Source organism: Amblyomma americanum, chromosome 6 (genome assembly GCF_052857255.1).
Source record: "Amblyomma americanum isolate KBUSLIRL-KWMA chromosome 6, ASM5285725v1, whole genome shotgun sequence".
Taxonomy (NCBI): domain Eukaryota; kingdom Metazoa; phylum Arthropoda; class Arachnida; order Ixodida; family Ixodidae; genus Amblyomma; species Amblyomma americanum.
In genome coordinates, this window is record NC_135502.1 from 136,051,674 (window position 1) to 136,123,762 (window position 72,089).

A 72,089-nucleotide genomic window follows, 5' to 3' on the forward strand; every position below is an offset into this window, starting at 1 on the left:
GCCAATCGCCAGGAAAGTAGAAGGTGAATGTCTTTGGACGGCACTTCTGAACTGAAGGCATATATTTCGTGTCGCGAGGGCAGTGAAGATCGTGAGGCCTTGCTGGATTGTGGCTAGGCGGCAACACTCTTGGCGCTCCCCCCCCCCCCCCAAAAAAAAAAAAACAATGTAATAAGACTTCACAGGCTCTGTAAGAGCCCTGAATGACCCTGAATACAAAAAAGGGTCTTCGGACTTTAAGAGGGGTGCTCCAAGATGTGCTGTCAACTCGTTCTGCGGCGAGCCGCAGCTTGCAGGACATGATAGGTGGAATGTCCGAGGAGCCCGGACCGTGATCTTCATGGCTTTGATTCTCAACGTGACAGGGTTTCGGCGATGAGGATGAGCAATAGCTACAGAGCACGTCTTTGATGAGTTATCCTCTATATTTGGCGAATAATGTGCAATGACAAAGTAAGAGGTATCAGGGGCTCCCTTTTCTTCTCTGAATAAAGAGAGCCAGAAAAGACAAATAAGCATGCCTGCAGCGTGTAAAATGGGCTAATAAAGAAACCTCAACAATGCATCTTTATAGCAGCATTGAAGCATATTTTTACGGATCGGTAGCTGCCATTATCCACATACGGAACGCCATGTTGGCATTGAACAAGCTGGTGAGACCGCCTGTAAAATATGACTCCAGATGCTATAACTTCACCGCAGATTAATAAGGTGCCGTGAAGGAAGCGAGAGAAATAGAAACGCGAAGTATCTAGATTTCGCTGCCTTCGGCCAGACTAACGCACTGAGCGCGCATGCTCAATAGATAATGTATTGTAGTCGAAAATAAGGGATGTGAACCTTTAAACGATATAAGTGCAACGGGTGGTACCTTTTGCCTTCCTCTGTTGTGCCTTTCTAAGGAAAAAATGTGTTTCTGAGTGAACGTGGCCTAAATGTCTACTACTCACACAGAGTCCAGGTCGCATCCGTGCGATTCATGCGTGTTGTTTCGAACAAAATTTCTCTCCCCATCGAAATTACTTGCTGCATCTGATATCCTGACTGCAGTGATCTACTGGGAGTCCCGAGTCTCGTGATCTGTAGCAGCGTGAGTAGGTTTGAGAGCATTTCGCGCAAGCTTGCCTGTTCTTTCATTGTGACTGAAAAGACGCTCGGTGGGAGCTTCTTTGCTGCAGCCACCAGTTCGATGGGCATATATGCTAATATGACTGCGTCGATGGCGCCTTTAAAACGGGTCTCAATTGCACCCAACACAAGGGTGCAAAGTGATAAAAAAATCGCGGTTTATAATAACCCAGCTTTTCGCAATAATTCAAGAGCTGGTACAAACGATTTCACTGGGGAGATAAAATAATACGGCATTCCCTACTGTAACACTGCACGTCCTGAGAGTGTGGAAGGAAGGCGGCAAATACGGATATCAAAAACCTTGAGGGCAGGCGTCAATGAGAGAGGTGAGTGATACTAACCACCTTGAAAGCAAGGTATAAGAAGCAACGGCAAGGATTAATGCAGGCTAGCCACCGTTCGCGGTTTTCAGTACGCAGCATTGATTTCAGACAGAGAATGTCTCGAACCTAACAGGAAACATTGAACTAGAAGAAAGTTTCATTTAGGTCTTAGTAAGCTTTAGTAAAGTGGTAAACGTAAAAACTGATTCAAGAGATGTAAATGACCTGACCAGGAAAGTTTCAGGGCAGACTACACTATGGTTATTGGTTGGCATTGCAGGACACTTCAAGTAACCCTTTCCTGTGCTCTCTAATCAGGTGATAGTGAAGAAAACGAATAAATAGTATGGGCAATACTGAGGAAAACTGGAAGAACTGAGTGGAGAATCTGATTCTTTGAACTATATATAAGTAACAGATTCCTACGTGTGTAACCTCTTAATAAAAGCCATTGGCAGTGGTCTACTAGAAACCGTGGTGTGCTCTACGTAGTCAGTATGCTGGTCGTTCGGTGCGAACAAAATTATGAATCGTGTGCAGAAACATCGTTATCAGTTTGAAAACAGTTTTGACTAAATTATTATAGTACACACGAAATATGTACAACTGTGGTACATTGTGGCCAGCAGATATGTATTGAAACTGAATAGCAGTCATATAACCAGCTATTAAGGTTAGAGATAACACTAGACAGCATACAAAGAAAGGTTTAAACTAGTCTAATGCTCTTCCTTCCCAAATGCTTTGGAATATTATTATATAAACCTAGAAATAAACTCTCTTTATTCATTTATATGTTTAGTTTGCCCCTCAGGCGCACAGACATTAGGGGGAGTGGAAAAAACAAGAAAAAATTTAGAAAGCATACAGCAGACACAAATTAAAATAACAACTGAAAATGCAATGTTAGCTATAGCTTTGCGGAACATCTCGTAATTATTAAGGTCGGTAATATTCTTGGGAAGGTGACTCCAGTCGCGTGAGGTACGCGGCAAAATTGAATGAGGAAAATATTGGGTATTACAAGAATCAAAACCGAATTTATGAGTATGATCAGTACGATGTAATACTTAAAATGGCTGTGGATAAGGCGACCGCGTAGTATGGGGTGATGGTGCAATTTGTGAAACAAAGTGATACGATACACTCTGCGAGAAAGTGACAGCAACATAACAGAATGACTAGACATCACTGTATTTATGCTTGCAGTGCGGTTGTACTTAGTGAGGATAAAGCGCACAGAGTTGTTTTGAGCCGTCTCAAAAGCCGTAATATCACTGTCATAAGTAGGATGCCAAACTGATGTTGCATAGTCCTGTTTGGAGCGAATTAGTGTTTTATACAAAAAAGTTTCAAAGAAGAAGGAACGTTGGAAAATTGCGACGTAAGTATCCTAGCATGCGATTAGAGTTATTCATGACGTGCTCGATATCAAGAGATCAGCCTAGGTTATCAGTGATGTAAATGCCAAGATATTTATATGATATTAAAGACTCTTAAAAATGTTATCAATGTAATACGAAAGAAGGGCGGTAGGTTTTCTTAAAACACGCATGACTTCGCATTTGTTAATATTTAGTTGTATTTACCATTTCTTGCTCTAGTTAGCTACAGTGGTAAGGTCAGACTGAAGTCGACAGCTGTCGTTAGTATCGGTAATTTAAAATGACGCAATCATCCGCAAAAAAGAAAGATATGACAGTTAACAAGATACGGAAGGTAATAATTGTAGATTAAGAAGAAAGGGGCCCAAGGACTGAGCCTTGAGGAACGCCTGAATTCACATCAATAAAACCGGACTTAAGCCCTTTAGTGGTAACAAACTGTGAGCGATTAAGCAGAAAACACTCATTCTATTTCAGTAGTTTGGGGTCAATGTTAAGGTTATTTAGTTTCAATAAGAGGAGTCTGTGACATGCTTTATCAAGAACTTTATTAAAAACTAGATATATGCACTCAGCTAGTGATTATCGGTCAAGAATACGGTGTAATTCATGTGTAAAACATGTTAGTTGAGTTTCGCATTAGTAAAATTTTCGAAAACCATGTTATGCCAATGAGAAGAAAGCGTTCGATTCGAGAAATTTAGCAAGATATTTAAATAATATATGTTCTAACATCTTGCAACATGTGCTAGTCAGGAAGATGGGAGGATATTTAAGGGGAGATGTTCTGCTACCCTACTTGTAGACTAGAATCACTTTTTCAATTTGCGACTCTTTCGGTAGGATAGATTTGTCATATTTTTGGAAGTTTTTGTTATCAGAATGGAAACATAGGCTGAAGTTTTTCAAAAACATAGCATTAAAAAGATCACAACCTGGAGCGGAATGAAGATGGAGGTTATGAATAAGTTTAATGACACCAGAAGTACCGAATAATATTGGCGACATAGTTTCATAGTGGTGATTATGAAAGGTAGATTTGTGTGCAGCAGGTATGACAGAAAAGTTCTCAGCAAATGAATCGTTAAGAATTGTGGCGCAGGAGGTCTGAAGGAATAGGGTCATTAGATGAGTCGGCTAGGGTGATATTTTCAACAGCTATGGGGTTGCTTACGTGGCAAATTTTTTAATAATTGTTGTGAGCATAAACGGAAGAACCTGTGAGTGAAAGTGTATTTTGAGTCTTTATTTGCCTGCACGTATGCCTCGTATGCAGCCGAGTACGAAGCCCAACGTTTTATGGTGAGGGAAAGCTTAGCGATGCAATAAACTCGCTTCTCTTTATTAGATAAGTGTTTGATATAATTGCTGTACCAGGGAACATTACTGTGGCTGATGATGCTGCGTTGAGGAATGAACCGTTCAGTGAGCTGGTTTACATTGGCCGAAAGATGTTCCAGTCAGTTTGAAGAGTATGATTGTTGATGCCGTCAAGAAAAATGTCAATGAAAGAAGAGAGCAGTGTTTATTCCCTGAAAATTAGCTCGCTTATAATCTGTTACCATTGTTACCCTTTTGTTAGATTCAGGACAAGTTGACCTAACGGAAAAGTTAAGGAAAGCGTAATCGCAAAGGCCAGGCAGATGAGTTATAGGTGAAACTTGCGGGTCGACTAGTTAGGACTAAATCTGTAGTGTATACTGGCAATATTAGCTGTTAGTCATGTCGCTTGCGCGCACATTTACTGTAATGAGAAAACTGAGCATACATCCAAAAATTCTATAGCTAGAGACGAGAATGGCGACAAATTGGGAATGTTCGAGCTCCAAATAATGTTGGAAAATTTTAAATCACCTAGCATAAATATCCAAGATGCGGGAAAACGTGAAGTAACGGAGTTAATGACATTGTGAAGCTCATTGCAGAAGGTGGGGGAGAAAGATGGTGGATGATAGCAGACTCCTATTATGGCTTTTTGGTAATTAGGCGTACTTGCTGCCCATACCATTTCTAAGTCAGTCTGAACATATATACATGATGAAGTTATATCGTTTGACATCGACAGCAGCACGCCGCCGCCTGTCTGTGTTCCACGATGGCAACGAAAGAATCCAAACAATGAGAGTAAAGAAAGATATCAGAATCATGGAGATGCGCGGTTACCCAGGTTTCTGTTAGAGCAATAATTTTTGAAGAACACGTGTCTATAGTTGATAGCGTGTTATATTATTTAAGAACACTTCTGATGTTTGTGAAAAGAACTGATACAAAGGCTACAGATGCCTAAACGCTACACCCTTATGTGTGCCTAGGATGTGCTCGGCTCACAATCGGCTGCGGGAGAACCACAGCCTGCCCTGCGTGTCGGAATGTTCTCGATAGCGTTTGTGTCCGAGTCATACATGTAGCAGCTGTCACTAATATGCAACTTTTTGTAGCTCAATTTCTGTTTTGGGACACCAGGTTGCCTCTTAACAAATTCAAGAAACATTTTACGAGCAACTCTTGTTGCAGCTGAAAAGTATTCAGTAAGGTTGACTTTAGCGCCCTTCAGACTATTACGTTCAGCGAGAATCGCATCTTTTGTTTTTCAATTGAAAAACTTACTTTTGACAGGGAGACATTTATACGACCTGAAATCTCCCAAGCAATGCACGTATTCGAATGCATCAGGAAGAAGGGGATCAGTTAGACATTTGTTAAGAGCAGAAGTTAGTTTCTCTTCTTTCTCTTGCCAAGTCTCATGAGAATCTTGAATCCCGTAGAATATTAGGTTGTTACGTGGAGACCTGTCGTAAGGATCTATTCGTGTTTGCAAAGTGCTGAGTATCTCAGAAAGTTCATCAATTTGGGTTTGTATAGAGGAATCTTCATTGCACACTTCTAACATTTGTAATTTTCTTCTAGTGCTTCTAGACGGTTCTGTGTAGCCGTGATTTTGGTCCCAATGTTTTTTTTTCTTTTTTTGCCCCGTTTACAAAGCTTTACCATCGGCTACAAGTCCTCTCAGAATTTTAGAACTTTACACAGACCGTGTATGAACATCTTTAAGCAACAGAAAAATAACTTTCATTTGATCCGCGGAATCAGAAGGCAAGGACTCGATGTCAAGAAGTGAATCACAGCGCAGGTTTGGGGGCCCGGGTTTGCTGTCAGTGTCACCGGAGCCTAACAAACTCATGACTATAAAAACATCCGCAAAAAAATTTGCTCAATACCCGTGGACACGAAAACAGCACCAAGCATACGTCATTATTCCTCCTCGCTTACAAAGGAAGGTTTGTAAACACCTGCATTGTAAAGGGGAAACGATTGAGCTGGCTTCTTAAGTACTTCATTGCCGATTATGCCGCTGTCGATCCAGGAGGTTGCTTGAAGGTGAGTTTGAGCACTCCAGCGGCGCACAGGAGGCGCTTGAAGGCAGGAAGCGAAGGAAGCATCCCATCATTTGCGCTGGCGCGAGCGAGATTCGATTCCAGGGGTGACGATGCCAGGGGTATCGCATTGCAGGAGGCCGCCGATAACCAAGGCGAGAGTAATACAAGCGACGCCTGCAATGTAAAGGAAAAACGTTTCAGCGTCTGGTCGAAAGAGCTGTTCTCGTGTCCACTCATCACTTAAATCTCTTGAATATAATATTTCCATTGCTCATCATAATTTCACTATTTTCTGAAAAACGCTATTGGTTCACTGCAAACTGTTATAGCGATAGCTACATTACGGTAGCATTTCGAGCCTCAAGCGTGGCTACGCCGCCAAGCTGTCAGGTGGTCGATCGCGTGGTATGGAGCAGCTGCCGGCGGCGCGGCGCCATGGCTGATCACGTGGTTCTTCACGTTACCAGCCACCTGGTGCGGAGCAGCTGCTGCTGCTGGTGGCGTGGCGCGCTGGCGAAACCGAGCTGCCACAGCTGTGCGCATGCGCCGTGTCAAGTGGGACGAAGATAAAGGAGGAACGCCGAGCGAAAGGAGAGGTGAAAGACTAACTTTGCAGTTCTATTCCTAATACCACAAAACTAATCATGTATGCAGATGACACAAACGTATTTTTCTCTAGCCATTCACTCCCGTATATTCAGCATCCTGCAATAACTATTTGTTCCACCTGTCTACTAGGTTCAACCCAAATAAATAAACATTTAGAAAATGAAATACATATTGCTTGCACCGCTAAACAAGCCTTGGAAATCTCCCATAGAAATTTTGTTTGATGGCAAAGAAATAGCTCAGGTCAAGGTCCAAAAATTTTTATGCGTGTGGTTTGAAGAAAGCTTATTGTAGAATTCTCATCTTAACAGCCTCATAGCTGACCTAAATAAAGCAATTGGCGGCCTCTAAGATTTTTCCACTCATCCCTCAACGGCTACTAGCTGTACTTTATTACTCACTCTTTTACTCCAAGCTTTCTTACTGTGCTTTAGTCTGGGGTACCACTACAAGTCACAGTTACGAAATATTAATTAGCCTGAAAAAAATGTGTTAAGAATATTTGAGCAATATCACGGCCCACCGGAGCTACTGCGGACAAGGGCGCTTTTCCTGAAATACAAAATGTTAAAGTTCAATAAAATTTATTATTTCAGTTGCTTCAGCACATAAAAAAGCGAAGCTTTACAGTGTACAAAAATCTAATGCAGCTCCAGCATACACACTCCGTAAATAAACTTTACGGCCGCCAAAAATAAGACCGAATTACGGACGACAACATATTGAGTATAAAACAGCTAATCCCTTCTAAATAAATTACAAGAATTAACAGATCTGATGCTAACGTCTCCAAAAATACGCTTAGAGCTCTGCTGCTGGAAAATAACTTTGAACTCACATAACCTGCCATGTTTATGTCCCTAATTGCTATTTTTTTAGGAGTGCATTATCGTTTTGTATCTACTGTTGTGTTCTTATTATGATGTTGCTATATTGTTGTTGCTAAGCTTGCAACTACCATGATCAGAATTTTGTTATATTTGCAATCTTTGCACCAAGTATTTCTTGTCGGCATATAAGAATTATTGTTTGTTGTATTCTATTATTTTTTCGTTACATGATTTATTTACTTTTTTTTCCCTTTCTTATTTCCCCCAGAAGTCTTTGGCGTAAAACGTTTTAAAGATAACTTTAACGTTTGTGCCAAACTGTATGCGGGGCAAGAGCCATCGTCAGGCGTTTCGCCTTTTACTCGTGCTCATCTTTCTGCATCAGAAAGAAAAATAAATCAAATCAAATCAAACTGAGCAAGTTCCACTCGGCCAGCTGTAGCTATCGCCTCACTCCAGGTTTAATCAGAGCAAAATACCGCCGATTTCTTTCAGTCGTAATATCCTAGGTGTTAAAAATATCAAACACTCGCATACATAACTTGTTTGCACGACGTCTTAGCACATTCTGTGTTGTCCCTGAACTGAAATTTTTCGCGTCATTTTGTAAACGTACCTGAAAAAAAACTTTCGGATTTTTTACTCCGAGAAGAACAAGTATATTTAGAACTAAATTCTCGGTATCATTTAAATGTACGAGATGTACCTCATACGAAGAGTCACAATTTTTTCTTTCCCCCTCGTCGATTTGGTTGGATCCAGATGTTAGCGTGGAGTAGTAGAGGGCGGCTCTCGTGAGTGACCCGGGGGATGCACATCGCGACTGGTGAGTTTCAGACAGGCGTGCAAGCTTTCTGAGGTTGAAACTTGGAAGGCTTTCCTCAAAAAGTTATTTATTATGATGTGTACACCCGAAAGATTTCGGCCTCTCCGCTTTAACAAAAACAAATCTTTAAAATCCCGCAACCTCGGACCACCGTCGGCCACCACACGGTCAACTTGTCCGGCTGCCGCTCAAGGAACGCGCGTCTCAAACTCCGCGGCCCCGGGTCCACCACCGGCCACGCACACTACCGATATGTCCGGCTGCCACACACCAACCTCCCACGCTATCCTTCGCGCGCACTCACCCCTGGAATTCACGCCAAAACTACATCCTTAGCCAGTAGGCAATCCTCCAGCTATAACTTACTCTTTTGCAGCCAATAGGTGACCTTCCGCCATCTTTCAGACGCACGATATCACTACAAAAATGAAAAGCTCACAATATAAAACCCACACCTTGCAATGCAAAAGAAAAGCACACGATATCGAACACACGCCTTTATGCAAGCTGTCGTGGCCAACTAGAAGATGCTACAACGAGAGGAGAGAAACACAATTTACGACACATGCGTCGCTGTTAGCCGCTCTGGCCAGCCAGCAAAAATGTTAAGGAAAAAAAAAACGCACAACACTGGTCCACCCAAGCCTTCCTGTTGTCGTCTCGTGTTTCAGACCGACCGACTTTCAAAAACAAGCCATTCCTTACTCGCCTAGGCCGAGGCACCCGAAACTCGCGCGCGACGTCGTTTTGAGAGCCCCTCCCTTCTGTTGGCGCGTTCCCCTGCTCCCCTTCGGTGGCACTCCTCACGCCTTACCAAGAGGGAGGTTAGCTGCGTCGTGATACCAAGCTTATTAAGGAGGCAGCCTCTCTCCTCGTGCAGTCGATAAATATAAATATTACAGTAAACATATTACTGCTCTTCTTCGCGTTCTTCTCTCTTCTTCTTCAGTTGTTGTTGCTTGTTCTTTTTTCATTTTTATTCGTAGGCCCCGCTTCCCTGCTGCGTCCAATAAACCTCACGAATTGGCGGGATTAACTGAGAAAACTAGTTTAGTTCTACACTTCATTACAACAATAAAAAGTACAGTGCAGTTAAAGTGATGACAGCAGCATAGATACAGAATAACTGAGCTGAGCCGCTCTTGGACTTAGGACAGTCCGTCTTCCTAAGTGAGCGTACGGGAGGAAGTCCGTCTCCTGCCTAACTCCCACCTCAACTGCCGCCCCACCCAGAGCTCGCAGCCGTCGCAGGGTTTCTTCCAAAAAAGAAATTATTCTTTCGGCACTCCCACATTCCCAATTCACTAACCCACGATTTCGGCGAATGCAAGTATAGCCGACGGGGCTGGGCAACCGACGCGTCTGGGCCCCGGTCCGCCACGTCACGAAACCCAATACCGTGGAGAAGCGCAAATTTACCACCAGTGGCTCCGAGGTTCGGCAAAGAAAAACACAAACCCAACCACCTAACGGACGCGCAGGGTGTGGTTTGCCGAAGGCGTCCGGAGCCCCGTGTGCTAATGATGCGGAAATTAAGCGCCGTGAGTGGAGACAGATGGTGCCTCCCATGTCAGTGCGAGAACAAGACCCGACACAAGCACTAGTACACTCATGCTCACTTCACGCGAAGTCGGAGTACACCCGCGGAAACACATTGAACGCCGGGTGATGAACGCACGGACTGTGTCGCCTAAGGCGTCCGGCCACCACTCCGCCCGGCAAACAAAAGACAAAGGAAAGTTTCCCCCCTCCTCACCCGCGGAGTCGCGCGGCGTCCCGGCCACGCGGCTCATGGGTGCAACTGTACAGCGCGCAGCGCAACTGCGAACCACAAACCAACCACGTAAAAGAGTTTCCTCCGAAGGCGCCTGGCGTCCCGGCCGCGCGGCCTCGGGGGTGTAAATGAAAAAAAAAATAAAAGAAATAGAGACGCGAGCAAGCTGGAGCACATGACGACCTTGCACGCCCTTTCCAAGATCGTTGCAACAGCCTCACTGGTTGTTGCGCACGATACGTAATATAATTAAAGGTCGTCGTTAACACTACCCTACTCACGGAGGAAAAAAACACTGAGGAGGGTGCGCGACGCCAAGCGGCCAGTGCTCGCCAGCCAAGCGCTCGTGAAGCCGGTTCCTCCCCCGTTCTTTCGCTGTCCCAGTCAGTGTTTTGGTGTTGGCATGTTGTAGTGATCGCGACTGCGCAGCCCTCTAAAGCAAGGAGGTTGATCTACAGTCAGTATGCCGTGGTAGACCGGGCGTGTGCGCGCCCGGCGACGCTAGATACAACCGCACGCTATCACGTGGCATGGTCACTGGGGGACCAACTCTCTTCTTTTTAATGCATTTTTACTATTTACGACTAGGCTTCAAGTTTCTCGCCGGATGCTCCCCCCTCAGTTTTTTTTCCTCCATGACCCTAATGCCGAACGCAACTTTTATGCAGAAACAATATGGTGTCGCGTTACATGAAACACAAAGACTGTCGCCACACGAGAGGCGTACATGACAACATGCAGATGCATCTCACACGGAAACAGCCCCAGTAGTGGTCCCTATGCTTGCCCTCGGAAACCACAGGCGGCGACAGCTATTTCTGGTGTTCAGTTCGAGACTGCGTCCACGCGTGAGCGAGGAAGGCGTGACAGTGCGTGAGCATTCGCGTGAGCAGTTCCTTTCCTGTGAGTTACAGTCGCGTTGTATCGCTGCAGGGCCAACGAACATGGAGCTAGCTTTGCGCCGACTGGCTGGCTGGAGGTGAGCTAGGCAAGGTGGTTGTGGTCGGACATGACACGTGTCAAACCTACGGAGCGCCTAGATGACAGCAGCCTCCCGCTCAACGGTTGCCTATTTTATCTGCGTTTGGTTGATCCGGTGGCTCGCAAATGATATGGGCAGCTCCCTGCCCGAGTCACTCATTTGGGCCAAGCAGGCCCCGGCTGCGAATGCGGAAGCATCCACAAATGGATAATACGGCTTCTCGGGGTCGGGAGTCGAGAGCATCATCGCAGTGCAAAGTGCCGCCTTTAGCATACTGAAACCTCGTCTGCCTCTTAATTCCAGGGTATACAATTTGGCACTTTCTCGTGAGCGCGGTGAGGGGTCTAGCGGATTCCGCGTAGCTTTCACGTAGTCTCTGTAGTAACCGCAGAGCCCTAGTGCACTCCTCAGCTCGCGTTTTGTGCGAGGTGTCGACGACTCACTGATGGCAGCAACCTTTTCAGGGTCAGGCGCCTGCTGTGCTGATCCCACGACGTGCCCAGGTATCTGATGCACGGAGCCGCGTCCTGGTATTTTTGTAGATTCGCTTTGAATGTCGCCTTGCGCAGAGTGCCGAGCACCGTTAGAAGGTGATCAAGGTGTTCCTCCCACGTTATGGAGAAAACTGCTATATCGTCTAAGTACATGCAAGCATACTCTTGGTGTACTCTTAGCAGATTGTTCAAGGCTCTGAAATGTAGCTGCGGCGTTTTTTAATTCAAACGGCACGACGCGCCTTGCGAACTGCCGGATATGGGTAACAAAGGCTGTTTTCTCCTGGCTTTCTTCCGCTAGTGAGATCTGCCAATATCCTCGTTCGAGGTCTATTAGGGTAATGAATGCCGCACCACCCACGTGAAAGAGTAGTTCCTGTTGACGTGCCATAGGGAAAGCGTCGTCTACGGTTGCCGCGTTTAAGGCCCTGTAGTCGACACAAAGCCCGAGTAAGCCATCCTTCTTAGTGACACACACGACGGGGTGGGCGAACGCACTCGAGGCTGGATATATTAGACCTAAATCTAGGATATTGTCACGTAGTGGTGACGGCAGTCGAAGCATCGATGAAGACGGACAAAAGGATCTTCTAAAAGAAAACTGTTTATTGGGCTGACTTGCAGCCAAAATGGACTGAATCACTCGGCGGCGGCGAAGCGACAAGCGTGCTCGGCGGCCGTCGAACAAAAATGCCCGCCGCTGTCAGCCCTGCTCAATTGAAAGCTGATAGCGAACTTTCGAGATAAAGCGTGCAAAGTTACTAGAATATTCTGAAACAACGTAGAATTAGCTCTGCCTGGCTGCGATCTATCGAGATATATCTAGTCGCGTCTTGCGTCGCAAACAAAGCGATAAAGTGGTGTGGCGGCAGATTTGGTAAACGAACAAACACTGCAAATATTCACGGCATTACTCCCCTCTGAAAGAAGCATCGGCCCGATGCATTAAAACAAATAATGCGACTAGTAAGAGGAAAAAATGGATCTTGCGAAAATAGAGCGTGAAAATTCAGCGGCCTTTAGCGCGCATAATACGGCTTCAGACGGACTACATGGACAACTGGTCGCACGCGGCGTCGCTGGGATGCAGTCATTGCGTCAGGGATGACTTCATAATCCAGTTCACCTATCTGACGAAGAACTTTGTACGGACGCAATGACTTCATAATCCAGTTCACCTATCTGACGAAGAACTTTGTACGGGCCGAAATAGCGGCGCAAAAGCTTTTCACTCAATCCACGGCGGCGAATGGGCGTCCACACCCAGACTTGGTCTCCAGGCTTGTATTCCGCGTTGCATCCTCGTATATTATAGCGTCTGGCATCGGACCGCTGCTGATTTTTGATCCGTAGAGTCAGTTCTTGGGCTAGTTGGTATTAGAGACTTTTGGTATAGCGTATGAGCTCTTGCGTACGCTATACGCAAGCATTAAGCGGGAGGTAACAGAGGAGGTCGCACGACCACTTTTAGTTTATTGTATGCCAACCTGAACGCAACGATAGCGTAGGTTGCAGTGGCGCCATCTGGTGTTAAATTGTGAACATATGTTGTGACAGTTTTTTTCTATTTAGCCAAGGCATGACCAAGGTTATCCAAGTCGCATCACGCCGGTTGCGTGCCAAATGGTTCGTGCTCTGCACAGTGGAGGTAGGGCCCGACTTTTTTTAGGTAAACGAACCGAGCGAGGTTCTTAATAACGTCATGGTGCGTACTAGCATCCTTTCGGACCGCTACTGCCCAGCGTTTTTAAGCTGGGACGACATCGAAGCCGTGATGATGCGCGAGCGTGAATAGCAATGCAGACTCTATGCGCTCTAAACACGGTGGCTGCCATCTGAGAAGTACGACCACGATGTCAACGCACACACGTGCTACGAGCACTGCGACGCAGCGTTGCTGCGACGGGCTTCGTGGCTAGCCTAGACGGACCAGCTAACCGCCGAAACGGTTACTTTTGGCAAGGCTGTGACTACATTTCCTTAAGATTCCAAAGCAAGTCAATCCACAGTCGGTTCTGTCTTGTTAGGGTTAAGAGCTGCGGAATCGTTACATAGTATCAAAAATTGCGCACGTTTATCCCTCTTTCTTTATGCTGTTGGTGAGGCAAGGCAAAGCGAATATCACGTGTGCCAATTAAAGCACAGAATATACCTAAAAACCCAACAACATTGACGAATTCTCTCCGAAGCGGGGGACGTGGGCGCCGCCACCTTGACAACGCTATTTTTCCTAGCGTACGCAAGAGCACGCACGCTAAATTCGAGAAATAGCGTACTTAACGCGCACGTACGCTAAACCTGGGCTTGGAAAAGCGTTTAGCGCATGCGCAGTACGAAGCACGCTATTTTATAGCGTACGCCAGCCTTTGCGTATGTCTGCGTACGCTATACTAAAAGTCTCTATTCTTGATTCACGTTCAAAGTATTCCAGCGCAACGGCACAAAGCCAAAGAAAAAAAGATTTTTTTGTTCATCCTTCTTCTTTCCCGTCTTCTTTTGATCCGTAATCGAGCAAGCCTTCGAGGTTTTTATGCCTGTTGAAGGTAGGCGGAAACGTCGACGTCCTCTTCTGTAACGTTGAGCAGCATGGCGTATAGCGTGGTCGTGGTCTCCCTGCCATGGACGAGCCTAAAAGGCGTAATCTGGGTGGTCTCCTGCACTGCGGTGTTACAGGCGAAGACAACGTAAGGCAGGATGACATCCCAGGTTCTGCGTTCGGCATCGACATACATGGCGAGCATATCGGTGATGGTTTTGTTCAGGCGCTTGGTCAGTCCGTTGGTCTGCGGATGTTGGTCTACAGTTGTCTTCCGGTGGCTGGTTTGGCTGTAACGCAGGATGGCTTGCGTTAGTTCCGCCGTGAATGCTGCTCCTCTGTCCGTGATTATCACCTCGGGGGCGCCGTGTCGAAGAAGAATGAGCTCCACGAAAAATTTGGCGACTTCTGCTGCTGTTCCGTTCGGTAGCCCTTTCGCCTCGGCGTAGCGGGTCAGATAGTCGGTCGCTATGATGATCCACTTATTTCGACATGTTGACGTTGGAGAAGGGCCAAGCAAGTCCATGCCGATCTGCTAAAAGGGCCTTGAGGGAGGTTCAATGGGGTTCAGAAATCCTGCTGGTAGTGTGGGAGGAGTCTTTCGTCGATGACAATCTCGGCAGGTTTTCACATAGTGTGCGACATCGGCAGACAGTCGGGGCCAGTAATACTTGTCTTGAATGCGGCGGAGGGTGCGAGTAATCCCAAGATGTCCAGCTGTCAGCTCATCGTGTGAAGCCTGTAGAACTTCTTCGCGGAGACAAGCAGGTACAACAAGGAGGTAGGCTGTTTTGGTCGCTGCAAAGTTATTTTTCACGAGGATCTCATTCTGAACACAGAAGGAAGACAGTCCTGGCTTGAGTGAAGCGAGGGGTGGAGAAACCTTGCCTTCCAGGTACTCGATGAGGAGTTTTAGGTCGGGGTCCGAGCGTTGCTGCTGGGCAAAATAGCTGGGGCTGATGGGTCCCAGGAAGGCGTCCTCATCGTTGTCCGGCGGCGGTGTATCTACAGGGGCTCGTTAGAGGCAATCGGCGTCAGAGTGCTTGCGTCCGGACTTGTAAACGACGGTGACGTCAAATGCCTGGAGACGCACACTCCATCGAGCGAGTAGCCCAGAGGGGCCCTTGAAATTTGAAAGCCAGCACAGCGCGTGGTGGTCGCTGACCACCTTGAACGGTCGTCCGTACAGGTAGGGGCGGAATTTTGACGTAGCCCAGATGATGGCAAGGCACTCATTCTCAGTTGTCGAATAGTTAGCCTCGGCCTTGAAAAGGGAACCGCTAGCGTATGAGATGACTTTAAATGGGAAGTGCCGCAAGCAGAAGCATTCAAGGAACTACAGCGTCATTTAGTCCCCACCGATCCTAGCGCATTTTGATGAAAACGCAGATACTCAAGTTCATACCGACGCAAGCAGCTTGGGCCTAGGCGCCGTCCTCGTTCAAAAAAGCGACAGGCTGGAGAGTCTGCCTTCGTCAGTTGGGTCAGGGGCTCGGCGATGCGCGAAAAGTTTTTCACAAATCGTCGGTAATATGCGTACAGTCCGAAAAATCTGCGCGCTGCTTTCTTATTGGCCCGCAGTGGAAACTGTTCAATAGCAGCTGTTTTCTGCAGATTTGGGCATACTCCCTCCTTGCTAACAATGTGGCCTAGAAACAGCAGCTCTTCGTAGGCAAAGTGGCATTTATCTGGTTTCAACGTTAGGACTTGATGGCATCTAGTACTGTTCGAAGCCTTTTTAGGTGCTCTTCAAAGTTCGAGGCGAAGACAACGACGTCATCTAAATATACCAGACAAATTTGCCACTTCAGGCATGCCAGCACTGTATCCATTACTCGTTGCAAAGTCGCTGGTGCGGAACAGAGACGAAATGGCATCAATTTGAACTCAAACAGCCCATCCGGAGTGATGAATGCTGTCTTCTCGCGAACTTTTTCGTCGACCTCAATTTGCCAGTAGCCGCTCTTGAGGTCCATCGATGAGAAATATTTAGCGTTGCAGAGGCGGTCCAGTGTGTCGTCGATGCGAGGGAGTAGACGTCATTCTTTGTTATGTTGTTCAAGCGGCGGTAATCCACGCAGAATCGAAGTGCGCCGTCTTTCGTTCTCACTAGAACAACCGGTGCCGCCCATGGGCTGTTTGAAGGCTGGATAACGTCGTCGCGAAGCACTTCTTCGACTTGTCCCGGATGGCTTGTCGTTCTCACGGTGACAGACGTTAGGGGCTTTGACGGAGAGGTCGGACGTGTTGGTCCGTTATAATGCGATGCTTGGCAATTGGCGTTTGTCGCACCTTAAGCGATGTCGAAAAACACTCACTGTAGCTTTGAAGCAGGTTGGGGATATGGTCTTGTCTGTTCCGGTGCTGGACTGGGTTGATGTCCAAAATGGGCGAGTTCTCTTGGTCAGGCGAATTTTCTGCGGAGGGGACGGAGAGGGCGAAGGACTCTGGTACGTCGGATATTTGTCTAAGAAAGCAATCGTCGTTCCTCTGTTAACGTGCCGGTATTCGTCGCTGAAATTAGTCAGCAGTACTTCGGCCTGGCCTTGCGATGCCTTTTGCGATGCTGATTCCTCGGTCTAGAAGCAACTGCATGTTGCCCTCGATGATGGCTTGAGCGTTAATGACTTTCGTGGTGTCTACGGTCACGATAACGCTATAACGGGGTGGGACGCTCACTTCTTCCTCCAGGACACTCCGGGCAACGTGAGGTTCCCGAGTTTTCATAGAAGAGATGGCTTCGTGCGTCGAAAGCGTGATCAGCTTGGATCGCAGGTCGATAATCGACTGGTGCTCATTAAGAAAATCCAACCCGGGATCACTTCTCGGGAGCATTGCGGTAGCATACAGGCCACATAATAGGTACGTCCTTTGACATGACAATCACTCGCGCTGTGCATCGTCCTGAAGGCGTAATGAGGTGGTCCTCCGCGGTGCGAATTTGTGGGCCGTTCCTAGCCGTTGTGACTTTTCTCAGCTGCGCAGCAAATGTTCCATTCACCACCGAGTAATCGGCTCTTGTGTCGACTAGAGCGGTAACTTTCCGGCCGTCGATAATCACTTCTAACTCGGAGGTCTTGGCTCTTGCATTACATGCCGCTCTCGGCGTCGGGCCACGGCTTCGTCGCGTATGCGAGTCGGGGGTGGGGCGTGTGGTCGAAGCTCTTCTGGGTGGCGTCGTCGTTTTGAAGGCAGTTTGCGTCGTGGTCGTGTTGTCATTTGTGCGGCGTCGGTTCAGCGAGTGTAGGTTCTTCATGCGGCGTCGCGGGTGCAGCGTCTTCATGGTGCGTGGTCGGTGGTAGACAGTCGGCGTTTCGCTCGTGAGCAACCTCACCTCCAGAGGTTGCTGCCTTTAGTTTTTCCTACTTGGGCTGGGAGGCCTTCCTCGTACCGCGGGTGCGTAGCTGCGGCGTGGCGACGCAAAGCGTGAGGTTGACGGCAATGGTGAGCGCGAAAAGCGGTTCGGCGTGTACTCCTCTCGACGCAGGTACTCGTCGATTTCCTGCGGACGTTGTCCGAAGCGTGGTCGTGGGGCGTTAACGATAAATCCTCGAAGATCGATACGCGGTACGGGCAGTGACGAAGAATATGACCGGCCTCACCGCAATGGAAGCACAACGGCCGGTTGTCGGAAGTCCTCCAGGTGTCACATTTCCTGGGGCTTGAGCGTCGGTCATAGTCTGGGTGGGCGGGGGCTGGAAGGCGGCGTTGTGGAACAAGTGCCTCATCTCGGGGAGGACGTGTGGGTTGTCGTTGGGGTTGAGTAGTCCTTACTGCAGCGGCGTAGGTCATGGCCTGGTGTTCTGTGGCCGTCGGGGTGTCAAGTGACTGTTGCACTTCTTCTCGTACCACATACATCAGAATCGCTGCTTGTGGCTGTGAGGAGGATGGCAGTAATCGGCGTAGCTCCTCTCGGAAGATTTCGCGGATAACTTCCCGCAAGCTTTCGCTGGTGGTGGCCGTCGTGTCCGAACGGATTGCACAGGCAGAGGAAGGGCGACTGTACTGCCGAGCTCAGATGTCGAGAGTCTTCTCAATCGTGCAGGCTTCTTGCATGAATTCCTCGTCTCTTTTTGGCGGCTGGCGGACGAAGCTACCAAAGAGTTATTCTTTTATGCCGCGCATTAAAAACTGAACTTTCTTTTCCTCGGTCATCTCGGGGTCGGCGCGGCGAAATAGGCGCTTCATCTCATCGAAGTTACCACGGACGGGCTCATTCGGAAGCTGGATCCTGCACTCGAGGAGTCGTTCGGCTCTTTCCTCACGACACTTGTGAGTACCTTCAATATTTCTCTCTTGAATAGCTCCCATGTCGTAAGGGACGACTCGTAGTTTTCGTACCACGTGCGTGCGGATATATCCAATGAGAAAAACACGTGTCCAATTTTTGCCGCATCATCCCACTTGTTGATTGACGCCACGCTCTCAAATTAGTCCAACCATTCTTCAGGGCCTTCGCCTAGGGATCCATTGAATGTTGGCGGCATCCGCGGCTGCTGCAGTATGATCGGTGTCGACATCTTCAGCGAGGTTGCGGTGCTTGTAGCATCGTCTTTTCGCTGTCTGGTGCGGTACGGCAGTTTCCCGAACTCAGGCTCCTCTTCCTGGAGACGCCGGCTGGCTCGCTGAGCTTCTGGGTCCTCCTCGGGTGCGAAGCGCTGAGGGCTGGCTTCGCGACTTGAAGGGGGCGTCTGGAACATGGAAGGCTACACAGCACCACCACCAGATTTCACGTAGTGGTGACGGCAGTCGAAGCAGTGATGAAGTCGGACAAAAGGGTCTTCTAATCGAAAACTGTTTATTGGGCTAACTTGCACCGAAAAAGGACTGAATCACTCGGCGGCAGCGAAGCGACAAGCGTTCTCGGTGGTCATCGAACAGAATGCCTGCCGCTGTCGACCGTGCTCATTTTAAAGCTGAAAGCGAATTTTCTAGATAAATCGTGCAAAGTTACTAGAACATTCCGGAACAACGTAGAATCAGCTATGCCTGGCTGCGATCAATCGAGACAAATCTAGTCGCGTCTTCTGTCGCAATGAAAGCGATAAAGTGGGGCGACGGCAGATTTGAAAAACGAACAAACACTGCAAATATTCGCGGCAATATCATCCGCCTGTCTGGCTACCTCCTTTTTAAGGAGCTCTGCTATGCGATACGCATAGCACTTTTTCAGGCTGTAGCCCTCCCTATTATCATATGTTCTCCGATGCGGGCCCTTCGTGGCAGCCTCAGAAACACATCTCTGTATGATACAACCAGCTCGCGTATCTGCAGATCTGGTTGCAGTCAAATTCTGTGTCGCGCTGGCCGGCAGACCGCTGCTGAGCTGCTCTTCAGGCCGTGGAGCACACTCAACTTCTCTGAACTCAGTATCATCACCAAAATTACTCTTGTGTGCCTACTCTTGCATGATAGGGGCGAAGATGGTTGGTATGCACAACATTCCGTTTGCCGCCTTCCATTCTTATTTAGTAGAAATTTTGGCGGGGTTTCGAACTGACCTTATAGGGGCCGCGCCATCTCGCGTCGAGCTTTCCATGGCTCTCCGTGCGAAACCTCATCGCCGATGTTGAATGTTATTGTTTGCGCATGGCGGTTGTAGTGCGTGGAATATGCTCCCTGGTTCTTGGTGGCGGTCAGACCCGCCACTTCAGCCGCAGGATGCAATTGCCCCCGCAGTTTCTCTAAGTACCGGGCTGCCGGTTCTCTCAACGTGTTGGGATTATCTATCTCTCCAGCCCATGTTTTCGGTAGTATAGACAGGGGTACGGTCGGGCGTCTACCGTATAGCTTTTGGAATGGAGAAACTACCATCTTGTCATGCGGCACATCCCGGTATGCCCAGAGCAGGAAAGGTACGCATTTGTCCCATTTACGCCTGCCCTTGTCGATTACATGACACAGCATGTTTTTGAAAACGCGGTTCCATCCTTCTGTGGAACCGTTGCTCTCAGCGTGCTCCACCGTAGAGAACCGCGGCGAGCTGCCGACTTTCTCACAGAACAATTGCGTCATCTGCGCTGCAAAATTATTGCCCTGATCACTGCATATCGTCTCTGCTACGCCAGTGGGTGAGAAAATTTCGAGGAGCGCGTCACACGTTTTGCTTGTTGTAAGCGACCTTCGGCACAGGACCTCTGGCAATCGTGTGTGCAGGTCAGTGACGCAAAGGGCATATTTGTGTCCCCTTGCTGATGGGGGACGCAGCGGTCCGACCACATCGACGTTCACCACCTGAATGGGGTAAGTAGGCCGCGTGAGCGATGTGCTCACGACAATGCTCGTTGATATCCGCATTGAGTCCTGACCAGTGGAAGCTCATTTTAATTCTGTTTTCCTCTTCCCGAGGTGCCCTCCCCACGAGGACTCATGCGCCAGAATCACCTCTCCTTTCCCTCGGCAGCTGCTCGTAGAGTATGCCGGCAATTTTGTCCGTGTGGTAGAGCAGCCCATCCCGCACGAACATTCCGTGACTGCCCAGACACCAGGCTTCCGCCAGGTTCTCGTCCGACCGCTCCGCATCATGGAATACCTCATTCTCTTGTTTCCTCGGGGAGCATCTCGCTTGCGGCCACGAGTACCTCCTCCGTTCTATCACCTGTCTCGGCGTTTGCCGAAGACAGGTTCTTCCTCCCCTCAGCTATCTGCGTCCCGTGTGTCGACCACCCCTATGCTCTGGTCGGGGAACTCATAAGCGTTGCTTCGCGCGTATTCTAGCATGTGCCAAACCTTGGCGGAGAGCAAGCAGTCGGCTTCTTTGGACGCCTGCTCCTGCATCACGGCGCACAGCAGTGACGCGCTTTCTCTAACATGCCGATCCCGACCTGCAGCTAAGCTGAGCGGCACCCGAGCTCGTCTCGCTACCACTTTAGCACCAAATGCGGCAACAAGCGTGACGTTTCCTACCTCCTCCATCAGGCTGCTAGGTATAGCGCCCTCTATAATCACCGTTATTTCAGCGCCGGTGTCAGCGCCCTCAGAACCAGCTAGCCGCACCTCAAGTCGGCGTACTCTAGAAAGGCCAGTCATTCCGTCTTCAGAGGCTATGCACCGGACTTATTCTTCACGGTAGCCCTCTGCCCGGCCGTATCTATTCCTACATGTCGCCGTAGCTGTCAGCGGCGTCATGTTTTCCTTGAGCTACCCTGTTTACGCTCTTCCTCTGCGTGTTGCCATTTCCATGGGTTTTAGGGTACGACCGCGTCAAATGGGGGCCATTGCAAATAAAGCATTCCGAGGGCTTCGAAGTATGCAGCCTTTCCCGCGAAGCTGGAGCGGCCGTGTGCGAAGGTGCCGGTTGGTGGGCCGCGAAGGGGCTTTTGGCCAAGAAAATTTGCTTTTTTCCCGAGCCTCTTCCCTCACAATCCTCAAACGCCTCCACAAGCTTCGCTATATAGTGAGGCTTCACCGAGAGGTCTCCTTGCTCTCGCTTGACATATATGTATAACTTGGTGCTCAACGGCTGCTTCATTTGATCTGCCACGTTCAGGGCAACTAGGTCGTCGAACGTCCTAATTCTCCGCGCCGACGCGCAAAAAGCATTGTAGCTCTGAACTCGCGGCGCGAAGTGTTGCCAGGTCTCGTTTCGCGCTGGCAGGGCACTACGTAACTGCCTGAGGTAGTTACCTGGGGAAAGTCGGAGCTCGGACAGAATGGTCTGTTTGACCCCATCGTAGCTGTCGAGCTCTTCGGTAGAGAGCTTCGAGAAAAGGTGGGGAATTCTTCCGCTTATCAGAGGCAAAAGTAAATTGCTTTTAACCTTTTCCGGCACCTTATAGCAGTGAAACATGCCCTCGATTCCCTCAAGCTATACCGGCACTTCCGGAGCTGTCGGAATGAGAGTAAGCAAACTCATTAGACGTTTACAGAAATGCGCCAGCGTCTCTTCGCGCGTTTGCCGCCCACCCGCCTGCGAGCCGTGCGGTGAACCGGTTTGCAGTTCCAACTGCCGGTTTCTTTCACACTTGATAAGCAGCGTGGTCTTCCTCAACTCTAACTCCGTCTGCAGCCGCCGCATGGCCGCATTTGAATCTGCGGCGTCATCTGCCCCTTCGCTGCTCCCGTCGCGCTTTCTGTTCCCGTCACTCAATCCATACTCGAATCTGTGCTCTGATTCGCAGTATCGTCTGTACTCATCTTTGCCACCACTGCCCCGCTACGCAGTATAATGCAAAATACACGTAACTCAACTTAACGCCTTAGCTCCACGTCAATGGGTTCCCAGGACCAGCAGAACCACTCACCTTGCTACAGGTGTAGCATGCCCTGTCGTCCCCAACACCCGCGTCTGATGCGCTTGGGTCTCGCCCTCAGGCCGATTTTAGGCACTGTCCCCGTCCTTTGCTTTCAATCGCCGTCGCTTGATGTGAGGCTCGACAAACGCGAAAGCACACCGCTAGTACGTCAGCGGCCGATGTGCCGCTTGTGTCAACTCTGCTCGATCTGTTGAGCTGGAACTCTGCGGCTGCTGTCACGCTAGTGCGTAAGCGCTGATCTGTCGTTCCCTTGGCACACTAAAAACCGGTTGTTCCGTCCGTCGACCTCTGCGTTAGGAGTCGACGGCTGCGACGACGGTTGCTCAGCACTGATCTGCCTTTCCGTTGACGCGTTCAGCACTGCTGGCTCGGTCCGTTGGCCGCAATTCTGGTTGACTTATGCTGCTGTCATCTTCCGGCGGAGACGTTACTGTCCTGTCTTGTGTAGTCTGTCTTGATTTCTGTGGAATCTCTTGTCTTCTGTAGTTTGCCTTGTCTTCTGTAGTATGTCATGTGTAGTGCTCGTACACTGTGTCGCAGTCGTTACTGTGTCACCTGTCAATTAACAGAGGATTTGTGTATTCTTGACTAGGAAATGCACAAAAATGAAAAGTTTGTTAATGGTCGCCTGTCAAATAATACAAGCATTGTGCATTCCAGATTATTTCATGCAAAAAACCACTATAATTGCAATGAAAATGACCCATTTTTATTTACTGTTTTGTGCTTTTTTCGATCTTGCTGAGGCACGCTCTCCAGCGTTTTCCTGGCTGCAGGGTCCTAGATACATCGCCCATGAGCCAAGAAAAGTGGTCTTTGTTTCTGCTGAGAAAAGAAAAATAGAGATCACCGCACAAAAAGAATGTGGAAGCGTTGACGCCTCCTCTACACTGGTCACCTTTGAAATTTGGCGCCATGGTTGTTTTCGTGTTCACTTGATTGGTTATCGATTAGCTCTTATTTTATCCTCATTTGATCCCAGCAACCATCTCAAGTTTTCAAATTTTCCGCCATGCATCGTTCCATTCACTAAATAACCGTCCAGTCTAAGTACCCGTTCATTGCATTTTTCTTCTCCTTAATTACCTAATGTCCTCTAATTTATCATTCGTTTTTCGATCCTCTGGTTACGTCTCAGTCACTTATCACTGGTCACGAGATTGCCCATTTCGAGTTTTCAGACTTGGTGCAAGCTTTGGCTTTGTCCATACTTCCAGTTTGTCAAATTTGGCTCTATCTTGTAGCTCCGCCTATTTACAGCGTTTTCAAACTTCGCAGCACTTTTGCTCCGGCCCGGCCACTTTTTAGACATTTTTGACTGTAATTAATTATCAGATTATGAAATTTTTTCGCGCAGCATCCTCACATCATCTTCCAATCACAACCACTCGTATGACGCTATCTCTTCTGAGCTGCCCACAAATGCTGCGGACACGATACCTGGCAACATAGCCTAGTAAAATTTTCACTTCGTTTAAAATGTTGTAATACTGAACAAGGCTTTTGACTGGGCGAGTTGGTACTGACTCACCTTAAAACCAGCCAGAAGACACAACACACGACACGACAGTAGCTCAAGAGGAGGCTGAAAAAAAATTTCAGTGAAGGAAAGCCGGAAAAGAAGACCCGCGAAGAGGTACGTGCGTACAATACCCCAAAGCACACATCACTTGTGCGTCCAGTGCTCGAATATGCCGACGCTGTATGGGATCCGCATACAAAAACGGATATAAAAAATCTCGAAGGCGTCCAGAGGAAAGCACTCCGGTTTATTTACCACGCTTATGGTCGGCAGGTCTCGGTGTCTGATTTGCTCAACAGATCTGGGCTTCCCACTCTTGAATCCCGTCGCAAGCAGCACCGACTAAAAATGTTGTTCAATATCATACATAATAAAACAAAACTGAATTTTCAGAGTTACATGCAATACAACTCAACACGCCCCACCCGTAACAAACACGAAAGGACTATCTTGATGCCACGATGCCGAACAAAAGCATATTCTTGTTCCTTCTTTCCACGCACCATTTCCGAATGGAACCGACTGCCAAGCGATATCACCAACCTGGTATCTTCAGAATCCTTCTTGTCTGCTGTTTCGGCTCATGTATCGCAGTAGCGTGTCTAGTACACAGTGTATTTCGGTTTCCTTGTTTTTATTCTGTTCACTTAGACTGTTTGACGTCGGATGATTTGCCTGTACTTTTTTTTTGCTTCCCGTTGGTCTTATTGAATTTTGTCCTCGTACTGCAATCGCCCTTTGTCGCTGTTATTTTGTTGTTGCCACTTTGTAATTTTTTTCCTTTGTGCACTCCTGCCCTGACCGCCAAAGGGCAGTCGGCAGTATTTATGAAATAAATAAATAAATAAAAGCAGTGAAATGGAGAAATGCAATCAAAAGTCACTGGCATACTAATGAATCATCTAAAAAAGCAAATTCCTTAGGGTGAAGGTTTATCGACGGCTTAACCGCACGTGTCCTAAGCCTTAGCGTAATGGGAGTCCTCAATTATCTACCGACAGATTCCTCCCTTCCGTAAACCACTGATGTGCCGTGGAAATTAGGCATGCTAAGAGACAGGTCATCCTCAGGTTTGCATTCACAAGACTGAGCGTGCAGTGCCAGATTAGAGTTTGCCTTCCCTCCAAAAGAGTGAAAGTGCTCAGTCAGGTGCAAATTCAGATATCTACCGGCCGGCCCATACTAGTTGCAGCCCTAAGGCAGTGTAACGCAATAAAGTCCATTGCTTTTGCAAGTGGTGAACCTTTTTTACGAGACAACGTCTATTGTGGATGATTACCCATAGTTTTATTAAGCCTTGCTTTAATGGCGGCTCAAAGGCCTCCTTTCTTGCACTTCGCTGTTAACACAACAGCCACATTATGCTTTGCCGCGACTTTCTCGAGACTGTGTGAAGTACTGTAGAGGTAAAGTATATCAGCATCATCCCAGTATGTGTTCCTTACCCTCGAGCAAGTGAAAACACGCTCTGACTTATGTAAAGCTGATTTCATGCACGAGATTGCACAACCATCAAGTGTTTCCATCTTTAGTGACCATAGCCAGCGACAAGTATCCCTCTTCATCATCCTTCCCCAGCCCACGAGTTGTCCGACGCGTAGCTAGAAAGAGCCTTCCCCGATCTTGGGCCGTAGCCCCGACAAACATGGTCATCCACAAAGCTCAGGTCTGAATCAAGAACTACTAGCGGTTCTGCTTAGTGGAAACCTAGCTGCCATTAGCTTGGAAGCCTGCTACAATGCGTCCTCAGCACAGTGATGGCATGACTTATGTAAAGCTGATGTCATGCACGCGATTGCACATCCATCAAGTGTTTCCATCTTTAGTGACCATAGCCAGCGACAAGTACCCCTCTTCATCATCCTTCCCCAGCCCACGAGTTGTCCGCCTCGTAGCTAAAAAGAGCCTTCCCCGATCTTGGGCCGTAGCCCCAACAAACATGGTCGTCCACAAAGCTCAGGCATGAATCAAGAACTGCTAGCGGTTCTGCTTAGACAATGCTGATGTAAAATACAATCCTTGACCGCACGCCTTAAAGACTTTTAAAACATCTTGTGTCAACATATCTGACCCTCCATGTCCAGAAAAATTAGGTAGTCATGAACATAATGAAATGCTACTATGCCAATGTCTTCCAAACAGGGATCTAATGCCTTATAGACTTTAGACAAAAAGTGTTGCTGAGGAAAGGTGCGACCTGGATGTAAATACCGCGATGCCAACTGACAAATGGGGATTTGCACTAAAGGACAACAGCCCCATGAAGCTGGCAACCGAAATCACGCAATCGTCTGTACAAGCATGTTCACTGTTCACCCTGATGCAGTCTTGCACACGCCTCAGAAGTCAATCATGTGACAGTGAATATTACAGGCTCTCCATGTCGATGCTCCATGCAGAGTGCCTGTCCAGGCTGCTGTCTATAAGAAACTAGTACTCCACAGAACTCCACTTTTGAGAGTTGGCAGGGCGGCATTTACATAAGAAATCAGGCATATGCAGAGGGTTCAGGTCGCACCGTTCCTCTGCGACATTTTTCTGTCCAGAGTTAACACCTCAACAAACCCCTGTTCGGAAGACCTCGGCGTACTAGCATTTTGTTATGTTGATAGCTTCCTAATTTTTTGCAAAAGGAGGGCTCAGATAAGTTGGCGCAAGACGATTTAGAAATCTTTAAGACATGTGGCCAAAGCCTGTTTTACACCTTAATTTCACTAAGCAGAACCCTTTGCAGTTTTTTGATTTAGACCTGCGCTTTGCGCACGACCATATATGTTGGCTCCACAGCCCAAGATCGGGAAAGCCTCTTAGCTATGAGTCGAACCACTCGAGGCTGGCGAAGGACGGGTTAGCAATCGCATGCATCACGACCGCTTTACGGAAGTCATGCCATCACAGTGTTGAGAATGCCTTCTCGGAGCAGGTTTCCAAGCCAATGGCACCTGGGTTCCCACTTGCCCATCTCGCGCACCTGTCAGAGTGTGTTTTCATTCGCTCGAGGGAAAGGAACACTACTCGCATAATTTTGACGTAGTTGAGCAGCACAAAAATGCGGCCTCTATACCTTACCTCCACGGCATATCGCGCCTCTCAAGAATGTCGCACCAAAGTATGATGTTGCTGTTGTCTTGACAGCAAAGAGCGAGGTAGGAGCCCTTTGCGCCACCCTTCAAGCTAGGCCTAATACAACAGTGGCAGATCAAAAATGTTCACCACTTGCAAAAGTTAAATGTTTGTTTTTTTGCGTTCCACTGCCTTGTAGCTGAAAATACTATGGACAGACAGGCAGATGTCTGAATGTGCACCTGGCTGAGAGCACTTTCACTGTAGAGAGAGGAAGGTGAATTCTTACCTGACACTGCACGTTCGATCTCGTGAATGCAATTGGAGGACGACCTGTCTCTTTGCACGCCTGATTTCCGCGGCACATCAGTGGTTTAGGAAAGTCATAAATCTGTCTTGATACAATTGAGGCTTACAAGCCTAAGGACAAGTGCGTGGCTAAACCATCGGTGAACCTTCATTTTAAGGAATTTGTTTTTTTAGATGGTTTACTAGTACGCCAGTGCCTTTCGATTGTTTTTTTCCCTCTCACTGGTTTGGGGTTTTGCGTGCGTGCATCTCTTTGCAGGTCTTCTTTTACTGTTTTCCTTAAATAAAATTTCAGTTGTTAGACCAGCCTCCTTTTGTGCTCATCTCTTCTCCGGTTTTGTGTCTTCCGGCTGGTTTTAAGATATAAGACTGAATGCCGGAAGAAAGCCATTTTACAGTCAAGCGCACTTATAATGACCGCAGCTATAGTGAATGTTCAGTTATTACAAAAATGAGTGCTTACTTCATTAATTTATTCATGAAATAAATTACACTTCATCACAATAAAGAAGGACCAACCCTTATGGCCAAACTGCATTTACAGCAAACAAGGGGGCACCGTAAACCTGCCCCACTTGCAAAAGCTTGCACTTCAGGCCAATGCAGAAATCAGATCAGATTACTTCCCAAACCGCATGACACTGCCACGCAAGGAATGTGCCAACCAACAAAAAACAACAAAAAAGTGAATTGTAGGTAGCAGCCAGTCTCAGGCAGTCTCATGCAGACAAGCTACAAGGTGAGGCCAACAATGACGTGGAAGGACAAATTTGGCAAAAGGCCACAACAAGCATATAATTTATAAGGTTTTCACAACACGCTGAGCCCTTTAAATGGCAAATACTTGCTGCACGGTCCCAGCACTACTGTGTATAGTTTTATGGTTTCAAATGCTTGTTAGCTCTGAGCCCTTGTCCTTGCACTGATTTATTTATTTATTTATTTATTTATTTTACCCTCAGGGCAAAGCATTACAGATGATGTGGGTAATACATAATAACACTGAAAATACAAACAGCAGAGAACAATAAATTATCACAACGTAGATAAGTTAGAACAAGTGATCAACACAATATATCATTCAATAGAAGCGGCAACAGCAGACCTAAACAATACAGGGTCAGGAATTGTGGCAACTGAGGAAGGAAGGTGGTTCCAGTCATATGACGTGCGAGGATTAAAAGAATCTGATAATGTTTTAGTTTTGCATATAGAGATGCCTACCTTCTGTATGTGATCTGTGCGGCGTGAAATATATGAAGGGGGAACAAGTAACGCGTAGCGAATAGACTCATGATGAAATATTTTGTGAAAAAGGCACAGGCGTGCAATTTTGCGTCGTGATGCAAGTGACGATAGGCCTAGGGTAGTTTTCATAGCGGTTACGCTGGATGTACGCCGAAAGTCAGAAAATAAACCGCGCTGATTTGTGTTGTACCATCTCCAGTAGGTCGCTCAAATTCTTAACACCAGGGTCCCAGATTGATGAAGCATATTCTAGTTGTGAACGTACGAGTGTCGTATAGAGTAGAAGTTTGATGTTAGTTGAGGCTGCGTGAAAGTTACGTCTCAGATATCCGAGCATGCGATTAGCTTTGTTAGTGATGTGCTCAATGTGCGCATGACAGCTAAGGTCAGACGTAATATGAATTCCGAGGTACTTATATCTTGTAACTGGATCAAGCAACACATCATTAAGAGTATATACGGGCGATTCAGTATTAACGCGAGAAATGCGCATTAGTTTGAACTTTTCAGCATTTAAAGTCTTATTCCAAGTTTTACACCATGTTGAGATAGCGTTAAGGTCAGACTGAATCATGTGCTTGTCACCATCATTTGTTATTTCCCGAAAAAGGATGCAGTCATCGGCAAAAAGCTGTACAGAAGAAGAAAGGTTACTGGGGAAGTCGTTGATAAATATAAGAAAAAGCAGGGGCCCAAAGACGGTGCCTTGGGGCACACCGGAAAGGACAGGGTGAACGGCGGAATTAACATTGTTAACAGCAACAAATTGCTGACGATGGGTAAGAAAAACTTCAAGCCATTTTAGAATGTTAGTGTCTAATTCCACCATGCGCAGTTTTAGTAACAAAAGATGATGAGAAACCTTCTCAAATGCCTTCCCGAAATCTAGGAAGATGCAGTCGGCGATCGAGCGGTAATCTAAAATTGCGTGGAGTTTGTGCGTGAATAGGAGTAACTGTGTTTCGCATGAATAGGATTTCCTAAAACCGTGCTGAGAAGGATGGAAAAAGGAGTTTGATTCAAGGAAAGTGACAATATGTGAAAAGAGTATGTGCTCTTAGATTTTGCATGGGTTGCTGGTAATACATATGGGCCGGTAGTTAAAAGGTGAATGTTTATTTCCAGATTTATGCACATGAACCACCTTACCTATCTTCCAATCGGCCGGTAGTTCACCGTTTTCCAAAGATTGCTGAAATATTTTAGTTAAGGCATGCGCTGAATACATTTTAGTACTTTTCAGGAACTTTGTAGTAATGCAATCAACACCAGCATTGGAGGATATCTTAAGATTATCAATTATTTTAACTATACCGTCAGGATGGATGATGGCAGGGTACATTGGGAGGAAGTTATTATGAGACAGTTGAGGGAAATCCGTAATTTCACCACTTGAAAAAAAGCTCGAAAATACATCATTCAGTACATTTGCACCGGCAGTGTCAGATATAGGTTCGTCGCTTGAATTCGTTAGTATTATTCTCGACGTTTAAGAGGGGTTAATGACACTCCAAAATTTTCTTGGGTTATTGAGCAACATACCCGGTAGAGTGCTATTCTGGTAATTGGCTTTAGCGTTCTTGACCACAGAATTGTAAGTGTAAGCTGCAGAGCGATAACGGGACCAATTATGTTCAGTGCGTGATTCTTTAGCTGAACGGAAAAAGGGTTTCTTACGGTTAGACAAGCGCTTAAGATACGCGTTATACCATGGCGCATGATGCTGATAAGATATTACGCGAGAAGGTATGAAACGGCTGGTGAGATCTAAGATTTTTTTCTTGAATAAGAGCCAGTTTGCGTTCACCGATCGCGAGTCGAATTCGTCGAAAAAAGTGGCCAAGAAAGAACCTAGTTCGTTATTAACTTTGTTGAAATCAGCGCGATGATACATGCGTAATATTTTAGTGTGACTAGCCGACTTCTGTATGGGAATGTTGACAGAAAAATTGAGCAAAGAATGGTCGCTTAACTGGGGCATGTAGGTTATTTCTGAGCACAGTTCTGGGCATACTGTTAGTACGAGATCTAATGTACTTGTTGTAAATTCAGTAATTCTTGTAGGCTGAGTAACAATTTGGGCAAGATTAAACAGAGCATAAATTACTGAATTCCTTGCATAGTGTCGAAGAGGAGAATGGTTGCACCGAGGACCAATCGACGCCCGGAAAGTTAAAATCACCCCATAGAAAGATCGATGACGAAGGGTAACGCGTTACTATAAGATTAATGGTATCATGAAGCTCTGCAACAAAAGTAGGAGATGCATTATGCGGTCGATAGCATGTGCCTAGAATTAGTCTCTGGTATCCTAGTTGAAGAGATATATACCCATATAATTTCGATGCTTGATGTTATGTGAATAGAACATGACTATTTTTTTACTGACTGCTATTAGTACGCCACCACCTTGCCGATCTTTCCTGTCACAACGATAGAAGCGGAAATGATTTGGTGAATCGAATATTTAAGAATCACGTATGAATTCATGCAGCCAAGTTTCAGTTAGGACGACGATGTCAGCGGAGCACGCACCTATGGCAAATGAGAGTTCTGTACGTCTTTTGATGACACATCGGATATTAGTAAATAAAACTGTTGCTTGAGCTGCGCTTAGATAACGATCACTGCCCCTCAGTAACCGTTAGGCAGATTTACAAGTGCTAGATGCAGCGGAGAGAGACGAAGGCGCGTGCTGGGCTATCGGCTTGGCGCGTTCGGCGGTAATCTGAAATGTTTTATCGTTTACAGGGTCATACATGTAGGATCTGTCATTCACGACCAACTTATTGTATTTTAGCTTAAAAGATGGATAGCCGGGCAGTGATTTGGCGAAGCCAATCAGTTTTTTGCGTGCTTGGCGTGTAGCATACGAATAATCTTCTGTCACTTGAACGTCTTCTTCTTTTAAGTCTTTTTTACACTTCAGAATTTTTTCTCTGGTTTTGAAGTTGTTGAACTTCACAATCACCGGACGGCATCCAGAATCAGAGTACCGCCCTAATCGATGGGCTCTATCTATGTCATTTGGCGAGAGTTCGGGATCAACATAGTTTGAGAGGACGTTTAAAAGTTTTTTTTTCCGTTTCATTCCATGTTTCATGGTCATTCTCATCGGCGATACCATAAAAGCTAGATTATTTCTACGACTCTGGTCTTCTAATTCATGAATTCTTGCCTGCAGCAGTTTATTTTGCTTGCGAATATCAAGAGCATTGCATTCGAAATCCTGTGTTACTACGTCATTGCTTGAAGTGAGTGTTCAACTGTCGTAAGCCTGGAATTCATACTGGCGAGGGTTGAATTAATACTTTGCTGTCCGTTCCGTAGTTCTTCCATGGTTTTCTTTATAACTTCGTTACTGGCTGAAAGCGCGATTGACTGTGCCTGCAATTCCTTCAAGATACGAAGTATTTCCATGTTTTGCTCTGATTGTGTTAATACGACATTAGCGGCAGGGTTACTCTCCTCGATCTATGTGTCTGCGCTCCAATCACCGCTGATTATTTTAGTGCGCGTGTGAAAAGGACCTGGACTTACTTCCACATCTCCCGACAATAGCAAAAGAAGGCAGCTATTAACCATTCAGGCAACACGCTCAAAAATCACCCGTGGGCACGGGAGCAGCAGTAAGTATCGATTGTCACATTTCTTAGCATATAAAGGAATGTAGTTACGCACCTGCATGGCAAACAAAGGCGGCCTTTTAGCCATTGTCGCTGCAACGCTGCTCTCGTGCCCACTGAAGCGGTCCCACGGACACCAGCGCTTAAATACTGGCGTTGAACTTGCGGTCGATGACCATGGCGCATCCTTGGAGTGATAAGGACTGCTCGCAATTCTTGAGGGCGGCGCCTGATGAACGAACGGAGGCACATGATAGGAAACAAACTGCGTCACTTGGTGCAGAGAAGCACTGTCACGGGCAGGATGACAGATGTAGATGCTGTGCGCCACAAGTGGAAGCAGCACCTGCATGGCAAACAAAGGCGGCCTTTTAGCATTGTCGCTGCAACGCTGCTCTCGTGCCCACTGAAGCAGTCCCACGGATACCAGCGCTTAAATACTGGCGTTGAACTTGCTGTCGATGACCATGGCGCATCCTTGGAGTGATAAGGACTGCTCGCAATTCTTGAGGGCGGCGCCTGATGAACGAACGGAGGCACATGATAGGAAACAAACTGCGTCACTTGGTGCAGAGAAGCACTGTCACGGGCAGGATGACAGATGTAGATGCTGTGCGCCACAAGTGGAAGCAGCACCTGCATGGCAAACAAAGGCGGCCTTTTAGCCATTGTCGCTGCAACGCTGCTCTCGTGCCCACTGAAGCAGTCCCACGGATACCAGCGCTTAAATAATGGCGTTGAACTTGCTGTCGATGACCATGGCGCATCCTTCGAGTGATAAGGACTGCTCGCAATTCTTGAGGGCGCCGCCAGATGAACAAACGCAGGCACATGATTGGAAACAAACTGCGTCACTTGGTGCAGAGAAGCACTGTCACGGGCAGGTTGACAGATGTAGATGCTGTGCGCCACAAGTGGAAGCAGCACCTGCATGGCAAACAAAGGCGGCCTTTTAGCCATTGTCGCTGCAACGCTGCTCTCATGCCTACTGAAGCGGTCCCATGGATACCAGCGCTTAAATACTGGCGTTGAACTTGCTGTCGATGACCATGGCGCATCCTTGGAGTGATAAGGACTGCTCGCAATTCTTGAGGGCGGCGCCTGATGAACGAACGGAGGCACATGATAGGAAACAAACTGCGTTACTTGGTGCAGAGAAGCACTGTCACGGGCAGGATGACAGATGTAGATGCTGTGCGCCACAAGTGGAAGCAGCACCTGCATGGCAAACAAAGGCGGTCTTTTAGCCATTGTCGCTGCAACGCTGCTCTCGTGCCCACTGAAGCAGTCCCACGGATACCAGCGCTTAAATACTGGCGTTGAACTTGCTGTCGATGACCATGGCGCATCCTTGGAGTGATAAGGACTGCTCGCAATTGTTGAGGGCGCCGCGTGATGAACGAACGGAGGCACATGATAGGAAACAAACTGCGTCACTTGGTGCAGAGAAGCACTGTCACGGGCAGGATGACAGATGTAGATGCTGTGCGCCACAAGTGGAAGCAGCACCTGCATGGCAAACAAAGGCGGCCTTTTAGCCATTGTCGCTGCAACGCTGCTCTCGTGCCCACTGAAGCGGTCCCACGGATACCAGCGCTTAAATACTGGCGTTGAACTTGCTGTCGATGACCATGGCGCATCCTTGGAGTGATAAGGACTGCTCGCAATTCTTGAGGGCGCCGCCTGATGAACGAACGGAGGCACATGAAAGGAAACAAACTGCGTCACTTGGTGCAGAGAAGCACTGTCACGGGCAGGATGACAGATGTAGATGCTGTGCGCCACAAGTGGAAGCAGCACCTGCATGGCAAACAAAGGCGGCCTTTTAGCCATTGTCGCTGCAACGCTGCTCTCGTGCCCACTGAAGCGGTCCCACGGATACCAGCGCTTAAATACTGGCGTTGAACTTGCGGTCGATGACCATGCCGCAGCGTTGGAGTGATAAGGACTGATAAGGACTAATGCAAAAAACCTTGGAAAGGGCAACCAGAGCGTCGAGCTTTAAGCCATAGGCATTCAGAAGCTCAGTGGTCCTGTGGGAGAACTTTTTTCTGGGTGACACAGTAACCAATGCTGCTTTAGTTACTTTCACTCTATTGCAAAAAACTCGCACAGCAGAGGCCTGTCCTCCATTTTGCATTGCAGAAACAATCTCTGAAATTCAAAGCACGCATATTAAATGCACACCTACCTTCCAATGCAGCTTCATATTTATGCGTATAATTATGGCAATGAAATACCAGTCAGTACATATAGTTGTTAATTTATCCAAAAAGTATAAGAAAACTATAAAGAAAAAACATTAAAACGGAAATAAAATTATGAAAATTGTTTTAAAAATTTGTGAGCAGAAATATGTTACATCCAATGCACTCCAGCAGCTCTTAGCTTTGTGCACCTTATAACCACACTTTCTTACAGGCACGTTTGCACAGAAATTGGGTTGAACCTGATCTTTAAGAATTTTTTTGGGGTACAACAGTAGGGAGAAACCAGGCTTTATCCAAAAACGAAGGGCCCTACACATTGCATCTGAATAATAATAATAATAATTGGTTTTTTGGGGGAAAGGAAATGGCGCAGTATCTGTCTCATATATCGTTGGACACCTGAACCGCGCCTTAAGGGAAGGGATAAAGGAGGGAGTGAAAGACGAAAGGAAGAAGAGGTGCCGTAGTGGAGGGCTCCGGAATAATTTCGACCACCTGGGGATCTTTATCGTGCACTGACATCGCACAGCACACGGGCGCCTTAGCGTTTTTCCTCCATAAAAACGCAGCCGCCGCGGTCGGGTTCGAACGCGGGAACTCCGGATCAGTAGTCGAGCGTCCTAACCACTGAGCCACCGCGGCGGGCACAGATGGTGCACTTGAGTGGCCTCTTCCATAAGTCTCCAATTTTCTAGTCCTCCACAAGCTGCATGATCCCTGTCTGCTACTAGTCAAGTATCAGTATTCTACCTGGCTCAGGGCCTCCCACTGCTTTTTTCACTCTTAGAATCCTGCAGCCCTAGCAGATCATCAGCAGTATAATTATTTATTTAAATTTCTGCGGCACCACGAAGGCATAACTGCAGGGGCAATACATACGTACACAATCAATCCTATAACATGGGCCAACCTTTTGTACAGGATGAAAAAGAATGTATGGCAGATGATAAAAAAGATCGTCAATAAGCGCATTCACATCAGTCAATTGTTCAGGGAAGGACAAGAAGAGGAAAAACAGAAAAACAGCAGCTGAGCATGCGCGCACATCACAATTCCGACAACGGTGCTCGGAACTTTGCCTCGGACTGACATTAAACGATACTTTTAGGCAGCTTACGACATTATTTGATGGCATGCGGAAAGAAAAACAGTTTGAACACATTAGTACGGCGCTTTATCTCAAGTATTTTTCAATCGCGATTGTGCTTTCTGGATACAAAATGACGTGGTAACAGATAGGTTTTGGGTTTAATAGTAGTGTTCTTGAAATAAATGCGGTAAAAGAATTCTAAATTTATTCGTAAACGGCGCTTCTCCAGAGTCCCAGCTGTGATTCTGCTTGACACTGTTACTTCGGCAATTGAAAATATATCTGTTGGTGACAAACCACGCTGTACGGTTTTGAACGCGTTCCAGCATATCGCAATAGGTTCTGACGATGGGGTCCTAGACTTCATAGGCATACTTTATAATTGGTCTGATGTCAGTGAATTATAAAAGTGTCTTGACCTTCTGAGAAGCATCCCAAAAATACCTTTTAGAAAATTTAGCATTCTTGATGCCTCTGCCAAAATATATTGTCGGCTTTCTTCATCACTATTCTCGTTTTAGCAAGGCACTCTCCACACCAAAACTGCTGGATATTGTACTATCAACACATCGTGTGGCGTGCAAATGGCTTGTATTATGACGAATAGTTGTTAATATAGCCTAGCCAACTTTTCATATTATAACTACAGCGGCAGCCAGGAATCATTTTTTCGAGCAGCACATTGTCCTTCAATTTTACAGCGGTGAACTGTGCAGCATTTTGTTTCAAACATGCTTGTGAAAGGAAGACTGTTTATGTTGCATGAAAAGAAAGGAATGACAAGGATGCTGAAGTTTGCAAGAATGCCCTGTTGACACTACAAACACTGCCACCCTTGCTTTATCTTTGCCAGCTAAAAAACTTATTTGAGCACAGTGTACTAAGCCAAACTTCAGTACATGAATGTCTCACTATACTAGGCATATCTCATTGCAGTGAAGATCTGCAGTGTATTCCAATGAGTCAGTGCATCACAGCGAAGGCTATGACAACGAATGCAAGTTTATGAGCTTCACAAGCGCATGAGCTTGCCCAATCTATTTATGCATGTAACTTAGAAATTTGCCTTTCAAAGATGTTTACCGCTGCGGGTCACAGCACTTCTGTGCCACGTAGCCCATTACAAAAGAAATCTGCATAGATAGCGTAATATGTAATGTAAGTAGGTTCAATATAAAAATGACTATCCTTGAATATAGAACTTACTATCCAGCCCATAGCTCTTGGATCTGAGCTTCACATATTTCGGCATAATACAACTAACAAAGCAATAGAGCGAGAGGGTTTTTCTAATGAAATGAAGAACCGAATATTTGGCTGGCATTCAAAACCACTGACCTGCTGCTCAGGGAGGAAGGGAATAAGAGAGGCAAAGATGAAGGAAAAGAGGTGCAGAAAATGGTTAACGTTTATAAAATAATTATACATTTGCAGAAATTTTCAGAAATGAAGTAGCCAATAATTTTTTTTTGGTTTTATGAGGTTTAACACCACAAAACGGCGCAGGCTATGTTAGATATTTGGAAATTGGATAAACCTTTAAGTGTGCTAACATCACATAGTTCTTGCACCTCTAGTATTTCGTCTACATCAAAATGCGACCACTGCAGCAGGAATTGAACCTGCATCTTTCAGGTCAGCAGCTGAGTACCATAACCAAGGCTCCCATTTGGGGTGACATGCTTAGTTTAGTTTATCTGGGTTTACCATCCCAAAGTGACTCAGTGCATGAGAGATGTTGTAGTGAAGGGGTGACGTGCAACAAAGTGGTGACTAACAGGCTTTACAAAGTTCACTACACAGAGAGTAAGCATTGATGACATTTTATAGTTTGTATAGTCTGCCAATGCCATATATTTCCACAGATCATTCATTACAAGTACATGCGACCTATGACAGGCTCTGAGATCTAAAGCACGAAGCAATATGTTCATAAAATGAAGGCAAGAGCAGTTTCTTGCTGCCAGCAACCACTCCACTACCCAAAAGGACGGTCGGTTTTTAAAAATGCATGCCCTGCCTATCGCTGGCTGTTCGCGATTTCAGCTTAGATTTTGTTTTGCATTTATTGCAAACTCACGCAGCTCTCTCCTCCCTATCTTAGTATTAACCTTGTGATTTTTCTTTCAGTGGTTAACTGCACTGTTCTCAATGTTAAACTTCTTAGTGTACCACTCTTATGTCCGAGAGATTTGTAGCAGCAAGGCAGTTTAAAACTCTTTTTGAACATACTGCAAGGTTATGTTCGTAACTTCTGCGTGCATGCCAAAAGCCTTAAGCCCCAATTTACTCGCAACCATTTTCTGAAATGCTCTGCATTTGTGGACGATCTGGCTTAGATGTGCGGATGACCAGGCCTAGATGTAGTCTGTTGCCACTTGCACTAACTCACCGCCTTTCGTAAAATGTTCTCTTTTCATATTGTTTAGTATTTTAGCTGTCTTCATTTGCGCACTCAGCATTTACATCGTCAGTCATGAACTACAATTCCTCATCACTGACACTACACCAATAACATCACGAAATCAGATGTAACTAAGCCGTTCTCCACAAGTCTGCTTTCCCCAACCCATCCATTGTTAGACGGAGAGGGTCATCTCATTTTGCATTGTCACATCTCACTCACTCTATGTGTTGTTATACACAGTAAGTAACCATTGATTTCAGGTAACTACTGCCAAAACAACACTTACGGCAATCTTCATACGCTAGGACTTAAGAATTCGCTTTCTACAATCATCATCACGCAAACGCACTCACTAGGCTTTTTCGCCACAGAAGGAGGCTGGCGCTGTGCTGTGCTGTTTATTTCTCGTCAGCGTTCATATATGAACACGTTCAAAGCATTTCTATAATGTTTCCGCTCGACATACTCACAATGACGAGAGAGGATACTCAGTTTGTTGTACCGTTGGTGACACGTTTTCGCTCGTCAGCTTTCTGCCAAGGCATGGCTTGGCGACTGTCAGGGTCTCGTCGGCATCGCTCGTTATGAAGCCTTTCACACTACTGAACACCTGGCCGTCGTTAGTGCTGATGTACTCATTCTAGAGTGAGCGCAGAGGTTTTATGTGCGTGATCGACCGGTGCTATGCCAACAAGTTCTGCTAGCTAGCCCAGAGGACCCCATCAGAATTACTAGCAAGCCGTTACTGTTGAGAGACGATACCAACGACGTTCCAATACTTGAGGCTGCGCCCCTTGTTTTCACTTAACGCGGATGAAAGGTTGAAGTCACTCCTAGGTAGGGCAATATTATGTTGCACTCAGTACCTGTGATTGAAACTTGCTAGAATGTGCCTGTTTGCGACCAGTAAAAATCAAAATTATTATTGTTTAAAAATCTGTAACCCTCCCATCTAAACAGCAAGGGCTCAGCTGCTTCTTCAAGAAACAGGAAGAGTGATATCTTGAATATTCGAAAAAAGAGAAAGTGCAATGCATGTGCAATGCAGAGAAGATATAAGCAATACAACACTAAACACTGGGAGGGTCCCTAGAGTACGTGATTGCATGAATGGATGGCAATCAGGTGGTCAAATGTTATTAGGAAACTTGAGGAAAATGGTGGTAGCAGGTGGCACAGGATACAGTTTCCTAAGTTCAACTGGAGAACCATTGTTCTGCACTAATTTTAACTACAGATTCACACGACCGACAAAACCACCAGCTCCAGGAGCGGGCTGCGCATCATGCGACACAATGCCAATCACCATTGCAAATGGCACCAGCATAGCGGACTTCCCATGAGGAAAAGAAGACATATTTTCGCTATCAAATATGAGCGGCAGTCAGCCGTGCTTTTAAGAGCAAACCTCTAAAGTACGGAAACATTGGCACTTTTTGTTTCACTGACATGAAGGTCCTCGTGAGAATGCAAGTCCCATGTTTGTTTCGCACCAAATGTATTAATTGCGAGGTATGTTTAACTAAAGAGGGGGCATCTGACAAGGGCTTAAGCCCTCCGCTATGGCAGCTCTTTTTTAATTCCCTTCTATATCTCTCCTTTACATCAAGGTTCAAGAGTCCGCCAAAATGTGAGGCAGTTATTGTTACACTTCCTTCAATTTTCCTTCAACCAATTTTACATTTTCTAAGATGCAGTTTTAAGAAGGTAGAGGTACAAACTGTGCAGTATAACCATATTCCGTGGCAATAAACCTGCATTAAATTTGTGCTGACAGCAGCTTGCCCAGTGCATTGCAAGGATTCTATGTCATACAAGGATTGATGTCATTGTGTAATTTTACATTACTGACTGACATTTTGATCTCAGTATCATAAACACCGGTAAACGATTATTGTAGAGCACAATGTTTTTACAGGAATAAGTGAACATATATAGTCTTTCCGAGGACACATGTATAGAACAGGCAACAGGTGTGCAATGTCAAAGCACCTGAAGCATGCTCAACTCCTTTATGTTAACAGCAGCTGCGTCAAGAGCTACATGAGCGACTATTTCTGTACAAGTCTACAGTTCCTGTAAATATAAGCTGAGGTACTGCTGTGAAGTGCATGTAGAGTTTGCATGCATTCCTACACCTGGCTGCAAGGCTAATTTGAAAATATTTTTCTAAATAGGCAGGTAAGATATGCATCACTGAAAAAGAATAACTACTATGAACAGCTCAGTATGGATCGCAGAGCCGAAAGCAGGAATCACGCATGACCCGATAGATGCTGGCTGCTGGCAACTGCAAATAAATACATCTAGAGCAACAGCTGTCAGTGGCTGTAGCAATGTCATGAATGACAAGAGGGGAAATTGTCTACTGCTTTAGAAACTAAAATTAGACGTCATATAATTAAATAACCAACCGATGAGCTAGCTGATGACAAAAGAAATGAACAGATTTTGTTATGCACCCACATACATTCTTTGAGGAGAGTCAGGTTGACTGTCATAACCGAACTGAAAGATGAGCCAGAAGATATGCTGCACACCAATTTGAATATCGGATGCACAGGTTTTCATTATTTCTCATCATGGTGCCTTGTACCAATGTCTAGGTATTAAATTGGACGTTGCGACCACTCTGCCTGGGATAAAAGAGAAGAGAAATAGAAAACGCATGCCTTCACTAGCAAGAAGCCTGATATCCCACGTCACAGCTTAGCATCTTAATAAAATTGGTGGCGCATTTAACAAATCTGCATACAATTGAAAACTACACAAATTTGTCGACTGGCAATGCAAGCAAGGGGAAGAGAAACAAAAAATACCAATGAACACTGGTGAGCGCGGTGTAGGGAGGTCTGTGGGCAGGTTCCGGGGCCTGGGAAGAGTTTCGAGCTCAGAGAATTGCCAGCAGCACAGCAGATGGCACGCAACCAAAAATAAATAACAAAGTGGAAATAAGTAACAAAAAACTATCGACAATGGCGAACGACTTGTATGCAGGCCGCACAAACGAGGGATATGGCAGAAAGCTAGAAAACCTAAATAAGTGTGCAGTCGCATCCACGACAGCTCGCAGGGCTCAGAAGGAGAGGAAGCATCGACGCTTACAGCACAGGAGTGAGGAAAGATATATCTAACGTTGACATAACACTGCCTCAAATTTTATTCCGTTAGGGAAGCACAGACAAGGATAGTAATGACATGGCGAGGAATATGCACCAGCTGTCCACATGCGATCACTGTCTCAGGTGCAAGCACTAATCCGATAAGTACCAACCCTGAGCAAAATATTACGCTGTCTGGTCGCAGCTGGCCTTGTGCGAGTGCTCCGTCGTGCAGCACTTCTTGTTGATTGTCTTTTACACAGTGCAAGTCCATGCTTTCGCGCTGAGTGTCGCAGCGCTAGAAAGCGACAGTTTAACTCTGTGTGATATCTGGTCCCATTTTTATTTACGACGGCACAAGAACCCTAAACGCACATAAAGACAAAGAGAACAACACTAATCTTGCAGGATGTAGGCCCTGCGGCAGCTGTATGCACACTGCCTCCACTCACATCCCTATATAGCCACATACAAATATCGCGTGTGAATACCGATCAGTTGCAAAGAAACGCTGAGCGGGACTCACCGGTTATGCGATTCACCCAGGCTTATTAAAACCGCGCAGGGGTCTTCGTTGCCTTTCCAGATGAAAACTTCGCAGCACTACCTTTCTTCATGGCTTACCCGTTGAAACTCGCCAAAGTTAACAGGGCGTAATTCTTGTGGTTGGCCTCCAAAACACACTCCTGGACAACTTGCTTTTGAATGAGTTCTTCACACGTGTCCGCCGTACAAGCACTCAAGCAATGCTTCAAAGAGGCAAATAATACATAACGAGAAGCGTCGCTTGCGCTGTCATGGCGCCGACGGCTGCGCTTTCGCGTCATTTAGAAACTGCAACCCGCCAGCAATTTTTTTTAAACCACGAATAATTAAATTTTGTTCGCAACAAAGACGCTATATTTTTTGAAATTTATTTCTGCTATATTTATGAATATCAAAGCACTTTCAGTTACTTTTTTTGGCATGTCGTTTGTAGAAGCTGCGATCCTGTGATCCCCTGATGTGCTAACAGACGACGGATGAGCCGAATGTGCTAGCAGACGATGCTGTTGACGGAATGCAATTTCGTTTGTTGCCAGATAAAATTACTAAGTTGCCAAAGCAGAAACCAGGTGTTTCAGGCCAAAGCAGAAACCAGATGGTCTCCCATCAAAATTTAAAATGGAAAGCTGCTCCTGCAGGCACCTCTCCCTCACTGCATGCCATATAGTAATGGGTTACAAACCCATATCTATTCGATTCGATACGCTGTAATGCACTACAGAGTGCATAGACATTGCTTCGTCCCAGCAAAAACAAGTTTTCATCATTAGTATAGTCAAACATTGTGCGATACATCTCTAAGCACAGTGGGGCAGAAAGTCCAAGATCACTGTTGTCAGGCTTAAAATGTGCTAAATGCATGAAACATTTTTATAGGATACTAACGCCTTCTAGTGTTATAATTTCTAAGCTGTACCTGACTGTAGCTAGTCTGTCAGTGAGAGCAGCATGATATCTGGCCGTAGTCGTCACTGGAGATATTGGCATAATTTACGATTAGAAGTGCAGCTCGAGGTTGGTGGCTAAAAAGTTAAGGCACCTTCTCCTTGGTTGAACAGCGCTGGCGTCACTACACAAACCAAATTGTTGGTTTTGTTTATTGGGTCTCAATGTCCAAAAGTGAGGTTGCATAATTTTAAGTTTGGTTTGGTTTATCGGGGTTTAACGTCCCAAAGCGACTCAGGCTATGAGAGACGCCGTAGTGAAGGGCTGCAAAAATTTCGACCATCAGGTGTTCTTTAACGTGCACTGACATCGCACAGTACACGGGCCTCTAGAATTCCGCTTCCATCGAAATTCGACTGCCGCGGCCGGGATTGAACCCGCGTCTTTCGGGCCAGCTGCCGAGCGCCATAACCACTTAGCCACCGCGGCGGCTTTGTATAATTTTAAGTAAGCTGCTCCTGTTTTCTTACGTAAAAGCACACAGTACAGATGCAAAACTTACTTTCCTGAAAGCATACATATTTTCAGGCACTTTTCACTAAACTTTCCCAAGAAGAACTGCTTAGTATATCTTGCATAGGTTACAGCTAAACCTCAATATATAGAACCTGAATATAACGAATTTCACTGCGCAACAAAGTTTGATTTTAGTTTTTAGTTTCCACTGAAGTCCATGTATTTTTTCCCTCGATTTAACGAAGCAGTTTTTTGCCGAAAAGATAATTTGGGCAAATTTCATCACTTTGTAAACTTAAAAATGTAATTTTTCTCAAAACGTGAAGGTTGCTACTGCTACCATCGAACAAGCATTGGCAGCAGCAGCAACCTACAAGTGCCACAAAATGCGAACACTCCTGAGCTGTCGAGCGCCCTAAACAACGAAGCCTGCCGCGGTGGCTCAGTGGTTAAGACACTCCACTGCTGGTACCAAGGACATTGCGGCTGCATTTCGGTGGAGCCAAAACAATGCGCCAATGTACTGTGTGACGTCAGTGCATGTTCAAGAGCCCCCCAGGTGGTGGTAATTTCCACAGCCCTCCACTACGGCATCTTTCGTAGCCGATGTCACTTTGGGACATTAAACCCCTCAAACCAAACAGCACCATCACACCTTCCCATGAAGTGCACACAGTCGATGGTCGCCATATCGCTTCCGTCAGGCGCACACACACAGTCAACTACACTGAGCACAGAGCATGCCAAACGAGCCGCACTCTATTTAATGAACCTCCGGCCAACTCATCCCTCTCATCAGCACGTGAGGGCAGATGATTGGTCGCAAGGTTTCTTGACACAAGTAATGAACTTTGCAGCGCCGCTAGGTTTCGTATTCAGTGAAGGAACTCGCTGTGTGGCAGTCACTGTAAGAACGCGTGAAGCTCGTGATCAGTTTTTAGTGGCGGCATTTACCTCCACCTATCATTGAAGATATTCGCAATCTGTTTAGAAATTATTTCAAGTTAAATGGTAATATAAATGCACTATGTCATGGGGAGCACCTCGGCACCGCAGAAAATTTAGACTAAACCTACATAGAGAGATATTTGATTAAGAGGGAATGAAGCTTCACTGAACTACTCTCGCCGCTAGTTATGCTAGCGTTTCTTCTAAAATCGCTTGTAATATCTTCAAAAATGCACGTGGCTTATGGTTTATGGAGGTTTAACGTCAAAAAGTGACCCAGGTTATGAGGGACGCCGTAGTGAGGGGCTCCAAAAATTTTGACCACCTGGCATTCTTCAACATGCACTGACATCGCACAGAACACGGGCCTCTAGAATTTTGCCTGCACAAAAATTCGACCGCCGCAGCCGGGATCGAACCTACATCTTTCGGGTAAGCAGCCGAGCGCCAGAACCACTGAGCCACCGCAGCGGCTCACGAATGCATGTGGGCAAATAATGCACCACTGAAAGACTAAAACCTTGACGCAATGGAGTTCACGATATAACAGTTTTTTTCTGAAAGGAACTATTTTGTTATACCAAGGTTTAACTAATTTGTACGGTTGTAACGGCATGGGTTGTAGCATGGTGAGCTCCTCTAAATATTGGCAGGCAAACTTGACTTGTCAAATCATACCTGCAGCATAGCTGCAATTCATAGCTGCAAAAGAAGAGATGGTTTATGTGGGACAGAAAAAGGAAATTACACAACTGAATTCGAACATTTCCCTGTGGACACACTACAAAACATTCCAATCCCTACCTCGTTGCCTGCTTCCGAACCTCGTCACTAGCAATGATTAATAGACAGTTCGATACAAAAACAAATGTTGCATGCCCACTGGAGTTAACCGAACTTTCCTTAAAGAAATTTTCTAAAGGTCCTCTTAAATTGCACAAGAACGTGTTTACTATATTCGTCGATAGCAATTGCAGTGCATGCCAGTTCATCAGCCTTGTATTGATGATAATGAAAACAAAAGCAAATTACCGTGTATTTTCACTCACCAGAAAACAGATATTGCACAGATAATTACCGCTGCAGGTCACAGCACTTCTGCGCTAAATACCGCACGACCTTCTTGTGCCGCTTTGAAAGCTCCTCGGCAGAGCACCCTTTCAGCATCAAATAGTACCGGAAAGAATCTGCAAAGTTTGGACAATGAGTAATGTCAGTGTGTTTATAAACAAATAATAAAATATTTTGAAAACAAGCTTTATCGTTCTTTTTGTTGCTGGTTCAGCCAGCGAATGGGTATGATAACTTAAAACACGAGCTCAGGTCATGTGAGGCATACAGAAATTGCAGCAATGCCACTGCTTTCTTCCCTTTATTTCATGCCACCTCTTACGCAAGCCTACACAAAGCTGAAATGACAAAACCATTAATAAGCAAAAAGATCCGTAGTTTCAGTACACCTCGCTAGATATCTGCTCACCTTCGTCATTAGCTACCTCTGAGCTGCTGAAGACAAAATGAGCCAATTTTCGGACATGCTTGATTATTCAGACTTTTCCGCGGCACCGCGACATGGCCCATAGAGCCAATGTACAAGAGTGCCTGAACGTTCAGACGCACCGCAACTGATTGCTTGATTTTTCGGACCTCATTCGCACTTGCCGCCAATACTGAAGCTGCCATACACTGTGTGGAACCATACAGTGGAGCCTCATTAATTCATAACTGCAAGAATGATCGAAAACTTGATCAAACAAAACGAAATTCAAGCTTGAAGTGAGCCTCTTACTTGCGATGCTGAAGTTCTTCGCAAGTCGGCACATTGCACCCGCGTGGTTTCGAATTTGTACTGTTCTCGAATGTCTTCCGCCACAAGGACTTGAACAGTATTTAGAGTTCAAGGAACTCATCTGTGCCGAGTCTTTCGTCTCGAATACGAGAAGAGGTAGCAGCGAAGCGGCGTGGGAGGCGTACGGCTTCCTGGACGGCGAGCGCAGAAGGAAATTGTGGTGCATTTTAAAGCGATGTCAGCGTACCCGCGTCAAAACGCACCACAAACCTGGGTTTCCTATCATAAAACCGTAAACAACTGGCGTTTTGATGACAGGCAAGACGCCACTCATTATACGCAAACCACCGCAGAGAGCATATCACTGGATACAAAGCCGATTTTGGCTCCAGTCGCTAGGCCTAATTACGAGGCCAATGCTGACTTAGCACCTGCTTCGGCTGTTTCTCGATTGTTATTGTTTCGCCATCTTATTGTTATTGCTTCTCTACGTTCTCGTTCCGGCCCATCGTATTGCGGGCGCAGCGCAGTTCCCACAGCACCGTGTTTGCTTTGTCGTTTAAGCTTTGTCCCAACCGCGCATTCATCGGCGACATGCTGAGGGCAGCAGAGCCAGGCCGAGCACGTGAAAGCGGTCACCGCCGTCGTCTGTGCACGTCACGCGGCGAAATTTAGTCATGAGGAGCTTTATAATGTGTGCAATACAACTGACCCCTTTCTCCGGCTTATTGGTAATAAGTTCATACGTTTTTCAGTAAAATTTGATTGTGCGAACTTCCTTATTTTTTAGTATTTTAGTGGTCCCTAGAGAGTTCAAAAAATCGGTCGTCTACTGTAACTGGCACCACCAAACTCTACGCCACGACTCTGAAAAGGTGGCAGCAAGTGGCACAGGCACAGTTGACTAAAGATCAATGAGAGAGGGGGCTTCTGTCCTATACTAAGTGTAACACCCGATTCACAGGAGTGATTAACTATTCCAGAATCTCGTTGCGTATCATGCGATTTGATGTCATTGCTCTGTATGAATTATGCCTGAACCATGGACAGCGCATGTTGAAAAACAATACATTTCTCTAGTTTTAGCAGTCGTCGACTCCGCTTTTAAATACAGCAACTTTATCACATTTTCTTGTTACCGGGGTGCTTGTGTGTCAACTTTTCGCTGCATCTTTGTTGTTTTGTATGGCGCTGCCATGTTCATTCCGGGACACGTTAATCTAAAATGGGGCAGCCGACGATACTGATATTTCCTTGTACCGGTTGAACAACACACACCCTTCAGTAACTGCTGTGACAGGAATGCAAACAGATTGCGTTTAGTCCCCCAGTCTATTTTTACTGCAGATAGAATCAGTCTGACACAAAATATCTTGCTATCATCATGCGCCAACGCAAAATAGACTGCAGGGAACCATACGTCATATATTTACGACCTCTATTTTGACCTCTCAAACCACCTCCCTCGCAAGAAGCTTGGAAAGCAGCGGCTGCAACAGCTGCCGCCTGATCGCATAGCCCACTGCGTATTTTTCAGCTGCCACTAGACGAGCAGAGCATCACTCAGAAGACTTTCATATTCAGTAAAAGCTCGTTAATTCGAACTTCACGGGACCGGGAAAAGAGTTTGTATTATCATATGTTCGAATAACGAATGGCCTCGAAAAAACTGACAAGACTCATTGCATTATGGTAGTAAACGTACCGTATTTACTCGTGTAACGAACTCACTCGCATAACGAACCAACCCACCCTGATTTTTTTCTAAAAATTTGAAAAAGAAACGTATATCGTTAACACTTCCCTCTGTTTCGCACCCTCATGGTCCACAACGCATTTCTTGGCAATGCGTCAAGATGCTGCGCAGCGATAACATCCCGGTGTGTTTACCTTTCGACATTAGCTCTAGCAAAGGGAAGAAGCGAACTTTGCAGAGTGCCAGCGCTTGTCCGGTTGTGCAAGCCTCATTTTCAATACATTCGCCTTAAGGGCGACCCGTTGAAGCGAACTTGCACTGCGGATTTTGAGCGGCGCGGCGGAACGCCGACGCACCGCCGCCGTGCAGCACCACAAGCGGCGGAAAATGGCCGGCTGCCGCCAGGATCTAGAAACTGCGTGATTTCATATGCTTAGCAAAAGGATGAAAAGAACAGCGGTGCATTTACAATTAAACTGTTATTTATTCAATGACGACAATGAGGCCGAATTATTCTTTTTGTCCCTTTTCTGAACCAAAATAATTAACCTGTTTGAACTTTCTGCGATTCCTGACATCAACCGACGCGTAGTGGCTAAGCCTAGAAGCCTTGAAAATCCAGAAGCATTCTGAAAATCAGGCGCGTTTCATCGCTAAAATTTTGTGCTGCGGACATCTTCAGACAAAGCGGAACCTTCGTGCGAATTTTGTTTGGCAGACTGTAGCGGCAACGACGAGTTCGTGGGGAAGTGAGAGGCCGCTTCGGCAGGCGCAGCCATGTTGTAGAAGCGGGCGGAAGCCTGACGCCGTCGCGCCCTTATTGGTCCGCGCATATAGCCCACGTTGGCCGCTTCCACCCAACGGCTGACCGCCGGGCGATGCTAAGAGCTAGCGTCATGATCGCGGCTGACCGCGTGATTCCGTTGGCGACTGATGGGTGGAAAGATGGACGACACTCGCGGAAGGAAAAAAATGTTTTTCGCAGGTAATCTGCAGCGCCCGTCCGAAGTCATATCCTTTCATGGGCGTTGGCTGAGACTGCGCCGACAGTACTTATCCGTATTTCCGAATTAACAGCGCTAATTAAAGAGTATTTAGTGGCTAGTTTCGGAGGCTGCGCAAAAATGAGGGTAGGCAGCCGCCACCGCGACCGTCAACCCCTACCAGTCGGCGCCGCCGGCCGCCGCGCCGGTGATGGCGCCATTTAGGCTTTACCCGCTCTTCCACAGTTTTATCTGGTTTCGTCTTCAGTCCCTGTTTAGGACGTGCGCAGCCTCTAACTATGCGGAGGTGCTTGTTTTTGGCCACGTGCTCTGTGCCAAGCTGCCCAGACGCGGTAGCGCGTAGTTCGAATTTTCCATAGCGAAACCGACTCGATTTCGAATTAGCAGGCTTTTTTTATACACAGACCTCTACGCAGCTTGGCCAGACAAAGAAGTGTAGTTCGAATTATCCGAAAATGTAAATTATCGAGGTTCAAATTCACGAGCTTTCACTGTAAAGTCCTTTTTATTGAGTGGATTGGCTCTCATCAGTCTGACAACAATGAGAGTATTGCAATTAATTATTTACAAACCCACGGAATCACAAATGGGCCACATTCTAAAAAAAGGGGGGGGGGGTTGATGGTCACCTGTAATAGTGACTAAATGCATGCAGCTATGCAACAAGAACGAGTGATTTACCTGACAATGAAGCCACCTTTAGAGGGGAAAGCAGTGGATGTATTTTCGTCATCCCCTTAGAGGTGGCATTATTTGACAGCGTACCTGTGAGGCTCCTCTGGGCGAGGATTTCGTTGCCCCACAGGCACACTGCCAACTGTTTGCAGAATGTGGAGTCGCTGCCCAATGCCGGCAGGCGATTCCACGCAGCCACTGGCACACAACTCCCATGCCCTACATGGACCTGATGATGAACACAGAGCACAGATTGTTTTAATACTGTTTTAAATGCCGAACTCACGCGACATGAAATGCCAACATAAACACACTTGCTAGTGATCTGACTTCTGATTGAAGATAAAAACCACTAAAAAATGTTCACATTAAGGAACCAGTCTTAGATGCGTTTCCTGAGAAGCACTTTCGCATTTTAATTTCCGCTCAAAGTAGCCAAGACACATTGCAGGGGTGGAGACAACAAATTTTTGGTTTTCATGTATTTTCTATCAAATACTGCACACTAGTTGCTTCCAAAAGTATGATACATGCTGCAGTACTCATATGTGTATGGAAAAAATGGTTTGGCTTGGCGTTACGGGGTTTTAACGTCCGAAAGCAACTCAGGCTATAAGGATCATCGTAGTGGAGAGCTTCGGAAATTTCTGCTACCTGGGGTATTTGTATATTCCATAATTACATCAGCACTGCAGAACAACAGCCCGGACTAGTTTCATGGGCCCCAACAGTCAAGACACACTGACTGCTACACTGTCTGCACTCATTACGTGCGCTGTACCGGCGCCTTTAAAATATTAACACACATAGCCAGTACTGCAATATTTAATATCAAGCTAGCAAGGGCCAAAAGTGAGCTCTCAGGTCCAAGCGGGCTGCTTTGTTAGAAACCTAGGCACCGCACCTCGTGACTTCCAACCCTTTGGCAAAGAAGCCAGTCTCAGAAAGAGGCGTAAAATTATGGCAAGTTAGTCAAGTTGGTATTTATTTTTGGTTAGCGTAGGTCTAAAAATAATATATAGCACAGCACATTCTGCTTTACATATCTGCAGCTGTGTTCCATGCTGTTTACAATACAATGAAAGACTGTAAAAATTTTCTCCTGCATGCTTGGAATCGTAACTGCTCTACAGGCCTTGTGACCTGCCCAAATCATGCTGTGAAGAATACTGGTAACTTATTGAATACTCTAATATTTTTATTCAGTTCAATTAAGATTTACACACTACGAAATTACAGGACTAATTCATGTATGAAGTTGTCACTGTTGTACAAAATACATATGGCACGGTGTAAGTTATGTGTTTCACCGTGGAAGCCTATTACAGAAGTAAACACCAAACGACGTTGAGTATGAAGAAACATAGAATCAAAACATTGCGTCTGCGCGTGGAATGCCATGAAATAATAAAAACAGTAAACTCAAGAATAACTTGTGGTAAAAGCACACTCAATGACAAAGGAAAAATGACTGCAAAGGGGTACACTACTATCACTTGTTGATCAAAACCAGGTCTCTTTTTCTAGGAGAGCCAGAGGAGGCTCACTTGCACGGGTGTCAAGGCCAAGTTTGTGCATGTGTGCAGCTTCTAAAATCTCACGCTCAATTCTATACTTTCCCCTTAACCTTGGGGTAACAATCATTGCATTCCATGCAATGTCCGGGGAGATTAGCGCCAATTTCATCCTTCAGAGAGCGCAAATGCGGTCGCAGTCTATCATTGATACATTGGCCAGTTTGGCGAACGTAAACTCTGCCACACTGCAGCGGAATCTGGTACACCACCTCAGTGGTGCAAGCGGCGCTGCACGGACCGTCCGCCACACGCCTGCAAAGTTGAGACAACTTGCAGGGGGCGGAGAACACAAGACGGATTCCCTGCTAAGCAGCCACCTTCTTCAGGTTATGTGCCATGTTATCCCCATAGGGCATAACCTCTAGCTGGTCTTAGTGAAGGGGGCTGCTTGCTTCCGCCGGTGCGTCTTGTCCCGCAGCTTCCACATCAGCGATTCAGCCACTGCCTGGAGGAGGGGTGGTGGAAAACTGTGGAATAAGATGCGCGGGAGGAAGCGAGCGGCCAGTGCAACTGCTCGTCACATGCTTTTGAGGATTTCTCGAAGTTTAATTTCAGATTTCATGACCGCACACAACGCCATACACTCGTGTCGTCGTAGCCATATGTGCGCGAAACACGATCAGCTGTTTGGTCTACAGCCTGCAGCCTCCCAATAACTTCACGTCGTTTCTTCTGCTTCCAAGGAGCCATTATCTACTGTACATGTGCAAGCAACGATTCGTAGTAGCCCGCAAAGCAAGTGTGCTTCCGTGATCCGTGGGCTCCATCCCTTACGAATATGATGAACCTTCCTTGTAGACTTTTCTAGCGGCCAGCAAGCTGCCCGAGCATGGTAAACAGAAGAGGTCCAGAGTCCACGGCCATTATGAAGTCTTAACAAATGCTTTTTTCTCACCTCTGAATAACACAGTACGTAAACAAAAAACTAGCGAAATACCACGCACCTCTCCAGCTTCATTCGTGGTCCCCACTGTGTCATCCGCTTGTTCTGTGTGCCCTACAGGTGCAAACTAAGACGGAAAACAAGAAAGACAGGTGGATAAAATGAACAGCAGCCTACAATACAAGGTTACTGTTTCGATTTTAACACGTCAAATTTCCACCCAGTAGCATATGCGGATCAAAAAAATAATCAGCCCAAATTTGAAGTTCTGGTTGCATAACAATTTTGCACTACACTGCAGTGGGAGCACTTCTCTCCCACAGGATCAAACGTATAAATCACCCTATCAGATTCAAGTATCTCAAACTAAGGCAGAAACGAACTACTTGCAACTAGAGAAAGAGGCTGTGACGTTAGTATTTGGTTTCAGTTTTGGGGTTGTCTGTATGGAAACCTGTTTATCTTAGTCACTACCACAAACATTTAGGACTATTTTGACTACACAGAACTATTCCCCACCTTCCCACACTGAATGACTGGCCTTGATGCTATGAAGTTATCAGGGTAAGTTAGAGTACCAAGAAATCTTTGAAAGCACCAACGCACATGCCCTCAGTCGCCTGCCTTGGCAAAGAAAAGAATGAGAATGAATTTTAATGGCACAAGGGCATCTGTGACTAAAGAGCGCCATGGCACAAGGTTGTTTCTTCTAGTCAAGTTGGGGTCAAAGACCCATTTCCCAAGCATTTGACCCTAAAGACGAGCACCAGGCAGGGGAAAGCAGCTTGTATTCATTGCATCACTGGTGGGTAGCCAGCGGCACTAGGATTCGAACACCACACCACCTGCATGCGAGGCGAGGCAGATGCTCAAACGACTAGGTCACCGCTGAGGTCGAAAAGAATGGGTAAAGAGCCTGTGGGAGTCTTCAGATTACCATATATACTCGCGCAATGAACCAACTTTTTTTCCAGAAAAGTTGACATCAGTTTGGGGGAAGAATTCATTATGCGGGAAAAAAGATTTTAACCAATGTTCTTGGAAGAGTAGAGATTTCACGTACCTCCGTCCGTCCTACCATCATCAACAAATGCACGTGGTCAGGAGTATTTGTGCCGCTCGTGTTTAGCGTCACTCACTTTGACGCGATCCGACAATTTTGTCGTAGCCGGCGCCACCGGCCAACTGCAGTGAGATAACGCGAACATGCTGAACACCGGCCCTTAAGGTCAGGCACGCATTTCTTGTTCGAGGTTAAAAAAACACACAGGACGGTAACGAGTGTGTAATGCAATTGTTTAAGCCAGCTTAAAGGGGCCATGCTACGATGTTTCTTCAATTGACGTCTTGTGCTTCAGTAATTAATGCAAGAGCTTATGATTCAATTTCCGAAATTTGGCTGCCCTGGACGCGCTGTATGTTCCAAAAAATGCGATAGAAATTGAGACCGGAAGACTCCTCCCTTCGGCAGCGACCGCCATATTGAATGCGGTCGTGACGTCACCAGGGCATGCACGGAGCAACATCGCCTGCTCTCGTTGCTGCAATACGCGCAGCGAGGTCTCATTCCGCCCTGTTCTTTCGCGGGCGATCGAAGTAGCAGTCGTCCCTCACATATGAGTGACTGGTGCCGCAAAATCGATAATAACAGTAACGCAGTTTTTCTTCGTTATAGGTAGGGTCCGGTTCCACTATAGGCCGATGCGACGGCGATCGATGGTCGGTTGGCTGGTCGGTATGCAAATGCCGTCGCTGACACAGTGGTCTCTCACGCTAGACCGACGACGACTCCAGCACGATCAACTACCGCCTTTCGTAGTAATGTTAAGAGTCAGCTTAGTGGGAACTGGCATAGTGTGATGGGGGACTAGTTGGTATAACATTCTATAAACTTATGAATTTTAAAACTTATTGGACCTCATGCTAGCCTCGGCGACATACGCGATGTGCGTGACCAGCGAAGGTGTGCTTTCAATCGGTGCCTGCGCATAGAACCTATCGGCGAAGAAAGCGGCACGGGCAGAAATTGCCGCAAGACGGTGCCGCTCTCCGCCGTCGCCTAGGCCTGTGCGGCCGAGCGAAAGCTACGCCCGCTGAGGCGACGGCCAGAAAAACTGCGCTTGTGTACATTATCTGTATCAAAAAAAGCGATACAAGCAGCTACATATCATATCTTCACACTTTATTACTATTCAATGAGGAACGTTTGCCATATTCTTGAATTTCGATCGACGTACCACTGGCCCCTTTTGTTACGAGGCCTAGCGAGTACGCAGGATTCGTGTGTGCGATTCCGGCGATTGCGGAGAGCGAATTCGCAAGTTTTAGCGCCTCCAAATAGCTGTCGAGCGTAGTTCTGTCTACAGTGCCCTCAAAGCGACGACTGCCTACATCGCAGGGTGGGAGTGCAATTAGGAGGAAGTGCCGATATATGACCGGGTATGCATAGCATGTGCATAAGGCAGCCGTCGGCGTAAACTGTGAAACACAAATCTGTTGTTTTCATTAATTCAAGTAATGCCCGACCGTATTTTTAGCTAAAGCGATCTAAAATTAAATTTTGGTTACATAAGAGAAATCAGATACAATTATCGAGAAGCGCCGGTATCCTACGCGAAGCGTTTCCCAAGCAAGTGATATAGCATCATCGGCGCTTATGGCAGTGTTATCATGGTGTGTAAATGAGTAAAAATGCGATTTGTGAGCAATAGTACGTAATATTTAAGATAAGAAAAACCCACCTAGCGTTTTATGCCACGCAAAGGAGCAGTACTGTGATGACCCCCATAATGCGCAGGTCCACACGGGACGGAGAGGCAAAGAGACACCGTATGGCTCAGTTTAAACAAACAGGTATATTCAATAATTACACATGATTAAGGTTATACATCAGAGGCTGGGGCGTCCGAGCTTACGTGCCGACGACTTCATGGGGGCGATGGAGTGGCTCCGGAGTTGGGCTCGAGCGGTTGCTGGCAGAAGCTGCACGCCGTCGGGCTTCGGCGCTGAAGGCTCTCTTGGCGAACGATGTCGTCCTCAGCGTGTATGCAGTAGAATTTCAATAGTCGTCCGTTTCTTCGAGGATGGTTCACAAACCCTTGCTCTAGTGTCGTTCGGCTTGGAAGATGAACAGGAGGTGAGCTTGTAGATGATGACAGCAGAGCATAATTTTACAACATGCATATACAGAGAGTTAAACTGGAAAAAGCAGAACTGAATTTTACAAAAGAACAAACTTTGCACTACTTTACTCATCGAACGGGCAGGTTAGTGCCTAAGTAGCATCACATTACATGCTAAGCATGGAGCCCCAGCTCAGACTGGACTGCATCCGTTTACATGTGCTTTTAAGCACTTGATTAACAAAGGACTAAGGGCGGTCATTTCCAGTGGCCCTCCCAAAGCATCAATTCTCCAATCCAAAATAACATGCGAGATGGGGACCACCCCTTGGGTTGGGCTTAGCCTCGACCCCAGAGTCTGTTAACAATACAAACTAAATAAACAACAAAAACGCCACCACTCTCTCTCAAGTGAGAGTATACACAGGCTCTCTCTTCGGAGCTAATTCACTAGCGCCTGTCTTTCCACATTCTTGGCGAGTACTGCCTGTCCGCCATGACAGGTGTCCGTCACGGCCCTTCTGGGAATGCGCTTTTGTTCACGAGGCACGGCGGGAAGCTGTGGGTGCCTTCCCGGCGATAGCCCACAAAGAAAGGGGAAGGAGGGAAAGAATGTTGTCTTCGCGGTAGCGCATAGCGTCGGCTGTGGTACGGCGCGCTCTGGCCCGCTGACAGCTCCCTTGTCCTGGAATCTGCCCGGAAATTGGGGAGGATAAAGCCTGTTTCCCCGGGGCGGCGGCGGGTCCGGTTGTTCAGGTCGTCACTCAAAGAGCATGGCTGGGTAATTGATGATGCCGCTGTCACGGGTCTCCGTCTACGCCGCGCCGTCGAACGTGGATCCTCGTAGCACACACGGAATGTCACACTCGCTCACCCTCCAGAAGAATGTTCTCCGAAAATTTGAGTCCACGCAGCTCCCCTTGTCTTTCTGAATCGCCTCGCACAGTGCGTCCGACAAAAAAACTTTTCGCTGCACTCAACACCACTGCACAACACCATATGCCTCCGCTGTCAATACTGGCGTCTCCAGGGGCAGCACTGATCTTCTTTTACAGATAAACATGAAACTCAGCACCCAAGCCTCTCCTTTCTAGTCCAAACTGGACGAAATAAATTTACCACAGTTACAAAGGAGCTCCCACTTCTACCACGATCACGGCGCAGACAAAAATATAGATAACGAAAGGAAGTAGGGCAGGTTCTGCATGCGCTCCGCATGCTCTCCTGTGAAGGTGTTACTTAATGACAGAAAGGTTTAACTATTAACTCCGATAACTTAACACATACGCATATAGCAATGTTATGAGCTGCGGCATTACACAATTCTAACCAGTTCACAACTCCGCTCTGTTTACGCCATTAGTCCGACTTAGCTTTCCGATTTCGCAGTGGATATCGGCCTTCATGAGTCATACTAAGTAAGTCTGTGCCCCTTTGTCTGCTTTGGGACTCGCGAGGGCTCGTGGCAGGAGCCTCTCCTGGCGTTATCTGCGCGGCAACCTCGCGCGCTTCTTCTTCTAGCAATGCATGAAGTAAATCCGGTGGCATTCCGGCCGTCACCTCGGGCGCCTGCCGAACAAATGCAGGAAAGGGCGTTTCTTGCGAACTATCTGCGCGCCCCGCTTCACTTCTGTCCCCATCAAAATCCGCGCTTTCCCTTTCCTCATTTCGTGAATACTGAACCGGTGCCGACTTGAGGCGATTTGCGTGTATCCTTATCAAACGCCGGTTCACGTCTCGGACTCTGAAGTTTACCGGAGAAAGCTTCTCGACAACCTCGCACGGTCCTCTCCACTTCGTCTGGAACTTACGAGCTAGCCCAATCTGCCTTTGGTAGTTTTCAATGTACACGCTGTCCCCCACATTAAACGGCGCGTCTCTAGCACTGCGATCGTGCACCTCCTTCCTGCGCTTCGCCGCTTTCTTTAAGGCCTCCTTTGCGATGTCCCTCGCCACTTGCAAGCGCGATTCTAGCTCAACCTTATAGTCGTCCAGTGAAGCGTATGGGACACGACGGGGGCCCTCTGGCACTTCACTAGGCTGGTCCGGGTCTCGGCCGTAGAGAAGAAAGAATGGCGATTCGCCCGTGCTCTCGTGTGCTGCGGAATTGTAGGCAAACATTGCATACGGGAGCCACAAGTCCCAGTCCAGCTGGTCGCGCGAAACAAAATGCGACAGGAACCCGGCCACGGTTTGGTTCAGTCGCTCCACCGCGCCGTTGCAAGCCGGATGGTACGGTGTTGTCTGCTTCTTAGCGATCTTAAGCAGCTCGCAAACTCTCCTCATTAGCTGCGACACGAAGTTCGTTCCCCGATCTGTCAAGAGTTGCCTCGGGGGTCCATGTCGGAGCACGATCTGTTCGACAAATGCTCTAGCAACCGTGTCTGCCTTCTGATCTGGGTGTGCTACCGCTTCCGCGTATTTTGCAAGGTGATCGACAAATACTAAAATGTACTTGTTTCCGGAAGTGGTCGTGGGCAATGGGCCCATTATGTCCATACCTGTCCGCTCGAAGGGAGCCGAAACCTCAGAGAACGGCTGAATTGGAGCTGGTCTTCGTCCCTTGGGTGTTTTTCTTTCGAGACAGGAATGACACTTCGCACAGTAGTCTCTAACATCCTGTCGCATGCCACTCCAAAAGTACAAACGCTCCACACGCCTGCGTGTCTTTGCTACGCCAAAATGACCGGCGCATGGCGCACCGTGAAACTCGCGAAGAACCCTTTCTGTCCACGACCGAGGTATGACGACTCTCTCCCAAGCGGTTTTCTCTGGTCTCCCTTTCCTGGTTGGCCTCGTGCGCCGACACAGGGTGCCGTCTTTGTCAATGAAATAACCTAGCTGTTCGGGGTGAGACGGTGCGCCCTCTAAGCTTTCGATTATTCGCTTCAGGTCAGGATCTTTGCACTGCTCTGTGCGTAATTCGGCGGGGTCGACTACGGGGACAAACTCATCTATAGCTGCCACGGCAGCTGTGCGGCTGAGTGCATCAGCATTCAGATGTGTCTTTCCTGACTTGTGCTCAACTTCAAAGCAGTATTCCTGCAGGTGTAGATTCCATCTAGCGAGTCGCGAGCTAGGGTCCCTGACACTCATCACCCATTTCAGAGGATGGCAGTCTGTGACTAGCTTGAATTTGCGGCCGTAAAGGTAGCATCTGAAGTGCTTTACTGCCCAGACAACGGCGAGGCACTCCCTTTCCGTAGCTCCGTACTTTTGCTCTGTGGGGCTCAGCTGTCGGCTAGCAAAAGCAACGGGATGTTCTTTGCCCTCGATAACCTGAGATAGCACGGCACCCACTGCGAACTTTGACGCATCTGTGGCCATAACGAAGGGCAAATTAAAATCCGGGTGGCGCAACAGCGGTGCACTCATTAGATTCCTTTTCAGGGCCCCAAAAGCATTCTCCGCGTTTTCGTCCCAGCGAAAGGCGACATTTTTGGCTGTTAAGGCGGTGAGCGGCTTAGCGAGCTTGGCGAACTCCTCTATGTGCCTTCGGTAGTAACCGATCAGGCCGAGAAACTGCCGGACCTGGCGGACGCTAGTCGGGGATGGAAAATCCGAGACACACCTTAGTTTCTCAGGGTCCGGTCGCACGCCGTCAGCTGAAACAACGTGCCCGAGGTATTTCACCTCGTTTTTGAGGAATTGGCACTTAGAGGGCTTCAGCTTGAGACCCGCTCCTCTTAGTCGCACCAAAACCTGCTCAATATCGCGCAAATGGTTCTCAAAACTGTCACTGTATATGATAATGTCATCCATATACACGAAGCACAGCCTCCCCAGAAGACCTGCCAGGATAACATCAGCGGTTCTCTGCCAGACAGCAGGGCTGTTGGCCAGACCCATCGGCATTCTTTTCCATTCATAGTGCCCTGAGGGCGTGTTGAATGCCGTTTTCTCGGCATCTGCCGGATCCATTGCTATCTGCCAGAATCCCGCCGCCATGTCCACTACCGTGAAGTACCTGGCAGAGCCCAGCTGAGAAAGCGTCTCCTGTATATTGGGGATGGGGTATGGATCGATGCGAGTTACGGCATTTAGTTTGCGGTAGTCCACTACCAATCGATACGAGCCATCTGGCTTTTCCACCAATAGTGCTGGTGCTCCCCAGGGTGACTTTGAGTGTTCGACAATGCCGCGATCAATCAGGTCCTGCACCTGCCGCTCCATCTCCTCACGTTGGGAGTAAGGAATCCTGTACGCACGCTGGTAAACGGGCGAGGAAGTGCCGGTTTCTATCCTGTGCTTTATAACGCCACAGCAGCCCAAATCCAGGTTGGACGCGGCGAATACCTCCGAGTAGTCGTTCAGCAAACCAGCCAGAGCCTCCCTCTCCCTGGATTTTACGTGAGAAAGATCGAACGACACCTTTGGAGCAGCCGAAGGACTAGCATGCTCTACAGTTGCGAGTACCGTATCGGTGGGCTCACGTTGCTCTATCGCAGAGGTGAAGAAAGCCAATGTTTTGTTCTTGGGAAGGCTCAGTGGCTGCTGGCTACAGTTAACCACCCGTAGGGGCACTTTGTGGGCGTCATTAACTGTCACGAGGCACGCGGCTGCCTTCAGGCCATTGCTGAGAGAGTCGACCGGCTCAAGCACTCCCACGGCGCCGCTCTCTACATCTGAAGGCACAAACGCGTACAAAATGTGCTCCGATCAAGGAAGGACGACCGCCTCCTCGACCAGCCGGACGGCAACCCGCGAATATACCTTCTCCAATGATCCCACTGTTTGACGGGTGTCAATATCGGTAATGCGAATCTCAGCCCCTCTTCTGTTCAAAAACGGAACTTTTGAGCCGCCCGCATTAACCTCTTCCTCAGAGAATGAGACTACTACCTTCCCTTTTCTCAAAAAATCCTGCCCTAATATACCTGACACTCCGTTTGGCAGAGACACCGTGTCCGGGCATACGTAGCAGGGGTGCTCCAATGCAATTCCGCCGAGAGAGAAGTGTAACCGGTAGAGTCCACTTATGCCAAGAGGATCCCCCGTTATGCCTACAAATTTGGTTGCCATACCACCAGATGCTTCCAACACCTCGCGGTCCCCCTTCCTTCGAAGCGTGTTAAAACTGCTCTCCTTAAGCAATGTCACCTTTGACCCCGTATCTATCAACAATTCCATACAACAACCATTTAACTTGCAACGCACAAAAGGGCATGCCTCGTCGGCCACACAAACTACCACCACCTCATCATCTACTGCTCCCTCCCCACGCTCCTCAGGCTGGGGAGGACTAACTAGTTTTTTGACTCGGTATCTGGAGCCCCGCTGTAGGCTTGCTTAGGGCGTGTCTCGCCTGCTTCTCTTTGTGGCTCCCCACGGCGCATGTTTTGGCAGAACCTGGCGATGTGTCCGCGACCCTGGCAAGCGAAGCATACGATTTCTTCAAAATCTCGCATACCGCGCCTGTAGCTTTGTGGCGGTCTCCGGTTTCCAGCGAATGGGCGCTGTTGAGCGCGCGCTTCAACCTGGCGTTCTACCTGCTGAGTTAGCAGCTGTTCCAAGCGATCTAACCGCTCTGTCAAGAGAGCAACCTCAGGGTTGAGCACCGCTCTCTCTATGACGCGTACTCTCGCTGCGGCTGTCGTTAACGCCTCATTTTGTTCCTCATCCAATGCGGCCTCCACGGCTTGGTCGAAATTGCTCGGCTTGCGCGAGAGCACGAACCGGCGCACGGGGTCTTGCAGACCAGCCACGAACAAAGCGGTCATTTCCTCTTTAAGTATATCCTCCGCGTATTTCTTCTTAAGCTGGTCTCCTTCCTCCTCCCTGCTTAACGTATCGCGCGCTAAGCGCTGAAGCCGCGACGCAAACGTTCGCACGTCCTCCCCTACCATCTGTCCGGCGTCACGGAACCTCTGTACTCGCACGTGACGTGGTTCAGTGTCAAAATGCTCAAACGCGAGCTTCTTAAATTCCGCAAATGATTTTGTGGATTTTACTTTTTCGTCTCGCCATGCAAAATCATGAGCAGCTCCTGCCATCTTACACCTCGCCATTCCCAGCATTTGAGCATCGGACCATCCCCCCATTTTCCCAATCTCTTCTAGCATGGAAAAGAAATCGGAGATTGGAACCCCTGTCTTATCTCCCGTAAACGTCGGAATGACGCTTCCTAATGCCAGCATGCTTGCTCCGAGCGACGGCTGTGGAGTGGGAGCTCCCTCAGATACAGTCATTTTTTTTTTCAAGCCCTCCAGTGCCTGAAGCCTCTCAAATGGGGGTAAAAGTCCCACAATCAGTCCCGTGATTCCCTTTTGATTACAATTTTGAAGTCATGAATGTCACAGCATTCAGAGGACATTTGCTTTTGAGACCCCACTTCTGACACCAGTGTGATGACCCCCATAATGCGCAGGTCCACACGGGACGGAGAGGCAAAGAGACACCGTATGGCTCAGTTTAAACAAACAGGTATATTCAATAATTACACATGATTAAGGTTATACATCAGAGGCTGGGGCGTCCGAGCTTACGTGCCGACGACTTCATGGGGGCGATGGAGTGGCTCCGGAGTTGGGCTCGAGCGGTTGCTGGCAGAAGCTGCACGCCGTCGGGCTTCGGCGCTGAAGGCCCTCTTGGCGAACGATGTCGTCCTCAGCGTGTATGCAGTAGAATTTCAATAGTCGTCCGTTTCTTCGAGGATGGTTCACAAACCCTTGCTCTAGTGTCGTTCAGCTTGGAAGATGAACAGGAGGTGAGCTTGTAGATGATGACAGCAGAGCATAATTTTACAACATACATATACAGAGAGTTAAACTGGAAAAAGCAGAACTGAATTTTACAAAAGAACAAACTTTGCACTACTTTACTCATCGAACGGGCAGGTTAGTGCCTAAGTAGCATCACATTACATGCTAAGCATGGAGCCCCAGCTCAGACTGGACTGCATCCGTTTACATGTGCTTTCAGGCACTTGATTAACAAAGGACTAAGGGCGGTCATTTCCAGTGGCCCTCCCAAAGCATCAATTCTCCAATCCAAAATAACATGCGAGATGGGGACCACCCCTTGGGTTGGGCTTAGCCTCGACCCCAGAGTCTGTTAACAATACAAACTAAATAAACAACAAAAACGCCACCACTCTCTCTCAAGTGAGAGTATACACAGGCTCTCTCTTCCGAGCTAATTCACTAGCGCCTGTCTTTCCACATTCTTGGCGAGTACTGCCTGTCCGCCATGACAGGTGTCCGTCACGGCCCTTCTGGGAATGCGCTTTTGTTCACGAGGCACGGCGGGAAGCTGTGGGTGCCTTCCCGGCGATAGCCCACAAAGAAAGGGGAAGGAGGGAAAGAATGTTGTCTTCGCGGTAGCGCATAGCGTCGGCTGTGGTACGGCGCGCTCTGGCCCGCTGACAGCTCCCTTGTCCTGGAATGTGCCCGGAAATTGGGGAGGATAAAGCCTGTTTCCCCGGGGCGGCGGCGGGTCCGGTTGTTCTGGTCGTCACTCAAAGAGCATGGCTGGGTAATTGATGATGCCGCTGTCACGGGTCTCCGTCTACGCCGCGCCGTCGAACGTGGATCCTCGTAGCACACACGGAATGTCACAGTACTGTTTGCGCACAGCCATGCAAATAACCTCAGCGCGGGGCTGCAGTTGTAATCGTCGCACTCCTGGGGCAAAATGCGCACGCACAGCAAAATGATAAATGGTGTACTATTATTTTCAATCACTCATATAGACGGAGGCGGTTATTCATCGGTGCGGGCAGTGAAAGCATTAGAGTCGCGTAGGGTTTTGCAAGCGGTTTGGTTCCTGCAAAAGAATTCTACGCAAAGGAGCAGTACTGTTTGCGCACAGCCATGCAAATAACCTCAGCGCGGGGCTGCAGTTGTAATCGTCGCACTCCTGGGGCAAAATGCGCACGCACAGCAAAATGATAAATGGTGTACTATTATTTTCAAGCACTCATATAGGCGGAGGCGATTATTCATCGGTGCGGGCAGTGAAAGCATTAGAGTCGCGTAGGGTTTTGCAAGCGGTTTGGTTCCTGCAAAAGAATTCTACGAGTTGAAGGAAATGTATTTTCGACTTACAAATGCGTACATGCAGCGTAAAAGTTGTTGCAATAGGCACTTTTCTCTGCTCCTTTCGTGCCTCAAGGTTACTCTAGTGCCATCTTTTGGTAATTTGAGTTCATTTATGGAGCCTATGAATAGCGGACAAGAATTTGGTAGCTAGCTGCAAAACTCCGCGGTTTTCACAGCGCACCGCGGCATAACCATGCACGGCACGTGCCGCTTTTCACATACGGGAGCACTTGACTGCTCAAACGAGACCACACCCATAAGATACGAATAGCATGCTTCTAAGCATAAATAATAAAGCGGCGGTGCTTCCATTTCTGTTTGTTCAGCAATCGGAAAACGGGTGCCACGAGCAAGTCCGCTTTCCCAAGGATCACTCAGCTCGCGTAGTAAGTTGGAGGCTTCCCAAAAGAACACGGAAAATGCATTTTATTTCGCTAAGCTAAAATAAAAAACTTTTCGAGCGACCGCTGTCTGCGGTGTGCATGCAAGCACGTCAACAGCTCGCAGCAGACAATGCGAGGCATATATGTGCTCGTGACGTCAGCGATCACAGGTTGCCAGACCAGCAAGCGGTTCCCAAAGGGAACGAAAAAAGTTCGTTTCAAATATATTTACCGCACAGAATCAACTGATAATTTGGGGAATTGTAATTTGCCTTCTTGGGAATTAAAGGCAATAAGCAGGGAATGCATAAAAGTAAGCCGTCATGGCCCCTTTAAAGCACACAGCGTCTTGGCGCTCTGCGAAGTTCCCCTAGCGCTCCGCGCCCCCGCTCCCCCCACTTCTCTGGCAGGAGCTTCCCTCAAAACACAAACAAGTGGGGCGGCAGGCAGCATCTTGGCGCACTGCCATGGTCTGTGCTGTGCAAGGTCTGTGCTGCGGGTCGCACAATCGCACAACATGGGGCACAAGGTGGCTGTGCCAGGACCAGCCACCTCCCACTGCACTGGAGAGGTGCATCGCTTGACCGCTGTACCACTGTGCCAGTAGTACTGCAAGAACATTCTGCCATCTATGAATCTTAGGTAAAGAATGACAAATTCTGCATGTATGAGCATTAACCCACACAGCTTTCACATTCATAGCATGTAAGGAATTAAGTACCCTGGGTAGTTTCTTTTTCATTGATTTTTTTTCATTTTCTTGATTTTGAGTTTTTTCCTATTGATTTCAGGTTATGCAGCAGGCCGATACATTTTCGCACAGAGTAATAGATACTTAGCACCCAGTTTTGTTTTATTCTTTCACCTCACACAATTTCCGACCTTTGCTAATGGTTGAAACCTCATCTGTGCTTAGAAACATAGCAGGCAGTTTTACCTTTGAAGCCTAGAGCTACAACAAAATCGAAACAAAGATAACGCCTTTCGTGGAGTCGAGGAAGTTTCAGCATTGCATGCATTCCATGAGCATATGCCAACAAGTCACAAGTGCTTTAAACAACACACGCATGCTGCTTTCCATATCTTGGATTGTGAAAAGGCTGACTTCTTCAGAATACACCGCAAAAATCCCGACACCATAGTTCTCCAGTGCAGCAAGGCACTATTCCTGAAGGCTATGGAGTAAAATCATGTTTCTTGATGTAAATATGCGCGAAGAAAAACCAGAAGCACGGCTTCACTAATACAAGGGCACAGTATTGAGATGGCCGCATGTAATGCAGCTGACAGGCACTGCAACTGCAGAGGAGGCCAACCTACAAGGCGAGAAGTGGGGTGATACAGACCGCCTTAAGACAATTTTTTTCAGAAGTGAGCTTGCCAACTGGCAGCCGACTGCCCAAGCTGGGTCAATCAGATTACATTCGGCATAATAAAATAAACCTGGATTTTCACTTGCAAGGCATTGATAATGATGAAGTCAGTATTCAGCGCAGTAAAATAAAAAAGTTCCATGCCGGGAACACAATAAAGAATTGCTATTCGCGCAATGAAGAGCCCCCTTGCCAAGTTTTCTTCAGCTTGTGCCAGCATAAACATATTTTTTAGCAGCCTTGCTTCGTCTGCTAGGTTCAAGTCAGGAAATGATACAGGGTCCACTATTAACGAAATAAAAACGACCCTTTTGTGTCTTGCGTCAAACATTTCTGCCCAGAAAAATTTTTGAAACAGGAACATAACATACCATTCTCAACAACAGTGTTTCCCTTTTTATTGCAGCAAAATACCCTGACATTACTTTACTTTCCCTTACTGCAGGCAAGGATCAGCCACAAAATCGACCAGGCGGCTGCTTGACAAGCTGGCTACCCCTTGACAGGAAATATTCAGGGCCTTACATGTGAATAATGGCACCACAAAAATGGTGTCACTATGAACACTAGTAAAAATTTCTATCAACGTAGGCAGCACTTCTCTTTATAAAGTACTATCGCAATGGCAAGAAATGTTAACAACACGGAACATATGCGCTCCGCTGTTCAAATTTCTTTTGATCGCGCTTTTACCAAGTTGGTAAGAAAAAGATGTTAATGTAATTCATGAATGCATTAGAGACAACTCCAGTGTCCACTGAAGTGAAAGTAAGATGAAAAAATGCGAACAGCGGAGCAGTGGAGCACCCAGGCTCCGCTGTTCGCATTTCTATTCATGTGCTTTTACCCAGGCTCCGCTCTGTTCGCATTTCTGTCCATCGCTCCTGCACATGCTACAATTGTAATCGCAATACCAGCTCCAGTTATAATTTACGCTTAATTTTTATGAATGAGGGCAGTCCTGCCTTCAAAATGTGCATTAACCCATTGTCACAGCGCCTCGGATAGAACAAACTGCAGCCGTGCCTCAGTCAGACGAAACGAGGAGACACTGCAATTCACCCTTTAGTTGAAGCACTTGCGCGTCCAGAAGCACCCGGACACCGAAATACATCCCAGACGCCTTCTTTCGAGGGGAGAAGCCGCCGCGGTGGCTGAGTGGTTACGGCGCTCGGCTGCCGGCCTGAAAGTTGCGGGTTCGATCCCGGCCGCGGCGGTCGAATTTTGATGGAGGCGAAATTCTAGAGGCCTGTGTACTGTGAGATGTCAGTGCACGTTAAAGAACCCCAGGTGGTCGAAATTTCCGGAGACCTTCACTACGGCGTCTCTCATAGCCTGAGTCGCTTTGGGACGTTAAACCTCCATAAACTAAACTAAACTCTTTCGAGGGGAGGTGCCCTCAAAACAAGGTGCTGCCTGAAGAAAAGCTACAAAGAAGACTGCACTGAAAGTGTAACAGCATGCCAAACATGTGCAAAGTCACTTAGTGTGTACCATTGCGGGGAAAAGTAACAGACCCCATATCTAAGTTGTGGTCCTTGCCACTGTGCATGGAACCGCCACCTGACGAAACACTTCTGGTGTCAAAACCGGTGCAGAGGGCACGTTTCGACACCAGAAGTGCGTTTTCAGGTGACGCCCCTACGCACAGTGGCACGAGTCTAAACTTGCAGGAGGGGAGGGGTCTGTTACTTTTTACCCCAATCATCCATATGTCCTACACGGGCAAACCGTCCATAATAGAATCCTAGGTCTAGGGATGCGATAAGTGGGTATCAGAGCAAGTGAAACCACTGCACACGTCAGTGATCCACAGCGGCCAGCAAACTGAAAATTTCAATATGGTATGTCTCACCGGCTGAAGCTCCGAGTTGAAAAATACACCAGGATGGCTTGGTGTTTTCTGGTGTTTCTTGGTGTGAACACCAGACTTGGCTGGTGTGCTGTAGTGTGCACACCAGACCGGGCTGGTGTGTTGTAGTGTGCACACCAGACCAGGTTGGTGTGTTGTAGTGTGCACACCAGACCGGGTTGGTGTGTAGTAGCGTGCACACCAGACCGGGTTGGTGTGTTGCAGCGTGCACACCAGACTGGGCTGGTGTGTTGTAGTGTACACACCAGACTGGGTTTGTGTGTTGTAGTGTGCACACCAGACTGGGTTGGTGTGTTGCAGCGTTCACACAAGACCGGGTTGGTGATTTGTACTCTGCACAGCACACTGGGTTAGTGTTTTGGATGCACAACAGATTGGGCTGGCGTATTTTGGTGTCCACAACATGCAGTGTTAGTGTGTTGTAGTGCATGTGTTGTGGTGCTGCACACTGTTGTGGTCGTCAGTCGCACTTAAGAACGGGTTGGTGAATTTTTGCATGCAGAACACTGTCAATATATAGGCATTAAATTTGGACACCAATCAACTACATTCTGGCTGGCACACACAAGAAGTTATTGTGCCGTTGTGCGCATGTCAAACATCTACGCCTACACTGCAAAACCTGTAGTTTAGTTCAGTTTCAGGGCATACACAGCACAGATAGGTATTGGTAGAGTGCATCCATCCTAATGTGGACTTCTTGTCTAACACGTGTGTTGCATTGATCCCAAGGTGCAGTATAGAACTATATACCAACCCTTTTTCAGGTAAAACGAAGGGCAGCGGTGTTTAACGCTTAAGCATGTCTTGAGCTTTGCTTCAATGGATGTTATGTGCTGATGCATAAGCCTCAACATACTACTTAAAACCGGCAGCAGAAATGAACCAGACACAAGGAAGAAACACAGACGTGTACGAAGCAGCTTCGTCCACGTCTGTGTGTTTCTTCTTAGTGTCTGGTTCATCTCTGCTGCCGGTTTTAAGTAATAATGCACCAACTAGATCAAGTCTACCTTATCAACATATTAATTCAAGCCGGACATATGCAGCAGAAAGTCACCCTTCCACGTCTGTAAAACAGTAGAGTACAATATGCATTCGTGTGATAAAGAATATAACCTGATCCTAATGTGTTCTCATAAACATACATAAATTTTAGATATCAAACAGCATAATTCTTTATTTACGTACACTTTAAATGAAGCACTTTTTTATACAAGTTATCAGATTGTACTTGGATAACCAAACAACACACATACATTTCAGCCTTAGGCCAAATGTGGCACATGAAAATTGTGATTACAAGCCGCAATCAACTTTAGTAATTACAAATAGGACTACACACTTGACATAAGGCAGAACACTTGTTATGGTTTGGTTTGTGAGGGTTTAACGTCCCAAAGTGACTCACGCTATGAAGGACGCCGTAGTGAAGGGCTCCGGAAATGTCGACCCTTTGGGGTTCTTTAACGTGCACTTCCAACGCACAGTACACGCGCCTCTAGAATTTCACCTCCATCGAAATTCGACCGCCGCGGCCGGGGTCGAACCCACATCTTTCGGGTTAGCAGCCGAGCGCCATGACCACTGAGGCACCGCGGCAGCTAGAACACTTGTTCTGTATACAATGACCTACATCAGTGCAACACAGATACACAGGTGTTTCGCAGTAATTCAGAACAGTATAATGAACAGTAAATGCATCGAAAGGTTGCACAGCTTGCACACAACTTAGGAAGATGTGAATTTTCATTCCTATGATTAAAACCTATTGGCCACCTGATGACACACTAGTTGGATTATCAGGTGTACACATTTCCCTAAAAGTATAGAAACTAGCGATTTTTTACTTCTGCTTCACAGGACTTCGAAATTCTGAAATGTACATAACATCACAAACTGTTCCACAAACATCACATCTGCGGCAATATAGTTAGTACCTAGGAAAGTATGGTACTGGACATTAGGTACCTTTTTCACTTTTGTATGTTACGCAATACTTCACAAAAATGCAGAAATACTACATTTTTCAGTCTGTGTCCGTGATTACCACAAGCACAAAAATTACACAGAAACCAGACAGAAACTAAATATACCTAACATGTTATTTTATGCACTTGAGTCGGGTACAACTGAAATATGCAGTGAAGCTCACCCACACTTAAGACCGGTGCACAGAATTCCTCCACGACAAAAAGCGGTCCCTTGTTAAAACTTCTCCGGTCATCACCTAAACAAGAGGCTAATCAAGAAAAAAGTACTAAGCTCTAGAACTTTGATACCTTGCTGGTTTATTAAAGTCAAACAATAAACAATAATATTAATAAAAAATTGGTTTTGGGGTGGGAAAATATGCATAGTAATTGTCTCACATATCTTGGTGGACACCCAAACCGCATCATAAGGGAAGTGGGAAAGGTGGGACTGAAAGAAGATGCTGTAGTGGAGGGCTCCATTTAGAGTCCCTGAGGTTCTTTATTGTTCACTGACATGACACGCAGACGGGCGCTTTTGCATTTCGCTTCCATCCAAAGGCAGCGCAGTCGGGATCGAACAGCTGATTTCGTTTACATTTGTGGCTGGCTAGCGAAGTAATACGGTACACCGCGGATTGTGGCCCAGTGTTAACAACTGTTGTTGTTTTTTTAAGTTGTATCCAGCTTTAGCAACAAGCTAGCCTGCTGAGGTGTTTATGCAAAAAATTGCCAGCAAAAAAAGGTGAATACAGTTACACATGAACAGTCACAGGCATAGCATACAACCTGCTATGAAGCAGATAAAGATAGCATATCTGTCTCACTGGAGAGCCTGAAATTTCATGCAGCTGTCCTCTGGTATCAGCAATGAAGTGTTGTGAGAGTAATTACTCAATACAAATGCAGAGGCAGATTATAAAGAATATTACCAATCAGTGGCAATCACTTCCTTTAAAGGGACTCTGAAGGCAACAGGTTCCTATAATTAAAAAACAGTTTCCCATTTACATAAACCAATCTAAATTGGCTTAAAGGTCCTTAAGTGTAACGTAGTTGATCCTAAGAGAAAGCAAGTGTAGCAGGTTGCGGCAGAAGGTTAGGTGAGTGGATGAGATTAAGAAGTTTGCAGGCATCGGGTTGGCAGGGACAGGGTTAATTGGAGAGACATGGGAGCGGCCTTTGCCTTGCAGTGGCTGCCGTCAGGCTGCTGATGATGAAATTTGTCCCTGGCATCTGTTAGGCAGTTACTAATCACTTTCGTACAGATTCGGTACTTTCACAACATGCCTGATTGTTCTGTTGCACGAGCACACAAGGTGATATAACTTTCTCTTCACTAATCAGGCACAAACCAACATCAGTCGGAGGATGTTCGGCAGTGAACATGAAAGGCATAAAGGTTTCCTAAGTAAGCAATTCCTGGCAGAGCAAGAAAATATTATTTTCCACTAAAACGATTTTGATTACTCTCATGAACTTGCCACCACTTGATTCAATGTACTCGGAGCATGTTTTCTCTTTCCTCTTGTAATTGGCGCTGTGTACAGTGAATCCTCTGATACGGGCTCTGAGGTGTTCACTCAGACTGGACACAGTACCAATGGTTTGGGTAATCATATCGACCACATAACTTTCAAGTCTGGCAGGGTGTAATGGGGCACCCATTACACTAGACTGGTGCTTATTTTTTTGCCTTCCCGAGATCAGCTTTCGCTGCTTGTTCAGGAAGGGTGGCAATAGTACAAGACGGTTCAGGGACTTTTCAACCTCTCGCATGATGAAGCGTTCTGCGACTTGATGTGGCACACCTTTGGCCGCGGAAACAAGTTTCAGGATGTCACCATTCCCCCTTTCATATGAAAAAGTAGAGGTGGCCCATAGCGGCCCAGTCATGCGCACAGATTTTGCAAGGTGCACAAGTTGACGCACATTGAACGTTAAAGTATGTTCATCATACAGAAGTGGCATTTGCTACACAAATTGCATCAGAAGCCTATCAGCACAAAAGATGTCTCCCTCCTTATCACTTGCTCTTAACTGTAAAAGCAAACTCTTTGCGCGAAGGCAGAAATGGGTGAAATATCTCTGTGGCAGTTTATTGAGAAGGCAAGGAGCACTGTAATAGAGAAGCCAATATTTCCACTCGGTGGCCTTGCAAAATGAGCGCTCAGTGACTGGCCTTGGCAATCTCGTGAAAGAAATTGGCGGCCGAATTTGTAATAGGCGGTCATTTAACTCTCTGATACGGTTTCCAATATACCACACACTTCCTGGTGAACACAGCTAAAGTTTCATTAGCTGTAATGTGACGCCTTCCAGTATGCAGTGCATATAATAAGGTGGAAAGCCCCACACGAGGTCCAAAGTGCTGAGGGTTGCAACCGCTGACATTCCCTTCAAGCCATCCACAGGACGGTCTCGCTTGGCTGCAAGCTTCATTGCACTCAGTACCGTGTCATGGCATTGCTCCACCATGTCCTGCCCTTCCATGACATACTTTAGTGTTCCTGTAAAAGGAAATGACAAGTTTGTCTTAGTAGTATGGGTAATAAACGAAGAAATACATGCGAAAGAACAGACAGGAGGGAATCACAGACATGTGCTGATTATGAAACGCTACAATAATTTAAACTGCATGTAATGACACCATATTTACCTTTAGTCAGGCGCAAGCCCACTTTACAAAATTAGGCCTTTCGTCTTACAGAGGACATATGTACAAAGGCAGTAGGTCAACATATAGAGCTTTGATACGTTATTTTTCGTTGCAGAGCCTAACTTCCTAGAGGTATACCTATGCTATGGGAGATGCTAATGAAAAGCTCTGGATTATTTTAATCGCCAGGGAATCTTGACTGCATAGTCAATTTTTCTGACCTTTAATGTACATAAAACTGCAAAGCAGGCTTCTGCGAGAAGAGGTACACATGTTTACATGAGTGCTTATGTAAGACAGAATTTCCAAGCGACCTTTTTTTCCTTCCTGAATCCATACATGTGCAACACAGGTGACTGAACTGTTTTGATTCCAGTCTTCACAGCCTTTAAGTCTTGGATCATCAGACAATAAAAATACCACAAGATTTTAAACAGACAGCACCGACAATTTGCTCACATAAATTACAGCACTGTTTCCTCATTGCTAGAAAGAAGTGCCCTGCGCATATCTGTACTCAATTTCTCATGGTAAATACGAAGCTAAATGCGACTTCTCACCAAAGTGCAAAATGTCCTTCCTTTGTTATTATGCCCGCTAAAAAGTACACCATACATTCCACAACAGCCTTTTGTTTCACATAAGTTATGAGGAGTGTTAGAAGGCCCGTGATCTGTATGGACGAAAACTGATATACCCTGGCAGTTATCACGCTTCGTCTCTGGAATAAGTGAAGGGAAAGATGTCTTTAAAAGACTCAGCAGCACAGTTACAGCTGTCACAATCAAGCAACTTCGCCATGCTTTCCACTGCCGTACGATCTTCAAGTCTCTCTCTCCCCCCCATCTGGGCAACAATCCTTCACAAGCGAAATTTATTTCACTGCTTTTAGGCAGAAGCACAGACTGTTACATGTCATCGTCATGGCCCTACATCACCAGGTATTGTTTTTGTGAAAGGTTTATTTCCTAGCTTATTTACGCTGGCGCTTCTGTGCCTCTTGACATGAACCTGTCAGGAGAGAGCGCCGTGGGGTGCATCATATTATGC